The 72,089-nt window shown below is 39.6% G+C and overlaps 3 protein-coding genes across 4 annotated transcripts in view; 1 reads left to right on the forward strand and 2 right to left on the reverse strand.

Moving 5' to 3' along the window:
* The first annotated feature begins 20,390 nt into the window (after nucleotides 1-20,390).
* On the forward strand, nucleotides 20,391-29,516 carry PSMC3IP (PSMC3 interacting protein). The gene is made up of 8 exons (XM_053453955.1): nucleotides 20,391-20,604; nucleotides 21,542-21,642; nucleotides 22,161-22,250; nucleotides 25,815-25,926; nucleotides 26,189-26,334; nucleotides 27,141-27,194; nucleotides 28,767-28,826; nucleotides 28,970-29,516. Exons 1-8 carry the CDS (start codon nucleotides 20,580-20,582, stop codon nucleotides 29,024-29,026), a joined length of 645 nt encoding a protein of 214 aa, XP_053309930.1. The 5' UTR covers nucleotides 20,391-20,579; the 3' UTR covers nucleotides 29,027-29,516.
* Nucleotides 29,517-33,468: 3,952 nt separating this feature from the next.
* On the reverse strand, nucleotides 33,469-42,774 carry MLX (MAX dimerization protein MLX). 2 transcript variants are annotated; one of them, XM_053453456.1, is made up of 8 exons: nucleotides 42,655-42,774; nucleotides 42,357-42,393; nucleotides 39,843-39,926; nucleotides 38,099-38,244; nucleotides 37,696-37,795; nucleotides 35,262-35,361; nucleotides 34,615-34,816; nucleotides 33,469-33,777 (listed from the first exon to the last, which is right to left on the reverse strand). In XM_053453456.1, the coding sequence occupies exons 1-8, from the start codon at nucleotides 42,718-42,720 to the stop codon at nucleotides 33,721-33,723; spliced, it is 792 nt and encodes a 263-aa protein (XP_053309431.1). In that variant the 5' UTR covers nucleotides 42,721-42,774; the 3' UTR covers nucleotides 33,469-33,720. The 2 variants fall into 2 exon arrangements, with proteins under 2 accessions (XP_053309431.1, XP_053309432.1); XM_053453457.1 differs by having other exon boundaries at nucleotides 38,099-38,205; nucleotides 42,655-42,773.
* A 28,257-nt stretch (nucleotides 42,775-71,031) lies between these two features.
* Nucleotides 71,032-72,089, reverse strand: part of LOC128471849 (coenzyme Q-binding protein COQ10 homolog B, mitochondrial-like) — a 4,596-nt gene continuing 3,538 nt past the window's right edge. Inside the window, exons 4-5 of the mRNA XM_053453827.1 lie at nucleotides 71,995-72,089; nucleotides 71,032-71,614 (exon numbers count right to left, since the gene is read on the reverse strand). The exon at nucleotides 71,995-72,089 is cut by the window's right edge and continues 7 nt beyond it. Coding sequence (XP_053309802.1) covers nucleotides 71,453-71,614; nucleotides 71,995-72,089 — 257 coding nt within the window. The 3' untranslated portion in view covers nucleotides 71,032-71,452. The remainder of the gene's footprint in view (nucleotides 71,615-71,994) is intronic.

Consider the following 72,089-nt stretch of genomic DNA (forward strand, 5'->3'; position numbering starts at 1 on the left):
AAAAGTCATTTTTTAGCTGTGGTGACTCTCGTGAGAGTAGTCACCACAGCTAAGAGTTGGCCTTTTTTAATCTTTTTCAATTTTATATGATTAAAAACGTGTTACACTATATCGTATTTCCCTTGTGCTTTCTACGGTATGAGCCAGCGCCATCTACTATATGTTGGAGGTTGGGATCTGAAAAAAGAAAAGAAAAAAAGACAAGCCGATATACTGAGCAGTATTTTAATCTGTGAGTGGAACTACAGAGGGGGAGATTGTGTATTTAAAATCGTATCACACAGTGCGTGCGATGTTTGTTTTTTTCTATTTTATAATACCCTGATATTTTGAGGAAAAAGAAGAGGAAGATAAATTGTATTCTCAAATGAAGCTCTTCAGGACCATCTAACAGTTTACTTAAGTATCATGTTTTACTTTTGTGATAATACTATTTTGTTATATTCTGTTACAATTGTATCATAGCGCTCCACCTGTAGAAATGTTGCACGAACAGTGTGCAATCTGACCTTGAATAGACTGCATTGTGTCAAGCGATTATGCTCAGGAAGGGACTCCAACAAGGAGCAAACTAAAGGAAAGGGATGCTCTATAACTCTTGAAAAAAAGCAAAACAACTCCTTTCTGACCTTTAGGGTCCACCCTCCATTGAATGCTGTTTAGTACACTTCATAAAGTTATTCCATGGGGTTTACTAAAAAGAAACATATATGCATGAAAAGACATCTCCAAACCACCAAGCATATCTGTTTAGCTCTCCCTTCCCACATTTCACTTGGTCTCCTCTCACATCTTCAACACCAGGGGGCCTCAAATTAAAAGTAAAAAGGTAAATCCTCATAGTTTCAAATATCACATTAAAATGTCACTTAAAAGGAAATGTAAAATGTAGTCTTTTCAATAAAATTAATGGATTAGCATCTTTGTGATTTACATTTGCAAATTTTGTTTTTTTAAATAAAGCTGTGGTATTTAGTTATATGCTTCACCGTGCTTTGTGACCAATGGAACCTCTCCTGCCAGCTATCATTGTGTCATCATAGTAGAAGTCTCATATGTTACGCTGGCTCTCCACACACACACACACAGAGCGCAAACACTTTTGAAGGACCATCTCAAGACAGCTGGCTACCTGGCAAAATGATCTTGCGGAGTGTCGGCTCCCCGGCAAAGAGATCCGCAGAGCGTCAGGTTTCCATCAACAGATTTGAAGACTGTCAACATGTCTATGTATTTCTTGTTGCTATGACATTTTAAGAAAAAAATTCTTTACATTTTAGTACTAGTCAGAGTTAGCCTCTTAGTGCCCAGAGGGAGGGGCAGTTCTTCGAGCCATGGCTTCCCAGAGATTTCCTTCAATAAAACAAGGTTTTTTCTTTCCTCCGTGCTGAAGAATGACTCTTCGTGAGTCCAGAGGCAGCTCCATCTTTAAACTATCCATACAATGTTTACTATTAAATAAAAAGGTTTGTTCTCATAATTGTTGCTGTCTATGAGTAATTCTTTCAAATTACTATCACCTTTAGTTAAAATGGTATTATTCCAAAAAGTCTACAATGCTGTGCTAATGAAACTTATTTTTGGACTACCGATTTGATTTTATGTCATTGAAATTTGGTGTTACTGTGAAATAGACTTCAAATGTTTTAGTTATTTATTGTAAAAACACATCTAACTCATTTAACACATCTATTAAAACTAAAGCAAACACAGTCGTTAGCTGAATGTGTTCAATGACAATAGCAAAAGGAACACCTTTGTCACCAACTTTCTGTGTGACACAGATCCAGACGGGTATTTACAATGCCGGCACCCGTACTATTGTTCTTGTCTCGTCTACCGTTTGCCGGAGAACTCGCCGCAAAAGTTCTTCTCCCAGCAAAACAGTACAAGTGGAAAAACCCCAAGTAACGTCCACCAGGGTACCGATGATCCTAACAGTGAGGAGGCTCCAGAATAAGTAGATAAATATGTTAAAATGATAGTTCTTGAGTATGCCAGGTGAAGTTTCTGAAACTGCGCGAATACCACAGAGAATGGGAAAATCGTGTCTGGGGCACGATTCGCTAAATTAGTGAAACCCCCAAAAAAACAAATGTAGTCAAGCTCAGAATCACAACCAGAGCGGGACGTCAGGCGGGCCAAAGGTCATACACTAGATGGCTAGTCAGATGAACAGGGGTTAAATTCCAGAGCGCGTAGTCAGGCGGACCGGGTCATACACAGGACGGAAACAAATTCGAATCGCTGAGCAAAAGGAAGGTCAGCAACGCCAAGGGTCGGGAACAAAAATGCAACCAACTTGATATCAAAGCAAGGACCACGCCAGGGAATAGTCCATGCGGTAGCCGGGCAGAGTACCGCAGCCGCTGCTGGGTAGACCCCAGTCCTAGAAATTGGTAATTAAACCACGGTTCCCAAACGAGCTCCCTCTCTGTAACCATCACCAAGTATTGCCCACCACAAGCTTAATGTACCCTCAAAAGAGCATCCGTAACGACGCTGTTCCAATTGTCGGCAGGCATCGCCGCGGTCCCTAGCTGCCGCACAGTTCCATGAATTTGTGGCTAGGTCCCGGTCAGGCGCATTGAGTGTTTCCTGGCTTGCAGACCCCCCATGGCCGGCTAGTGCATGGGAGTCTGGTTTCAACAGACCAGACGGGGTTTTCCGTTCACCCTGTGCTCCCCAGACAAGGGACTGGGCAAGCAGGTAAGGAGTCTCCCCAGAAATCCTAAAGTGCCCTACTCCCACACTCAAACATAACCCCACGAGTCTTCAGCCTTAAAGGGTTAACTTGACACTTAAATTGCCCCTCAGCCTCAGACCCTCTAGGTTTAGACTATGACCTGTTGTTCTAACATTGTTCTTCCTTTTAAATAAGCTTGCCTCTTCTACTTTGTTAATTCCCTTTTTTTTTTTTTTTTTTTTTTTTTTTTTACAAAAATAGAAAAGATGACATAAAGCAACACGGGGAAACAACCTCTGTGTTGGACAGTAAAAAATAGACGATAATATATATTGTCTGTCGGAATCCCAAGCTAAATAGAGGTAAACATTTCTGAAAAAAAGAAAAACATTCAATTGGTCATCCCCATTCAGCTATGTAACCAGCAGACCACAGAGAAAAAAGAAAATAATATAAGGAAGAAAAAAAAAAAACTACACAAAATATTAAACGAGATGGAGCTGGGGCGAGGGCGAGATATTTCCAAAACTTCAGAGGGACTTCTAATCCAGTTGAGATCGAGATCTATTGATTTTTTGAAGGCATGTATCCCAATAACGGAATTTTTTTAAAGATATATAAAGAGTTCGAGAAATTTCCCTTTCCATAGTAATTTGATACAACAGTTGTTTCTCAAAATGAGACCAGACAAAATGTCTAGCTTGTTTCCATTCCCTGGCGATACATTTCTTGACTGCCAAGCATGTGTGAATCGTTAGGTTTAACTGAGTCGGAGACAGTGGGGGCCAACCTTGGTGTAATATAAGAGATAAGGGTGAGTTCGGCAAATTTATATCGTCAACAGTTTTCAAAAAAACTAAAATGTCTGCCCAAAATTTAAACACTATTGGGCAGGACCACCATATATGTAGGTAGGTTCCCTCCCCCTGCCCGCAACGCCAACAAATATTTGAACACGTTGTAAACATATGAGCAATCTTGGTGGGGACTCTATACCATTTGTTAACGACTTTGTAATGAGTCTCTAATAGTGAAAGATCATGGACTCTCGGAAGGAGTTGTTTATACATATTTAACCATTGGTCAATTGAAATTGTGATATTTAGATCTTTTTCCCATCTTTCTTTTACCAGAATGGTGGGTAGGTCTCCCTCAATTACTCTCATCAGTTCTATACATTTTGATAATAATTTTATAGGTTTGGTAAGGCTAAAAATAGATGTGATTCTCTTATGGGTTTCATTCTGTGTGCAAACTACGTGTTTATTAATACAATGTTTGATCCTTAAATAATTAAATATAGATGGAGAAAAAGGTTTCAGTTTTTCTACAAGATCTGGTAAGGGAATCAGTTGTCCCTGCATCATAATTTCAGATATTGATTGTATACTAGCATCTGTCCATTGAGCAAGAGAGATGTTATCAATCGTTTTTTCTAACACGTCTATACTTAATGAATCTATCAATTTCCCTTTAATACCTAATCTTTTTTTAATGCGTAGCCACTCTGGAATGATTCCCTCTAGGACCCTATTTTTCCCTTGGATTTGAGTTAGTGTGTCTCTATCCTTTATAGACCATACTAATTTATTAAGATGGATGTTTCCCAAGGCATTTTGTTCTATTATATACCATCTTTCTTTTTTAATAGTCTGTTGATATATTTTAGTTATATGTAACAAAATGCTTGCATCGTATATCTGTTGGATCAAAGGGAATCCCATTCCCCCATTTTTGGGTTTAGCACCCAATAGTTTAGAATTTATCCTAGGAATTTTCCCTTTCCAAACAAAATTTATAAAGGAGGTATGAATTATTTCCAACCAATTCTTTGGGATTTTTACAGGAAGCATCCGAAACAAATAAGTCCATTTCGGGATTAAGTAAGCTTTTAACGCGTTGACCTGTCCCCACCATGAGAGATCTGTTTTCCGCCATTCTCTAATCAATTCAGTAGAAGTTTTTAAAATGCGTAGATAATTTTTAGCTACTAGGTCTTCCAATTTATCTGGAATACAAATCCCTAAATAATCAAATTCACTCGCCTTTGTATTCAATGAGTAACTCGTTGAAAGTCTGTGAACTTGATGGGGTTTTATATTTTTAACTTGCGCGATGGACTTATTCATATTTAACTTATAATTCGAAACCTTGCTGTATTTTTCTATTTCGGAAAGAAAGATGGGAAATGAGGACAATGGATCAGAGAAAAAAATAATCACATCGTCCGCATAAAGAAGAAGTTTGTATATGTTATTACCTATATCAATGCCCTTGATTTTATAATTATTTCTTATCTGAATAGCAAGGGGCTCAAGAGACAGAATGTATAAAATAGGGGATAGAGGACACCCCTGACGGGTGCCATTCTGAAGGTCAAACCAGTCAGAACAGAGACCGGAACCCACTACCCGGGCACTAGGATTAGAATATAAAGCATTAATGGCTGTATACATCCAACCAGAAAGACCGAAATGTTTTAAAGTTGCTTTAAGGTACCCCCAACTGACCCTGTCAAATGCTTTCTCTGCATCTAATGACAGGGACAGAAGGGGGCACCTCTGCTTTTCTACATAGTCCAATATATCCACCAGACATCTAATGTTATTTGCCGAATCTCTGCCAGACACAAAGCCCACCTGGTCCGAATGGATCAGAGTCTGCAAGATTGGTTTTAATCGTTCCGCAAGTAGCGACGAAAATAACTTTGTATCGACATTTATTAATGATATAGGGCGGTAATTTTTTATGTCTTCAGAATTTTTATCTTTTTTTAGTATTGGTAAGATATTGGCCTGTAAAAATTCTTTTGGGCAGGAGCCTGTGATCGTGATTTCATGAAACATATCTAACATTCGATCTATAATATCTTTTTTAAAGGTCTTATAGAACAAGTTCGTAAATCCATCCGGCCCAGGTGTTTTAGCTCTTTGTAATTTATCAATCAATGAACTTAGTTCTTTCCTTTGCAGCGGCCTAAGTAATGTTTCTCTCTGTTCTTGGTTTAAAGCTGGAAAATTTATCAATTTTAAATATATCTCTACCTCTGTCTCATTAGTTTCTGATGGTATATTATATAGCGAATTATAATATAATCTGAACCCCTCTGCCATCAAATTATAATAAGACACATAAAGCTCGATTAACAAGTTCTCCCGTTTTGCTATCATATTTTTTTTAATCTTAATAAAGAAACCCCTGGCGACCGCCTTATAAGTACACCAGCGTATCCCTTGGGATGTTTGACCTGCTTTGTTTTCTTGAAAAAAAATTTTTGTCATATTAGAAATAAGTTTTCTATTTATTGCTGAAAACAAAAGCGAATCATCCAACCGCCATGTCGTACACGAAGTTGGACCCCAGATATCTTTAAGATCAAAAAAAATTAGACTATGGTCAGACCAAATGTTCTCCCTCAATAAAATCCGTTCAACTTGGTTAATTGCTCTAAGGTCACCAAGGACCATATCAATTCTAGAGAATGTCTTGTGTACATAATGAGAATAGTCTCTTAGAGAGGGATGCTTAACTCTCCATAAATCATAAAGGTTGGCTTTATCTATAATATTACGAAAGGAATTAGTTCTCTTTTTTAAATTTTTATTAATTTGTTTATGCTTACCAATTTCTTTATCCATTGTTACGTCTAATATACAGTTAAAGTCTCCTGCAATAATAAGAATCCCTGTTTTTATTTGTTCAACTTTATCCAAAATAATGTTAAGATGTGTAAGGGGCTCCTTATTAGGAAAATAAATATTAACTAATGTATATTTTATGTTATTTAATGTACCAACCCATATCAGGTAACAAGCATTTACATCCTCTTCTATATATGTTGTTTCTATGCTAATGTTATTTGAAAAGGAAATCGCTACCCCTCTTTTTTTTTTATCTTGCAATGAAGCATGAAAGGTATGTGGAAAGAGTCTCCCCCCCCCATCTTAATTTATCAATAGTCCTCCAGTGCGTTTCTTGAAAAAACGCTACATCAATCCTTTCTTTCCTTAGACACGAATAGACTCTACTACGTTTTTCAGGCCAGTTTAGACCTTGTGTATTGACCGAAACACATTTAAGACCCATTTAAATGAAAATAGAGAAAAAAACTTTTCTGGTCTGTCACAACGGCCCTAGCCCACCTGCAAAATCTATATAGCCCCTCTGTTTTTCCGCCTAAAGCCCCAGCTCCATCTCTCAAACCATAAAAAACATTTACAAAAGTACAAATCATATTAGGACATACATAAAAACCATATTGACAAGGATTACTCAACCAATGTACTCCATCGCAGGAGCAAAAAAGCAAAACAAAAATGCACCCGCAAGTGCGACATTACATAAGTAGACTAAACAAATGCATCCCGGTGATAACGAAATTATCAAGATACATACTTAGGTTCAAATGAACCGAAAGGAGGAGAAGAGATGGGAGACCTTGTTAGAAATAATGGCAAGCCTTGAGACTGGTGAATGAGTCTTATATTATAACAGACAAAAAAAAAAAAAAAAAAAAAAAACATTATATAAAAAAAGCAATGTATAAAGATATTATATCAGAGATATATATTAGGTGGAATCTTTACACCCAAATTGTCAATAATTTTTAGAGCAATTAAGACACAATTTACAACGGTACCATGAAGGTTAAAATTGAGTTGAATTTTTATCCCTTAATTATTTCTAGTTAGCTCCCAGGTCTTTTCCGAATTTACATCCTTGGTCTCAATACATTCAGTATAAACATGTATAGAACATTCAAATATTAATATATAGAGATCTCATCTATAAAGTACGTCTCAGATAGATTCAGGTCTTAATGAAGATGCAATAAAAAATGTAGATTCTTTAAAATACATTGGCATAAATCTACGATTGACCAGACCCATAAAAAATTAACAGGTATGCATAAAAAATTTGAATCAATATCATAGAAAGAGTCATAACGAGTACTATGTGCAACAATCAGTTCTTAAATAAAGTGCTTAAGTGTATAAATTATGCATAAAATCTATACTAAATATATTATTTAGAATAAAATTCGATTATTTGTAGTGAAAAGAGTTATTGTGCAAACTAAATATATTATCCGGTATTATTCTACTTCATAAAGTACTTATGTATAAAAAATCTATATTAATTAAGTTATTTGTTATATTTATTGTGCAAACTGATTATACTAATCAGCAGTGAAGGAGAAAGAAAACAAAAAAAAGACGGGAAGTGATCAAACCGTGTAAACGTGTTATTCTTATAAAACAATCATATTGTTTGAGTTCTACTGTGAACTTCCAAACATTAACCTCAATAAAGTGCTGATGTGTATAGACATATAGAAGATTAAGATATTTAAAATAGTGTAATAATTATCCAAGACAGCCGAATTATTTAGAATTTAACCTTTAAAGAAAAAAAGAGAAAACGAAAAAAAAAAATAAAAAAAATAAAAAAAAGGAAAAAAAAAAAAAAACGAAGTCGGATACTCATAGTGTATTGTGTTAATCTTATATAACGCTCAATCTTATTTTAGAATCTACTGTGGACGCCCAACGATTGATCTCAATATAGAGCTTGCCTGTATAAATCCAAGGCAGCACAATTATTTAGGATTTAACATATGAAAACAAAAAAAAAAAAAAGAGAAGAACAGAATCAAATATTCTTCTGTTTTATCCAATCATTTAGAGCATTTGCATTCATAAAAGTCTCTGCAGAGTTATTCCAATACACTCTTAGGGCTCTCGGAAAAGCCCACATATATTTGATGCTTTTTCCACGCAGGTATTTTAAATCTTGTAGAAAGGTTCGTCTCCAGTTCCTGGTTCCCAAAGAGAGATCCGCGTATATTTGGATTTCTGAAAATTTTATATCTTTAGAGATCTTTTGTCTACGTGCTCTTAGAATATTCTCTTTCCAGTGGACCGAAGCAAAGGAAACAATAACGTCTCTAGGGATGGTGTCCGGCAGATCTTTAGGTTTCTTCAAGCGATGGCATTTATCTATTAAATTATGAGGCAATGGCTCTTCTATTTGCATATCCTGAATGAGTTCTACTACAAATGCTTGTAGTTTGTCAGTTGTATAAGATTCTGAGATATTCCTAAAGCGTAAGTTGGAACTACGCGAGCGGTCTTCCAGCTCTGAAATTTTAATTTGCAGATCATCATACTTATTTTCTAAAGATTTAAGCATTGTTGAAGTTAAGTTCTGTTGATCTTCTAAAAGTTGATATTTAGCTTCAATATTTGTAACTTTCGTTGTCAAATTCGCAATGTCCTCCCTAATTTCTATGGAGCTGGAAGCAATTTCTTGTTTTATATTTTTCAATAAATCCTCTAGAGCATTTCGTAGTATTTCTTGCGTTACATAAGAAACCTCCGGTCTAATAGGACTAGACAGAGTGTCTTCCATTGAAGCCGATGACTCAGCATGTGAATACTCCAGCGATTCTTTTGTATGTCTCGGAGAGAAGAAAGATGGTGTTCCTTTATTTGATTTGGATTCTTTCTTCTCTTTTTCTCTATTTTTAATAAGCTGCTGTTTAGGAGGCATAGTTGTAAATTTATGCTACTAGCAGTAGGTTGTGTATATAAAAAAAAAAAAAAAAAGAAAGAAAAAAATATATATATATATATATATATATTTAAAAAAATTGTCAAGTTTATCGTGAGTTTGTCGTCCAATTCATTTAGTTAATAAAGCTCTTTTCTGTGTCTATATTACAAGACTTCAATAAGTCTCAGCTATCTATATTCAGCAATCAGTTATCTCATTTGAGTTCATTTGAGTTCTTTACCAAGCTATGACCGGCTTTTGCCGACTAACGACCGCTCTTAAACAGACCATAGTCCAGCGCTGCAGCGTCAAGTATATACTGCCAAGGTCTCGGTAACGTCGTCGGCAGAATAACAGCTTCTGCGAGATAACTGCTCGGCGGCTCAGCGGCCAAAACACAGTTATGTATATGTAGAAATGTAGTATATGTAGAAAAAAAAATAAAGGAAATTATCAAGTTTGTCGTGAGTTTATCGTCCAATTCATTTAGTTAATAACGCTCTTTTCTATGTCTATATTGCAAGACTTCAGTGAATCTCAACTGTCTTAATTCAGCAGTCAATTATCTCGTTTGAGTGCATTTGAGTTCTTTACCGAACTATAATCAGCTTTAGCCAACTAACGACCGCTCTTGGACAGACCGTAGTCCAGCTCTGCCACGTCGAATGTATACTGCCAAAGTCTCGGTAGCGTCGTCGGCAGAATAGCAACTTCTGCAAGGTAACGGCTCGGCGGCCAAACACAGCACAGCGGACAACTCCAATCAATCTCCCATGGCACCTCCGCAGTTTCTGTAAGTATCATATAGCGTATAGCGTATATAACATACCGCGATTTCCCGGCATTAACGGTGTTAACAAGGCTGCTGCGGGGGCCGTGGAGAGCAGGCACACTCCCCGGCTCAGCTTGGCTTGCCTCAGGTTAACTCAGCCTCGCGGCATAACCGAGTGGATCCCATCCTCCTCCTCCTGGCGCGTGTAGCGTCACGTCCTCACGTGCGTCACGCCCCTCATTTTTTTTTTTTTTTTTGTTTTCATATGTTAAATCCTAAATAATTGTGCTGCCTTGGATTTATACAGGCAAGCTCTATATTGAGATCAATCGTTGGGCGTCCACAGTAGATTCTAAAATAAGATTGAGCGTTATATATGATTAACACAATACACTACGAGCATCCGACTTCGTTTTTTTTTTTTTTTTTCGTTTTCTCTTTTTTTCTTTAAAGGTTAAATTCTAAATAATTCGGCTGTCTTGGATAATTATTACACTATTTTAAATATCTTAATCTTCTGTATGTCTATACACATCAGCACTTTATTGAGGTTAATGTTTGGAAGTTCACAGTAGAACTCAAACAATATGATTGTTTTATAAGAATAACACGTTTACATGGTTTGATCACTTCCCGTCTTTTTTTTTTTTTTTTTTTTTTTTTCTTTCTCCTTCACTGCTGATTAGTATAATCAGTTTGCACAATAAATATAACAAATAACTTAATTAATATAGATTTTTTATACATAAGTACTTTATGAAGTAGAATAATACCGGATAATAAATCTAAAGAATCTACATTTTTTATTGCATCTTCATTAAGACCTGAATCTATCTGAGACGTACTTTATAGATGAGATCTCTATATATTAATATTTGAATGTTCTATACATGTTTATACTGAGTGTATTGAGACCAAGGATGTAAATTCGGAAAAGACCTGGGAGCTAACTAGAAATAATTAAGGGATAAAAATTCAACTCAATTTTAACCTTCATGGTACCGTTGTAAATTGTGTCTTAATTGCTCTAAAAATTATTGACAATTTGGGTGTAAAGATTCCACCTAATATATATCTCTGATATAATATCTTTATACATTGCTTTTTTTATATAATGTTTTTTTTTTTTTTTTTTTTTTTTTTTTGTCTGTTATAATATAAGACTCATTCACCGGTCTCAAGGCTTGCCATTATTTCTAACAAGGTCTCCCATCTCTTCTCCTCCTTTCGGTTCATTTGAACCTAAGTATGTATCTTGATAATTTCGTTATCACCGGGATGCATTTGTTTAGTCTACTTATGTTATGTCGCACTTGCGGGTGCATTTTTGTTTTGCTTTTTTGCTCCTGCGATGGAGTACATTGGTTGAGTAATCCTTGTCAATATGGTTTTTATGTATGTCCTAATATGATTTGTACTTTTGTAAATGTTTTTTATGGTTTGAGAGATGGTGCTGGGGCTTTAGGCGGAAAAACAGAGGGGCTATATAGATTTTGCAGGTGGGCTAGGGCCGTTGTGACAGACCAGAAAAGTTTTTTTCTCTATTTTCATTTAAATGGGTCTTAAATGTGTTTCGGTCAATACACAAGGTCTAAACTCGCCTGAAAAACGTAGTAGAGTCTATTCGTGTCTAAGGAAAGAAAGGATTGATGTAGCGTTTTTTCAAGAAACGCACTGGAGGACTATTGATAAATTAAGATGGGGGGGGAGACTTTTTCCACATACCTTTCATGCTTCATTGCAAGATAAAAAAAAAGAGGGGTAGCGATTTCCTTTTCAAATAACATTAGCATAGAAACAACATATATAGAAGAGGATGTAAATGCTTGTTACCTGATATGGGTTGGTACATTAAATAACATAAAATATACATTAGTTAATATTTATTTTCCTAATAAGGAGCCCCTTACACATCTTAAAATTATTTTGGATAAAGTTGAACAAATAAAAACAGGGATTCTTATTATTGCAGGAGACTTTAACTGTATATTAGACGTAACAATGGATAAAGAAATTGGTAAGCATAAACAAATTAATAAAAATTTAAAAAAGAGAACTAATTCCTTTCGTAATATTATAGATAAAGCCAACCTTTATGATTTATGGAGAGTTAAGCATCCCTCTCTAAGAGACTATTCTCATTATTCAAATGTACACAAGACATTCTCTAGAATTGATATGGTCCTTGGTGACCTTAGAGCAATTAACCAAGTTGAACGGATTTTATTGAGGGAGAACATTTGGTCTGACCATAGTCTCATTTTTTTTGATCTTAAAGATATCTGGGGTCCAACTTCGTGTACGACATGGCGGTTGGATGATTCGCTTTTGTTTTCAGCAATAAATAGAAAACTTATTTCTAATATGACAAAAAAATTTTTTCAAGAAAACAAAGCAGGTCAAACATCCCAAGGGATACGCTGGTGTACTTATAAGGCGGTCGTCAGGGGTTTCTTTATTAAGATTAAAACAAATATGATAGCAAAACGGGAGAACTTGTTAAACGAGCTTTATGTGTCTTATTATAATTTGATGGCAGAGGGGTTCAGATTATATTATAATTCGCTATATAATATACCATCAGAAACTAATGAGACAGAGGTAGAGATATATTTAAAATCGATAAATTTTCCAGCTTTAAACCAAGAACAGAGAGAAACATTACTTAGGCCGCTGCAAAGGAAAGAACTAAGTTCATTGATTGATAAATTACAAAGAGCTAAAACACCTGGGCCGGATGGATTTACGAACTTGTTCTATAAGACCTTTAAAAAAGATATTATAGATCGAATGTTAGATATGTTTCATGAAATCACGATCACAGGCTCCTGCCCAAAAGAATTTTTACAGGCCAATATCTTACCAATACTAAAAAAAGATAAAAATTCTAAAGACATAAAAAATTACCGCCCTATATCATTAATAAATGTCGATACAAAGTTATTTTCGTCGCTACTTGCGGAACGATTAAAACCAATCTTGCAGACTCTGATCCATCCAGACCAGGTGGGCTTTGTGTCTGGCAGAGATTTGGCAAATAACATTAGATGTCTGGTGGATATATTGGACTATGTAGAAAAGCAGAGGTGCCCCCTTCTGTCCCTGTCATTAGATGCAGAGAAAGCATTTGACAGGGTCAGTTGGGGGTTACCTTAAAGCAACTTTAAAACATTTCGGTCTTTCTGGTTGGATGTATACAGCCATTAATGCTTTATATTCTAATCCTAGTGCCCGGGTAGTGGGTTCCGGTCTCTGTTCTGACTGGTTTGACCTTCAGAATGGCACCCGTCAGGGGTGTCCACTATCCCCTATTTTATACATTCTGTCTCTTGAGCCCCTTGCTATTCAGATAAGAAATAATTATAAAATCAAGGGCATTGATATAGGTAATAACATATACAAACTTCTTCTTTATGCGGACGATGTGATTATTTTTTTATCTGATCCATTGTCCTCATTTCCCATCTTTCTTTCCGAAATAGAAAAATACAGCAAGGTTTCGAATTATAAGTTAAATATGAATAAGTCCATCGCGCAAGTTAAAAATATGAAACCCCATCAAGTTCACAGACTTTCAACGAGTTACTCATTGAATACAAAGGCGAGTGAATTTGATTATTTAGGGATTTGTATTCCAGATAAATTGGAAGACCTAGTAGCTAAAAATTATCTACGCATTTTAAAAACTTCTACTGAATTGATTAGAGAATGGCGGAAAACAGATCTCTCATGGTGGGGACAGGTCAACGCGTTAAAAGCTTACTTAATCCCGAAATGGACTTATTTGTTTAGGATGCTTCCTGTAAAAATCCCAAAGAATTGGATGGAAATAATTCATACCTCTTTTATAAATTTTGTTTGGAAAGGGAAAATTCCTAGGATAAATTCTAAACTATTGGGTGCTAAACCCAAAAATGGGGGAATGGGATTCCCTTTGATCCAACAGATATACGATGCAAGCATTTTGTTACATATAACTAAAATATATCAACAGACTATTAAAAAAGAAAGATGGTATATATTAGAACAAAATGCCTTGGGAAACATCCATCTTAATAAATTAGTATGGTCTATAAAGGATAGAGACACACTAACTCAAATCCAAGGGAAAAATAGGGTCCTAGAGGGAATCATTCCAGAGTGGCTACGCATTAAAAAAAGATTAGGTATTAAAGGGAAATTGATAGATTCATTAAGTATAGACGTGTTAGAAAAAACGATTGATAACATCTCTCTTGCTCAATGGACAGATGCTGGTATACAATCAATATCTGAAATTATGATGCAGGGACAACTGATTCCCTTACCAGATCTTGTAGAAAAACTGAAACCTTTTTCTCCATCTATATTTAATTATTTAAGGATCAAACATTGTATTAATAAACACGTAGTTTGCACACAGAATGAAACCCATAAGAGAATCACATCTATTTTTAGCCTTTATTTAGCCTTTATCTATTTAGCACCGATTGGAGATTAAACCATAATTTGATGAAGAAAACAGCTGACATTGAATATATAAAAAAAATCACACATTTTTTTTTTGAAGAAAATGATGTAGAAGCTATGTCAGCGGCAAACTTACGGTGCGCCTACAAGGCAGTAATAAGAGGACATTATGTCAAACTGGGGGCCTATGCAAAAAAAAATGCTGATACTAAATTATCGGATCTGTATATTACCCTCTATCATTTAAATAAAATAAATAAACAGACTCCCTCAAATGTCAACATAGAGAAAATTGAGGTGATAAGAGATAAAATAAATTCAAAACTTATAGAAAAGACCAACAAAGCCCTTATGGCTTTAAACTCTAAAAGATATTATAAGGGTAACAGAGCAGATAAGATGCTCACTAACCAGCTAAAAAAAAAGAGAGAGAGGAAAACAATTACTAAAATAATACATAAGGGCAGAATTCTTTTAGCCCCAGCTGAGATAGGCCGGGCCTTCAATGAATCCTACAAGGATCTATACAACTTATCAAACACTGTGGAAGACTCAGAAGTAAGAGATTACTTTAGAAACAGGTCATTTCCCAAGATAACTGAAGAATCTTTACACAGTTTGAATAGTAAAATCACCTTGGAGGAGGTCCAGAAGAGAGTCCGTGAGTTAAAAGAAAATAAATCTCCTGGACCAGACGGCTTTAGTGCGCGTTTTTATAAGATTTTTTTGGAGGATCTCTCACCTTATTTGGTACGGGCATTTAACGAAAGTATAGATAAGGGTGCCTTACCGGAAGAACTACTCAGAGGCAATATAACACCAATTTTAAAAGTAAACAAAAATCCTGAAGAACTAACAAGTTACAGGCCGATATCTTTGCTCAACTTGGACGCTAAGATCTATGCAGGAGTCCTTGCTGAAAGGCTGAGTGTATTTCTTCCGCAATTGATCCATATGGACCAGGTGGGCTTTATTAAAGGTCGGTCATCTGCTAATCATATAAGGGCTTTAGCTGGTATTTTTGAGGAGAATTTGATAAAGAAGCTTCCCCAGCTGACCCTCTCATTAGATGCCGAGAAGGCATTTGACAGGGTCAGCTGGAGATTCATGGCCGAAGCATTGAGAGCATTCGGTCTTGAAGGGAGAATACACCAGGCAATTATGGCATTATACACCAAGCCGATGGGTAGAGTTGTAGGTCCAGGAATAAAATCAGATTGGTTTTCTTTTTCTAACGGCACACGCCAGGGATGTCCTCTCTCGCCTCTGCTTTATGTATTAGCTTTGGAACCATTGGCAAGAGATATTAGGGCAGATCAAGGGGTAGTTGGATGTGGAGAAGAGGGGACACAAAAGATAAAACTATACGCTGATGATGTTTTGTTAACAGTTAGAGACCCAATAACTTCAACAAAACATATTATGTTCTGGATTGATGAATATAGTTTTGTAGCGAATTATAAATTAAACATTAATAAATCAATAGCCCTCCCACACTATCTTGATATAATACAAAAACAGGAGATTGAGAAATTGGGTTTTGTTTGGGCCAAGGATGCCCTTACGTATTTGGGAATAAAAATTAATACAACACCAAATACGTGGATGGGAATTAATCTTCTTCCCCTGATAAAGGATATGAATCTTTCCTTTAAAAAGTGGCAAGGATTGTTTATCTCCTGGTGGGGGAAAATAAATGCAGTAAAAGCATATATTCTCCCCAAGTACATATACATTTGTAGGATGATTCCCTATATGATTCCAAATAGTTGGATCGAATTAATCCAAAGACCAATAAATAGATTTATATGGGGAGCAAAAAAACCTAGGTTAAAACTACAGCTTATAGTTAAGGATAGAAAGCATGGGGGCCTAGGAGTCCCTCTCATTCAGGAATACGCACAGGCTGCTTTACTTGCCCAAGCCATACGGACACAAAACATTAATGCCGCACAAGAGACATGGTATAGAGGGGAATTACCAAGAAGATCTCAATGTAGAGACTTGCGGACTTTGTTCTGGACCTCCTCCAAGCAATCTATAGAAGTGGCCGACATGGGGACTAGCGTGGTTTTGAGACATTTATTAAGAAATTGGCATTGTGTGAAAAACAAACTTCGACTTGAAGATAAGTTGATAAATAGCCTTCCAGTCCTTATTATAGAAAACATGAATGAAAATCTAAATCTATCTAATTGGATACAGAGTGGTATTATCCTAATTGAGGACTTGATAGATGGAGATACTTTAAAGTCCTTTAATCAACTCCAAGCGGAATTTAATTTACCTACTGGTGAATGCTTTAGATATTTAAGAGTTAAGAGTTTTCTGACAAAAGCCCTAAACTGGAATCAGGGTCCGGCAGCTCAAATTCTTTTTAAACAACTGGTGGAAAGCTCCGACCATAGAAAATTATTAGCAAAAGCGCTAAAACTGATTAGGGCTTGTAAAAACGAATATATTTCTTTTGCACAAGCCAAGTGGGAGAAAGATTTAAATATTAAAGTAAATGATGAAGACTGGAATAGAGCTTTAAACTTAACTTATAAGTATATACACTGCCTAAACTTAAATGAGCTTCAATATAAGCTTATGAACAGATGGTATTTGGTCCCCACATTATTAACAAAAATGTTTCCTAACAATTTGCCAAACTGTTGGAGATGCGGAGCGGAAAAAGGAGACATGATGCATATTTGGTGGAATTGTTTGCCAATAAAAAGATTATGGTTAAAAGTCTCAAACAGATTAGTCAATAAATTTGGCCCGCATTGGAAGTTGACCCCAGAAAGAGCATTACTCCACTTAAATTTACCCAATCTCGTAACTAAAGACACCCAATTCCTACTGCATTTATTGACTGCAATAAAAATAGTAATAGCCACAAATTGGAGATCCTCCGAGGTAATAATATGGGCAAAGATAAAATCCCAATTAATCTACCAATGTCAGATGGAAAAGGGGATTTTGTCTCAAACAACATGGAGTAGCACAAAGTACGTAATATGGGAAAAGTGGCTAAAACTTCTTCTTGACGGAGAACTTGATGTTTAGACAATTTACTACTGAATGGAACACTGTCCAGAGAAACTCGACACCATATATAGACAGAATATTCGATATCAATGGAATCCTTGTATGTTATGTTTGTTTTTTTAAGGTCATTGTAATGTCATTTTTGTATTGTTAATTTGTGAATAAAAAAAAAAAAAAAAAAAATGTATAGAACTGATGAGAGTAATTGAGGGAGACCTACCCACCATTCTGGTAAAAGAAAGATGGGAAAAAGATCTAAATATCACAATTTCAATTGACCAATGGTTAAATATGTATAAACAACTCCTTCCGAGAGTCCATGATCTTTCATTATTAGAGACTCATTACAAAGTCGTTAACAAATGGTATAGAGTCCCCACCAAGATTGCTCATATGTTTACAACGTGTTCAAATATTTGTTGGCGTTGCGGGCAGGGGGAGGGAACCTACCTACATATATGGTGGTCCTGCCCAATAGTGTTTAAATTTTGGGCAGACATTTTAGTTTTTTTGAAAACTGTTGACGATATAAATTTGCCGAACTCACCCTTATCTCTTATATTACACCAAGGTTGGCCCCCACTGTCTCCGACTCAGTTAAACCTAACGATTCACACATGCTTGGCAGTCAAGAAATGTATCGCCAGGGAATGGAAACAAGCTAGACATTTTGTCTGGTCTCATTTTGAGAAACAACTGTTGTATCAAATTACTATGGAAAGGGAAATTTCCCGAACTCTTTATATATCTTTAAAAAAATTCCGTTATTGGGATACATGCCTTCAAAAAATCAATAGATCTCGATCTCAACTGGATTAGAAGTCCCTCTCGCCCTCGCCCCAGCTCCATCTCGTTTAATATTTTGTGTAGTTTTTTTTTTTTTTCTTTTTTTTTCTTCCTTATATTATTTTCTTTTTTCTCTGTGGTCTGCTGGTTACATAGCTGAATGGGGATGACCAATTGAATGTTTTTCTTTTTTTCACAAATGTTTACCTCTATTTAGCTTGGGATCCCGACAGACAATATATATTATCGTCTATTTTTTACTGTCCAACACAGAGGTTGTTTCCCCGTGTTGCTTTATGTCATCTTTTCTATTTTTGTAAATAAAAAAAAAAAAAAAAAATTCAGGTGCCTAAAATGTCACCAGTTTTTTCATAATCCACTTGAATCTTTTTTTTTTTATACAACCTCCTTGATGTTCTGGAGTCCAAACAAAAGGTTGAATCCCTGTGCAATACTCCCACTACCTGCATGCATCATGTCCAAGGTCACATGGGTATTGTACTGAACATGATCCATACGATTCATTTACTGCAGCAGAAGGAAGATGCTGAAATGGAATATAGTAGTCCAAATTTTAGGCAAATCAAAATTCTGGTTGTCCCCATTAGGCAGGTGTGAAAAATGAGTGCGAAAAGCACAATAATCATAATACAGAACTGTTGTCGCTCTGAATCCTACCATTACAGTAGTGATGTCTTTCTTTATAGGATTCTTCCCTTATTCTAAGTTTATACACCCCTCTTCTTCACCAGCTGCTTATTTCTATATCTTTGGCATGATAGCATATTACCTACCACTACTACTTTAGAATGACTTAATAGAGTTGTGGCAACTGATATTTAATGTGGATATGTGCAGGATTGTGCATCTAGGGCATAAAACCACAAGAGCCGAGTATAGAATATGTCATATAGTCCTAACCTCAATATCTGTGAAAAGTTATTTAGGGGTAATTATTTCAGAGGACTTACACAATGTAATTACTAAAATATATTAAAAAACAGGTAAAAATATGGTAAACCGTGTGTAGTGTAAGTGCACTCAAGAGGTTGCTAAAAGTATGGTAATGTAAAACAAATTATCCAGAGATGTCACCCTCAGGAGAACCATTCAATACTAACAAAATGTATATAAAAAAAGTCCAAAAATATAAAAAAGGAGTACTGTATCTCCCCAGAAATTCTGGCATGGAGACAGTTACAGTACTAGCATTTGAAATAACTTAAGGTGTCTAGTTTTAAAACAGTTATGGTTTGGTGGGGCAAATTGAATTGGACAGGTTCAAGGAGGTCCCAGATAGGTCATGGACTCAGACTGACCAGATGTCAGTTACTGTAATGTTACCAAACCCATATCGGGGTGTTGTTTGACACTTACATATACCAAGGGCTGTAAATTCATAAAGTCCAATGTCCGTGGAAAAAAACTCAAAAAATCACTACCACAAACAAAGGCTAGTGGTAAAATTAGTGCATGGAAAGAGTTAAAATGATGCCATTTTAAATACACTGGGGTGTCTTGTTTGATTTGAAAAAGAAACGGTTTTGAAATAGCAAACTTGCAAAAAAAAACCAGAAACATTGGGTATTTTAAAATCAGCACAAATGGTAAATCTATATAACAGAGTTTTTTCATTAGCTTTTGTAGATGAAACCAGAAACACTGGGTATTCTAAACTCAGCACGAATGGTAAAATCTATACAACAGGGTTTTTCCATTAGCTTTTGTAGATGAATAAAGGGTGTTTTTTTTCAGTTTTCCTCCATATTTTTTTAATTGTAAATCAGATGATTATGGTAATGGTAAAGAAAGCCCTTCTTGTTGTGAAAACAACCAACATATAACTTGTGGTACGCTACATCAGAGGAAAGAAAATTACAGTTAAAAACGAGTACCTCAGAAATATTAAAGCAGCCTCGGTCACGAAGGTTACAAAAAAGTTAAAAGCACCCCAGTCCTTAAGGGGTTAATGCGCCCTTGCAGCACACTTAGACATTTGCTACTTTAATACACTTGGGCATAAATTTACTGTTTGTCAACATTTAAAAAAAATTAATAACTCATTTTGTACAATTACTAGTTTACTATTCCTTCTGCTTTGGATCAGAAACATAAACGCCCTATTGCCGTGGTTTAGACAACTTCCCGTTTGCGTTCCAAGCCTCCAAGTGAATTCTGTCATTGGTTGGTGTAGACGTTCAAGAATGATAGTGTGATTTGATTCGTTAGTATGCAGCGCGGCGGGAGAACGCCAAAGAATCTTTTCCTGTCGCATCTAATTTATAGACGCAGAAGATGAGTAAATCTAAAGACGCTGCAGGTCGGTGGATTTCTGTTACGTGCGAGTTACTGGCGTTTATTTTTATAACTGAAGGCAGCACGGTCACTTAGCGATAACGCCACAGAAGAGTAGAGTAGATTTTGGCCATAATTCGGTTGCTTCTATAATCCTTCTCGTCACCGCCAACAACCATCATATTGTGTTCTGAATGCGATGAGGTTTACTTGCTTACTGATATGTATGTTGTCGCGTATTCATGGTTCTTAAGTTGTATCGGTACGCGTTTCGAATGACAATATGTGCTACAAGAATGCGACAATGATTAATAAAAACATGAAGGTCTCCCTTCTCTAGTCCTTTCCTTAACCCCTGTGCTGTTTGCTTGAGGAAGGCGTTCCAGAGAGCCAGCCACATGGACAGAATGCACTGAAAGTTAGTAGATGCATAGACATCAAACAAACCTGAAGTAAGTGGTCCAGTCACTGAGCTGATCACACCAGGAGGCAGCTCGGTTGTGAGTTATGGAGATCTGGTGTATGCGCCACTGTCCCTGTATGAGCAAGAACTGAGGTGTAAACATGGGAGAAAAATAATTCCTGTTCACTTTTATTGAAACAAAACATTCTGACCTGTTAGTTGAAAAAGTCTCCCTGTTCTTTACGTAAAGAAATGCATTATTGTCTGTACCAGTGGGTATAATTTCAATATTTATTGTATTGGAACAGGGATGGAGTGCTCTAGAAGACTAGCATCTTCCTACGTATAACAAAATAAAATCTTTCAATGTCTTTAAAGGCTAGTACATGCGTCCCCTATTTTGTTACCGGTTGATTCATGTATTTTTTTTTCTTTCTAACTATTCACAGTCTTTGGGATGTTTGCATAGGTTAGAAAAGTCAACTATATACTGGTCACATTCTCTAACTCTTTTCTCTGATAACCATATAAATCTTTAGGTTTTATTCTCTTTCTGCAGCAGCCACAATAATTCTGAAGTATCTTAATGACCAGAATAGACCTTATAGCACTCAAGATGTCTTCGGTAACCTTCAGCGTGATCATGGATTTGGAAAAACGGTGAGAAATTTTCAGGATGATTGGCTAAATTGAATAACTTTTTGTTTGCCAGATACATGATATGATGGGACTGATGTTCACTTTGAGTGCAGATTTATATCAGATAATAAAGGGGCAAACTGGAAGGTTAAAGGATGTTTTACTAATAAACCTACAAATGTCAAAAGCAGTATCATCAAGGTGGCTAGGCCAGCTTATAAATGATTCTACGCGGTTTATTTTTCTTTCGTTATGTACCCTAAAAAGGTCAGTACAGAGCTGGGTATATACCAGTTAGCTACATGTTCTTTATGCCAGTGGCGGTTATCCCTTTTCAGTTAGCAACTGAATATTTTACTTAAATGGCTGGCTTCTCAACACTTCTTTCTTGAAAGGTTTCTGCTTTGCACTACTGGACAAAGACCAGTCCATGACAAAGAGAATAGGTTCCCAATAACCTCAGTTGTCCAGTTACAACAAGTCTATGCATGCTTGTTAATTAGGTTATTTAATTATTGAATCTTCGTTGTGTATCTTAGGCTGTGGTCAAAGCAATGGAATCGCTGGCTCAACAAGGGAAGATTAAAGAGAAGGCTTATGGCAAACAAAAGATCTACTTTGCAGATCAGGTAACAGAGACAAAAGGGTTTATTTTGTTAAGGGAGAGTTTACTATGCATTATAGAGGGTAATTTTTGGCACATTTCTCTACAAGAAGGGCTGAATTGCTCCCACAAAATGCATGGTTCAGTCACTGAGGAGACTTCCACAAAATCACCCTAATTAAAATCTGATTTATACAGAGCCATTTAAGCTTTAGTGGAACAGAATTTGGAACCAAGGTTTCCCTGAAATATCATTACCATAAACCCTGTCTTTTGACAGCCTGACCTCCCCTTCTAGATGGAGTTCAGCAGTTTAATGTGAGGGAGCTCAAAATGAGCACTTTCACATTACAGTGATTTAAATGCCCAACTTCCCCTTCTGATGAGGTCATCAGAGATCTCCTCCAAGTTATGTAGGCTCAAAGGGGTCTGAAGAGACCTCAATTGGGACTCTGCTACTGATCACACTAAATAATGTGATCAGGTGTGCGGAGCTGCACAGCCCTGTCTCCTGATCATTATGACCAGAAGGAGAAAGATCGCTTCAGGCTCTGTGACAAGTTGTCACAGCAGCCTGCAGTAAGTATGAAAAAAGGAGAAACAAAAAGTTCTCCCTCTACAAATATACAAAATAAGTGCTCTAAAGCTGCTGTGTGCTTTAGTAACACACGGAACACCCCCTCTGTCAGGACGTTGCAAGGGTTTTCCCCTGTTTCAGAAGAGATCCATGGGGGGTGATCTATAGTGCGCAGTGCAAGAAAAAGTGGAAAAACAGAAACAAAACACAAAAATAATCATCTGTACTTTTCGCCTTAAAAAATATATTTAGAAATACTACCCTTCACAAAAATATGTGCATGTGATGGGAAGTAAATACAAAGCAGCGTTACTATGTTTTTTGTTTGTTTGTTTTTTTTTTTACTGTTAACTTTGGATGAGGTTGGTGGGGAAATGATCATAGTGTAATACCTTGGGTTGTCTGCTTTTCAGACACAGTCACTTTATGTAGTAGTTTTCTGAACTGTGGGCATTATGAATATTTCTGTTACGTTTTTACAAACGAAAATTAGGGAAAGGGAAAAAGACTGGTGAGACCTCATTTGGAGTATTGTGTACAGTACTGGAGACCGTATCTCCAAAGGGATATGGATATATTCAAGAGAGTTCAGAAAAAGGCTACTAAAATGGTTCATGAATTACAGGATAAAACTTACTAGGAATGCACCGAAATTAGCAGTCTAAAATTGCATTATCTGCAAAATGCCGTAATAAAAAAAAAAATCGTCCGCAGGGGCCCTGCAGCGTCTCTTGTTCAGTCCAGGGGAAGCAGGAACCCAGTGGAGTCACGTGAATGTACGTCACCTCTCATGACTCTGTTCCTATTCCCCTGGACTGGACAGGACAAGACAACTGCGAGCAATGCATAGGGAAGCAGCAGCTCCTGCAGGTAAGGGGTAATCACACTCCTATCATGCCCAGGCATACCCATATTCCAGCATATACTTGCTGACATGGCATGATAGGAGTGTGATTGCTGTTAGCAATCGTATATATTAATATTGTGATTATATATAAAATATTTCATATACATGGTGTCATTAAATCACACCGACTACTAACATGCCAGGCAGCCATCACATGCTGGAATCACTCAGATTCCAGCATGTTCTGGCTGCCTGGGAATTATAGGAGTTTAATCCTATCAATCATATATATTTTTTACATATATTTTCATATACATGGTGTGTTGGCATGATAGAAGTGTGATTGCTGACTGTTAGCAATTACACTCCTATCATGCCCAGGCAGCCAGTACATGCTGGAACCTGGGCATGATATAGGTGTGTGATGCTATCCCAAAGCCATCCTGTACTTCCAATAACGGTTTATGTTCATGAACACTCCTATCAAGCCCAGATTCCAGCATTTACTGGCAGCCTGGGCATGATAGGAATGTGACTGCTAACAGAAATCATGCTCATGCTGGAACCTGGGCATGATATAGGAGTGTGATGCTATCCCAAAGCCATCCAGAACTTCCAATAATGGTTTATGTTCATGAACACTCCTATCAAGTCCAGATTCCAGCATTTACTGGCAGCCTGGGCATGATAGAAATGTGACTACTAACAGAAATCACGCTCATGCTGGAACCTGGGCATGATAGAAGTGTGATTGCTGCTAGCTTTTCGGTTTCGGCCAAGCGCATCCTGAATTTCCGGGTTTCAGTCCACAATTTTTTAGGGATTCACCGATGTTAAAGGTAACATCAGGAAATATTACTTTACGAAAGGGTAGTGGATGCATGGAATAGCCTTCCAGCAGAAGTGGTAGATGTTAATACAGTGAAGACATTTAAGCAAGCATGGGATAGGCATAAAGCTAAGCTATAAGACCAGGGACTAAAGAAAGTATTGGGTTGGGCAGACTGTATGGGCCTAATCTTATCTGCCATCACTTTCTATGTTAGGTCCTCAGAATGCCAAATTTCAAAATATTATGCACCTATTAATGTTTTACCTATAACTGTCAAATTACATGTCAGTCCTAGGTATATGAGGTGCATCCAAACTCAAGACAGATATATGAATATACACTATATCGACAAAAGTAATGGGGCACCTGACCATTACACCAACAGGGACTTTTATGACTTTTCAATTGAATTCTAAATACATTACTATGTGATTCATCCGATTTATTCCCCCCCCCCTGCAGCTATAACAGAATTTTTGACCATTCATCTAATAGAGCAGGGGTTTCCAACGACCGCTGGGCTGCACAGGCCCACATTGCGGCAATGGAGCGCAGCGGCACAACCAGGGGTGAGCTGGGCAGGGGGGCAATTGCTTTATTTACAATAAATACCATTTACAGTTGACTGTGGCATATCTAGCAGGTATGTAATTTCACAAACTGACTTATTGCACAGGTGGCATCCTATCACAGTACCACGCTTGGATTCACTGTGCTCTTCAGAATGACCCATTTTGTCACAATTTTTTTAAATGCAGACTGCATAGCTAGATGCTTGGTTTTATATACCTGTGACAATGGGTCTGATTGAAACACCTGAATTCAATAATTAAGATGTGTGTCCCAATACTTTTGTCCATATAGTGAACCTTTTTGTATTTTTTCATACTAAATGATGAATTATACAGATGAATATGCTTTAAAACGAAAGCCCTGTTTATCCTGTGGAAAAATATAATTTGTGTGGATACCCCGAGAACAAAGGAAATTAGTGTTCAACAATGGCATAGCAGAAATGTGGAAAATTCTGTGATCCAGAAGTGTAAATATGCCTAAATCCTGAATGGGATAATAAGGTAAAGTCAGTGAGATTTAACTGCAATTTAAACACGCATGGGAAAGGCATATTTAGGAATATAAAGCAAAACCAAGGACCAAATCATTCTTTATCACAGCAGGAGAATGTGTGCAGATGAGATGTGGTGAATGTTCTTATCTGACATTAAATTAAGTATCTAATATCTCCTCCAGTGAATAAACTCCAATGTATTGCTGTAAGGAGTGAAAGATGTGGAATCTATATCACATCTTATACATTTTATAATGTATACAGGCGCAGTTTCCAAGCATGAGTGACTCAGAACTCAGGAGTCTGGATTCCCAGGTGACCGAACTATCCAGCAAGGTTCAAAGTGCTCAGCTTACCTGTCGGCAACTTGAATCAGGTAATCACATTTTCCTCTTTCTGCCTAAAAGTAGACTCTTCGCCTTTGCCAATTACTACTATTAAAATTAGGAATTACTATCTATTGTGAATTGGTAACAGCAGGAACCTCTTCTTCTGCACCAATATGTCTTAAGGTGTGTTATTGTCAATTGTAATGCATTTGATCGTTATTTATACAGTGTAAAAGTACACTGTATAAATAAAATGTAATGTATGTATAAATTCCAAAAGTTGTTCTACAATGCATTCTGTCCTTCTAGAGCTCAAGGAATTAACAAACTCAATGACAACAGATGAGATGCTGAAGGAAATTGCAGAGTTAAGGGAAGAATGTGCTAGAAACCAGGAACGACTGGAGAAAATTAAGTCTGCCACCAACCACGTAACACCAGAGGAGAAAGAGAAGGTAGGAGACAGTTAACATCTTTTTTACAACATTCCTAATTTTGTTTTACTGTAATGATGTAGATGTGATGTAGTTTGTATCGTTATTGATATTGCACTCCGCACTTTTGTCATTACCCACTTAACAGTGTGAGTTCTCTGGTTTATATCTGGGTTTAGAGCAGCTTTTACAACAAATTATCATCAACCTACTGTAATGATGCCTCCAATTGTAGCATGAAACTACTTACCTGCATAAAAAGTGAAAGTGCCCTTTAAAAAAATGTGATGTGGATATCCTTATCCTCAAGCTGCTCTTGGACTTTAGTAATTAAATAATAGGACATGTAGTCCCAGAACCTCTGGAATTTGCCTGACTCCGCTAGTGTTAGAAAAACACCTTCTGCAGTGTATAAGCAGGGGCATCTTTATAGGGATTCAAATACAATTGTAGAATAGAAAGTCCTACCAATAACACTTTGCCAAACTCTACATGTTACGACACTGAACAGACGTATATGTATAAATGTAATGACGTTCAGAGATTAAAAAAAGAAATGTATGTCTATTTGAAAATCTAGTTATCTGTATACCATGGCATTAGCTATGTTAACTTCTGGACACTTATCCCTTATTGTAAAGTTGGGTATGAAGAAACCGATATCAAGGTAGGAGTTGGATTAGATCTGGGTGTTCCTTATATGAACTAAAATAGTTCTTCACTTTTAACTTAAATGTATCCACAACCAATACATAGCTGGGAAAACAAAAGTATGGTTTGATAAATGTGTGCTGAATTCATTGGTACCCACATCTTTCTATAACTAGGTGTACAGTGAGCAGAAGCAATATTGTAAAGCATGGAGACAGAGAAAAAGGATGGTAAGCTTACTGTGTTAACGTTACAATTACAGACATAAGCCCACAACCAGGCTCGGAAATGTGCTCTTCAACCCAAAACTGCAATAAAACTGCTATAATAATTACTTACATTATTGTACTGGAAACAAAATTTCAGTCATATTGGACCATAGTATGTTTCTAATTCAACTACCTATTGGAGAGGAGAGTGTTGCCTGGTTAATTATAGTTCGTGGGAAACCACTGATTTTTGAGTGCGTATTTCACTGCATTCTTTAATTTATCCATCTCAACATTTAATTTTTTTGCAAGACTGGAAAACGATTTCTGCTTAGTAATACATATTAGCTCACCTTTACTGATCGTGTATTGGTAATTTCCACATGTACATTATTGAGTTAATTATTATTTCTCTAAGCAACCAACATTTAATATTTAGCTTCAGGTAGTGAGTAGTAAGGTTAAATAGACCCCTTTCACCATCTTAAGTGAAAATTTTAAAAACTTTTGATTTTCAGTACCACCCAATTTACCCTTCCTTTCCTGATCTCTCTCCCTCTGTCTTAAGTCGTGTAACTAACTGCTTCACCCGTTTCTAACTGGACGTCTACACATTTCCTAAAACGCAATCGCCCCAAAACCAAACTTCTCCCTCCAATGCTAACTCCCCTTCAACAGTTTCCCTCGTTGTCAATGGTGCAATCATCTCCCCCTTCCCTCACGCTCGCTGCCTTGGTATCACTTTTGATGCAGGCCTTTTTCACCCCGTCCATAACATATCTGTACAAAAAAAAACTGGCATCTTAAAAACACTGCCTGCATTCGTCCCTTTCTAACACAACATGCCGCTAGTGCTCTGGGCCATGCTGTCAATATCCACAGCCTTGAATATTGTAACCCTGTCTTAGCTGGTTTCCCTCCTACCCGTCTTGGCCCTCTACAACCCACCATGAATGCTGCTGCCAAACTTATCTTTCTCACCCATCACGTTGCTAACACCTCTTTCCTCTGTCAGTCTCTTCACTGAATGCCGGTACACTCTTACTTTTAAGTCTCCTCATAGAGGTTCCCCTACTTCTGATCCCCTTGTTTACCTCGTAATTGGTTTCTCTGCTCATCCAATTATCTGCTTGTCGTCTCCTGATTTCTAGCTCTCATGCACACTTGGAGGGATGCCCCTATCCTCTGGAATCTCCCCTGCCTTTGGTACTTAAAATCAAAAAAAAAAAAAATCCGTTTAGACCCACTTCTAACTTTAATGTCCTTCCTGCAGTATTCTTTAGCTCACCTCATTTAATCTTATCTAATTACCACTCCCACAATACTTATACTAGTGTGGCTGGTCCACCCCTAACCAGTGGCACTTTTATCTCTTGTGTAATACACCCCAACGCCTTCTAGACTGTGATTGTTTGAGTGCCCCCCCACACACCTGTTTTTGTAAGACAAATTGTTATGTTACATATTTCTTATGCCTGGTTTACCCATTCTACATTGCTGTGGAATATGATGGCGCTATATAAAACAAATAAAAATACAGAATGTTTTGGCATTCATACTACATGATGCTTTTGTTTTTTTTTTGTCCATAAGGCAACAGAAATGTTTGATGCAATCCTTGAAGGCTATCCCAAAAGCAAGAAGCAATTCTTTGTAAGTAAAACACTAATTATAGTAATTGGTTTTGTACATTTTGGTTTTGTCTTTAGTACAATGCAATTTGTGTAATTGTTTTACATTCTCAAGAGGCAAGTTAATTTTCTTAAGCTTTTTTTCTGAATGAATATGTATTCTAGGAAGAAGTTGGCATTGAAACAGATGAAGATTATAATTTGACTGTACCAAATGTGTGACCCCCCCTCCAATACTGAAAGAGGAATCTACACAACAACTCTAAATCCAGTGCCCACTGCGAATATTCAAAGCTGCATAGCCCACTGATACACGGTGCATACTGTAAGAAGAAAAACATATAAATACTGCTTTTCTTTGATTATTCTACTATGCCTTCTACAGTACTGTTTCTGAAGAATTTAGGGTTACAAAACAATCATCCAAGTTAATGCTTTGGTGACCCAACTGACACACAGGCCATAATCTCAAAAATAATTTGTCAGCAAATATGGTTCCTCATATGTTTATAATAACTTTTAAATTATGATACATCCAGGAAGACCCCTCTTTTACATAAAAACATATTAAACTGACATTAATGCAAACACCCCAAAAGTCCTGACTTAAAATGTAATGCTGAACTCCTGGTTTGTTGTATATACGGACTGTAAATAAAAACAAAGTGTATATATAATTTACTTTTCTGAAATAAAAATAGGTTGAAATGTTTTATTTTGGAATATTTGTTTATAAACGTGCAACACGTTTTCCTCAAGAAATAAAGCATTTCTAGGTTGTTTTTTTTTAATTAGAAATAGTACCTTGCATGAGCATTCTGTAGTTATTGAAGTCGGGAAGCTAGATCTTGTCTCATTTTCCTCTTCCCACAGGCTGCATCTCCTGAAACAATTATCTTTAAGCAGGAAGCATACTTAAGTAAATTTCTTTGTTCTCTGTAGCACTTCTATAGTAGCAGTGATGGCCAGTCGTGTAGCTGATACTAGCAGCCGCATGCCAGGCAGACCTGATTCAGCCCATGCGTGTGATCATCACATGTAATAGACAAAGGCAATGTTGAGAAATATTTGTCTTCTGTCACTCTTCATCATGAGCTGTAGAGGTACTGAGAACACCACAGCATCACAAAAAGCACATTGTAGAATTTTTGTTTACAGTGATCAGTAAAACTGAATTACTATTTTTTTGACCCCTAAGGATTATGTTTTTAAATGTAATTTATTGCATAATATGTTAAATAGCGGGGGTTATTTTGCAGGGAATTGTAGTGTTATTGTTAGGGGATTCTTTAGCCAGTTAGTAAGTTGGGAGTAGTTAGGTATGTTTTGTTTACTTATAGTAAGTGTGGATTTTATTAAATTGAGTTTTATATAGACTTTTTTTCTTCATAATGTGCAGGGTCAAAAAAGAAGTTAAGTGTTCTGGTCTTTTTGGGAAAGTGGGTGATTATATTTTTATTTAAGGTTATTTGTATGGGTGGTAAGTGCTCACACAAGTAAGACCACCCGCATGACAGACTTGATTTACCCCTTAATTTATTTTCAGGCTATTGTATACCCTACTCCCCTCAAAAATTGTAGAGATACATTTGTGATAAAAATTCCTGAAATGTGTATGTTCCAATGTAGACCTTCTTAATGCTACGGAAGCATGACAAATCTTTGCATGTGAGGCATTGCTTTACTCCACTCTTGCTGAATGCAAATTGTATTGTTGTATAAAATTTTTGAAAAATTTGTATTGTAAAAACAGGGTGCATCTTATACAGTGGTTGTAGATTTTGTTTTCCCCACTTACCTCTGTTGCTCAGCAGCGTCTCTTATTCTGTCGAGGTGACGCAGGATTCCAGCTGAGTCACGTGAATGTACATCACATGACTCGGCTCCGTTCCTGCTTCCCTGGGCTGGACGGAAGTTCACTCAGTTTGAGCAACGCAGAGGGAAACAAAGTCTGCGAGCGGCACCAAAAGATCTGCAGTTCAGGTAAGGGTGGGGGAATGAATGTGTGTGGGTGTGTGTGATAGCATGGATATGTAAGTAGGGGGGGCAGGGCACAGGGAGGCTGAAGTGATGTGCATGTGTTGGCTACTTGTGCATGATAGGAGCGTGATTGTTCTATTAAATATACATGATTGCTAACAGCGATAACATTCCTATCATGCCCAGGCATACCCGGATTCCAGCACAGCTAACATCACACTCATCCTGGAACCTGGGCATGATAGAAGTAAATTTCAGGCCCCAAAATTAAGGTGCGTCTTATACATGGGGAAATATTCCCAGATAAATAACCCTGGTCTAGTTTCCACAAAATACTTTTGAGTTAAACTGAAACATGGCACCAACGAGATACAGGTCCAGTAAACCAAGATGGAAGAATTCTAATTTAGACCCCATAACATCCAAAATGCATGACATATGTGAGACATGGTCAGAGCCACAATGTTTTTGAAGGCAAATTAAGTTTATATATAATTTGTACACATTTTGTTAAAGAAATCCACAGTAGTACTGGGGAATTTTTTCTGCATTAGACCACGTTTTCTATATTACATTTTAGCAGATTTGCCCCGAAGAACAAAAATACACAATACCGTATTTGCTCGATTATAATTGAGGTAGTCTTCTAATCAGACCTCAAAAAAACGTCTGCCGGGGCCATGCTGCTTACCGGGCTTTGGTCGCGAGCAGCGTCTCTGATACTAGCAGCAGAAGAACAGGAAGCTAGCACAGTCCTCACATAACTACCTCCTTCCTCTGGGGGCGGGGCCAGAGAAGTTGCTTGCACAGTCGGGCCCCTGCAGAAGTCTGCGAGTGAGAGATCTGCAGTTCAGGTAAGGGGGAGGGTTTTTGAGCAAGTATGTGTGATTAATGGAATGAATGAGTATTTAAATGTTTGTGAATGAGTGTGTGTGTGTGTGATAGCATGGATTTGTAAAAGGGGTGGGGGTGGTGGTAGCATGGCATAGGGAGGCTGTAATCCCACTACTATCATCCCCAGGTTCCAGCATGTACTGGCTGCCTTGGCTTGATTGCTGTGTGTGATTGCTGTTAGCAGATATATATATATACCTCCAGAAATGCATTTTAACCCCCTATATGCCACACAGCCCCATGATATGCCTTTTAACCCCTTATATGCCACTGGCATATCATGGGGCAGAGGGGCATATAGGGGGTTAAAAGGCATATCATGGGGCACAGTGGCATATAGGAGGGTATAAGACATTTCTGGAGGCAGAGTGGCATATAGATGGTTAAAAGGCACATCATAGGACAGAGTGGCAAATAGGGGGGTATAAGGCATTTCTGGGGGCAGAGTGGCAAGCCTGGGGGCAATGTGCATAACTGGGGGGGCAGGTTGGCAAATAAAAGGAAATAAAAAAATATATATTCTCAATCATAGCTTTTATTAAATATGAAAATGAGTTTACATGAATATTTACTAGTAAAACTTTTTTCCTATAGGGTAGTCTTATATTCAGGGTCGTCTTATAATCGAGCAAATACGGTATATTGTTTGTGTGGGGGGAATTACAGTTGAACAGATATAGCAAAACCGCTGAAAACCCTTGCGTCCTCAAGTGTAAAATACCTGCGTGAACCGATTGTTTGTTTAATAAAAGATAATCACGATTGGTCGGTGACAACAATGCAAACACAGTTGCAGCTTTATTTCTGTGTTTACCAACACAATTAATAGTTTTTTTTTCTTAAACCATGGCAAAAAAGGTTTGTAGCAGATGTGAAATATTAATGAATGACTAAATTATATAAAGTATTGGATGTTTCAATTGACAGTTTTTTTTATTGAAAAGCTTATAGTTTTCCATATTTTTTCTAAACTAGTTTTCTGTACAATACAAAATTGGAAAAAGCAGCAGAAAAGCCTGGTCCATTTGGAATTGATAAACTAATTTTTGAAGCAAAGATCAACTGGTAATAATGATGAATTACATGTATAACATCACTGCTCAATCACATTATGCCTTCTCTAATTACATTTGATATGAGGATAAGCTTTTCTTTCAACTACATAACATTTCTGAAGTTTTGAAGAAGCCCCCCCCCAAAAAAAGGATTTGGGCAGAAAACTTTTTTTTGCCTCATATTGGACTCAAAAAAGGCTCATGCAGTGCTGAGTAACAGGTTGTCGATGTTAGCTATTTCAAAAGGGGCCCTCATTTATCTTTGCTATATATATATATATATACACACATTACATTAAGATAGGTGGAAGTATATGGGGTTTGGTAGCAAAAGTCAAATGATTTTTGATCCTGATATATAGTTAGTGAGTATGTGGATATGCAAGGGGGGGGGGGACAGGTTACCATAAATTAACCAGAGGACTACTTAATCAATGAAAGCTGTCCTGATAGAGTTGTACAATGTCAGCTGTAAGAGGAAGCTACTTGTGAATGGACGGTTAAATTAGTTATATGGCTGAGGTTTATCATTCACCTCATCAGTAAACATTACCTACGCTATTACATAAAATCTATTAATGCCTCTCGTAGCCGCTAGTATTATCCTGCCCTAGTCAGCACTAGATGTCCCCTATCCTAAACACCAGTAAAAATCCAAAAGGAAAGCATCTGCGATTCGTAGGTGATGAAGCGATCAATAGAGTAAATGTTGAGGTTTCAGTGGATACTGCTATGTTCTTTTCCTGTGTTAGCACATTTTGAATTTTTTTTGCTTTCACACAGATAGATTAAGAAGGCCCATCAGCCACCATGACATGTTAATGCTGTGGACACTGTAGATTAAGCAATGCCATGTTTCACAACAAACCTGTGATAATAGCACTTACGAAAATTGAGCACTTAAGAAAATAGTTCAGGTGACAAGCAACATCATTTATCAAAAGTTAGTAATTTGCTACTGTCATCTTACAGGGGAGCAACTTCTTCTCAGTATAGCGGATTCTTCAGCTGGTGCAGAACTCTCATTACAATATCGTGCAGCTTCTGATGAGAGAATAGAACAACAAAGTGCATCACAATACTTTTTAATCACAATTCACTTACTGTGACAAGTCATGCAACACCATATTCCACAGTGATGTATAATGGGTAAACATGGTCCGGCTAAAACTAATCAGCCGCCACTACCATTCCTTATGATTAATGTACAGTTAATAGAATCTGGATTTGTGTTTTTTCTTTTTAACACACTGTAGTACAGCAAAAAGTATAGAAGGGGGATGAATATCTGCCATTCATTTTTTTTTCTCATTGGCAAAACTATGCACCAAAACATCAGGATTGGGTAAAATACACAAATGTGGGAAAGAACCAAAATCTTCTAAGTAATTCAAAGAAATGTTTTTCCATTCAATGCCTACACCCAAAAACAAAACTAATTTTGTGAAACTGAGCAAGGGACCTGAAAAGTGAAATTCTTAAGACACGGAGAGCTGTACTTTCAACTGTCTGACTTTATTATTCTTTATAAATTAATTGGTAATTCAATAGGTGAAGAGACTTTCAAGATATCTCACGGCTAAGATTATACATGACCTGCCAACCCCTTCCTACAGCACAAGCTTACTCAGATTGGTTCTTCATAATGTGAATTCATCTTCTTTACTATTGGCAGGTTGTGTATAATGTATAGTTATCAGTGAGAGGTCTTGAAAGTATCTTCACGTTCATTCCTTGCCTATTGAATTAACCTTTAAGCAGGGCCACCTCAGTGGTTCTCACAAGAGAAAAATTACCATTGTTGGCCCTCCATAATGATTAGTTGAAATCACAGCTTTAGTGTGACACCCTCACTGTAAAATGCTGCAAGCTATGTGGTACCTGTGGTTTGCAGTGTTCTTCTATCCAGCTGAATACACATGCTGAGAGCTCCTGGAAACTATTTACAGAGACCGAGGCATTGAACGTCTGGAATAGCGAGTCCATGATACCCTGAAATACACGGAACTTCACCTGGTCAGAAACCTGGTCAGTGCCCTCGTGCGGGTTGCTCTGATGAGCCTTTACAATCTGCTCGTAATTTCTGCAAGTAGAAATAATAAATAAAAAAAGTTAAGACACAAGAAATACACGGAGCATCCTAAAAAGGAGGATAAGGGTTATGCGAGTTCCAAAGCATTTTTTGTTTTGTTAAACACAGAAAGGAGGTATAGGCAGTGTATTATAATAAGATGACAAAACCACTCACTACAGAGTTTACATAAGCCACAGAGAACGTCTCATCCAATGAGATTACAGATAATTTAAGGTAAACCAATAGATACTTTATCTGCTGACAGACATAGCTGTAAGGCGTTGTGGTTGCTATAGTTTCTTTCACAATGTACAATAATGGTTCTCTTTATGGCTCACTCAGGCCACTAGTGGGAAAACAGAAATGTTGTTATATACACAGCCCCTTATTTTCCCTCTAAACGCAAAAAAATAATTGTAAACTGTTCCTAAATATCCTGTGTGCATAAACGTACGATTTCATAATCTTCAAGGCCATGACCTCCTTGCGTAAAATGGATACCTCCTCTTCCTGTTTCTTTTTCTCTTTGTGCAGAAACTGAATATAATCTATAGCTGTGAAAATAAAAAGACAAAACCACAAATAAACAACAGAGTCAAATGAAATACTAAAAAATAGCCCAAATGCCAATTACAAATCCTTCAAAAAAAAGGTTTTGTCTCAATGCAATATAAGGCTCTCCAAATCCAGGAATAAGAGGCCAGTTTACAAACTACTTTGATGTCCCATTAAGTGAAACTGCCTTGTGCATCTCTGAGCAGATGACACTTCCGTTTACCTCGCATGGAGGAGCTCTGGTACAATTTCAGTGGGTTAGATGGTAACATCAAGAATAAATATGTGCATTCATGGCTACTGAATGAATGGGCATATTAACAGCAATGACAACAGGGAGTAGAACATTAACAGAATTAAACTTTCTGAGAATCATTAGTGAAAGCAATGTACAAAAATCATCATTTAAAAGGGGATGTCCTTCCATTTTTGTATCAAAGATATCATATTTTATGGTTGTTAAATAATACAATATTTTCAGACGGCTGTGTATTTGTCATGTGTATTCTAGCTGTGTTACTATAGCTCAATCTACTAGACAAACACTCTGATGTATGCAATAGAACTGTTCAGTGTTAAATACAAATTTAGACAGAATTGATCCGAAAAAAAATATACCGTATTGGCTCGAATATATGCCGCTCTTTTTTCCCCCACTTTAAGTCTTTAAAGCGGGGGTGCGGCCTATATTCGAGGTCTAGCGCCCGACGTCCGGGACATGCAGTTCCGGGCGCCGGGCAGGCAGCAGGGTTAGGATACAGATCCCCCGCAGCGGTGCAGGGGACCCGTATCCTACTCTCTGATACGATCAGACAGCCTCCCCTGCCGACACTTTCCACGGGGGGAGTGCCGGCACAGGAGATTGTCTAAGCGCATCGCGCAGACGTTCACCGGCTGCAGCGATGCGCCCGTAAACAACCTCCCCTGCAGGCCTGTCTGCACGATGTGCTTTAACAATCTCCCTTGCCGGGAATTCCCACGAGGGGAGTCCCGGCAAGGGAGAGTGTTAAAGCACATCGTGCAGACGTGCCGGCAACGGAGGTCGTTTACGCGCATCGCCGCAGCCAGTGAACGTCCGCACGATGCGTTTTACCTCTGCCCCCAAGACTTACCAGAGCAGACTGCCGGGTGTCTTGCAGGGCCGGCGGGGGAGATCTACGCAATACGCGTATACAACTTCCGGTACCGGCACTTCCGCTGAGTGCCAGCACCGGAAGTTGTATTGCGTAGATGTCTCCCGCAAGACACCCGGGAGTCTGCTCTGGTAAGTCGGGGGGGGACAGTGGCAGCATATCTCGGGGGGGGCAGTGGCAGCAAATCTCGGGGGGGGGCAGTGGCAGCAAATCTCGGGGGGGGGGCAGTGGCAGCATATCTCGGGGGGGGGCAGTGGCAGCATATCTCGGGGGGAGGAGGACAGTGGCAGCATATCTCAGGGGGGAGGAGGACAGTGGCAGCATATCTCAGGGGGGAGGAGGACAGTGGCAGCATATCTCAGGGGGGAGGAGGACAGTGGCAGCATATCTCGGGGGGGACAGTGGCAGCATATCTCGGGGGGGCAGAGTGGCAGCATATCTGGGGGGGGCAGAGTGGCAGCATATCTATTAAAAAAAACTTTTTCTTTAAAAAAGCACCAAACTTTTAGGGTGCGGCCTATATTCGGGTGCGGCCTATATCCGAGCCAATACGGTATATATACAAATTTAGACACCGGCTAATAAGATCCTACGGCGTAATAGACTTCATTAGCATTGCCTTAAAGAATCAGCTCTGTGTGGTATTAGGGAAATGTTGATTATTCACAGGCAGCCTTAGATCTGCAGGTAAAGATTATTGATACAAAATGACATAATGTAGGATTTTGGAAAATGGCAGATTCATTTTAAACCAATACCAAGACTTCACAGGAAGGAAGAAAAAAATATTTGATTCCAAGGACAGTCACATTGATACATAAACCAACCAACTACTCAATTAAAGACATATCATAAGTACCCTTCCTTGCCAAAAAATTATCCAATTCACCATTAAAAGCAACCACATTCTTCACATTCCTCTCCCTTTGCTCAACCAACCTTAAGAATTAAATCATTTCTAGGGTCTAATATCATTTATCAGGGCTTTGCTTACATTTGTTTCTTTATACCCAAATTGATATGTCCTGTTTGCCCACTGTACAGCACTACATAATATGAATAGGTTATTGACACATAAGAATAATGGAGGGAGGAGGAAAATTAGTAATAAATTACAATACAATCCTTAGCCAAACACAATTATGTTTCTTCCATATAACGTTCAATAGACTGCAGATTTTGGTAAAGATAAAAACTTACTTTTCTGCAAAACAACCGCCTTGCTTAGCTTTTGTGCTCCAATAAAGCAGTCTTGTTGCTGGCAGGTGGGCACAATAGTCTGTAAGTCGTCATAACCTTTCTAAACAAGTGAAAAGCTCATCAGTTCAGTAAGAATATTAGTGAGCCCAGAGTTTCTCTTAAAAGTTACATATAACAGGTATAATAGTTTTCTTTACCATAGCGAACTTTCTGCACTAAGCTTTAGGAATGGTTTAGCTAAGTTTGACTAAATAACAGACGTGCTACTTATTAGTGCAGCCACCATGGTGTTGCCTTTACCATTACTTGTTATTTTGTGCCCAACATAAATGCCCAATATCTATAAGCTGTTGATGTTCCAAATTTAGATTTCAAGAAGACCCAGAATGTTCAATTATATTACCTTGATAGCAACTCTCCTCTTCTGCTCAGCTTGTGTGTGTGCTCTCCTGCGTCTGTCTTTGTAGGTATCTTTCAGATTGTCTTGATGGTAATCACTGTCCTCGTCATCTGAGGTTGGGGAAGAAGCATTGTCGATCATGCAGCGGGCTATGGGTGAGGGGGACACACACTTTGATGCCATTGCGGCAAATAAAAAAAAAAAATCTGACATCCACTCGCAACCGCCCCCCCCAAAAAAAGTCACAAAGTACATTTCACCATATTTGTGGCTACTTCTAAAACATCCAATACACTTGGTATGGAACGTTAAAGTCCAACATGAGTGCATATTGATTAATTAAGGATCAATGATGCAAACTATATTTGTGCATGTTTTAACTACTGCTTCAGGGTGAAACCCTGCTCAATTACGTTTTTGGGGAAAAGCATTCATGCACTCCCAGTGTTCAGCAGTGATTGATACCTCGTTTGGGCCATCAGCAAAAACTACTACTAAATAGGGTAGTAGCGTGAACAAAGGTGTGGGGCTTAGTAGCCTATAAGAGGGTTTCCTCACAGAAACCAGGGACCAGATTATCTTAATAAACTTAAGCCAAGTAAAAAGAAACACATTGACATACATTCTAAGTGTACAGAATTTCTTTTTAATGAACACATATCATATTGAGGCTTTGCACAAACCACTCACTAACAGAAGAAAATATTAGATATTCTTAGCAGCTTTTAAGCATTACATAGATAACATTTAGATGACCATTTATGCATGCGTGCATGTATATATGTATGTATATATCTGTACACATACGCACACACAAACACACTATATTGTGCATTTTGTATGTCTAAAAAAGGAGAATAAAATCACACTGCTATCACTGGTGGTAGGTTGGGACTATAGTCGCTATAGTGCTTCCAAAACCACTCCATAAAGTATGTTTATGAAAAGCAAACAACATAATATATTTTACTAAACCCTATACCAAACAACATCCCCAGAGAATAATTATATCATCCATATAACATTTTAATGTTTTGGAGAATAACAGAAGTCTGAAACACTCCCTAACACACTGCACTACTAGTTTTGTATTCGATATCTGGATTGTTACACAGAGAATGGGTTTTCTCTTTTTATGCATCTACTCGGAGGGACATGGGGGTTTTGGACACTCAGTTTAGTTCACCCATGCATTGCCTGGTGGACAGTGGACCACAACTAGTGATCTCTAAAGATCTCTTGTAATTCATGGGAATCACTAAACATCCAGCAGTATTGAAGAGGGGGAACCTTCAGCACTATGTGTGATGTGATGGATCTTGAAAGATGGCCTGGTAACAGTGCTTACCATTGTCTCTGCCTCTTTCCACTCATCAGAATGTGGTGAGAGGCAGAAAAAAATTAGAAAAGGCGTTTCTTAACATGACACCTATCATGTACATGATTTGCTATAAAAGTGCTAAAATGCAGGATGCTAATAAGTACTGGCTAGAGTTGGCTTGCCCAAGCAGCAATGACGGAATGTGTAGTGCGTACATGTCACATTCTGTTGAGTATATGGTACTAAAAATATGACATCATGAAACATAAGCAAGAGTCATGTTTCTCATTCAGGGGAGAAAAAAAACTTAATAATCGTAAAATATGAAGGTTCATGGCACGTTATCATAAAGTCAAAGTAAAATGTGTATTGCCCAATTCAAAGTGAGAGGGGCACAGTGATGTCTAGAATTTGTTGAGGATTTACCTGTATTAGGGACTGAAGAGGCACTGGTGGATCCAATGCTATTGGCCCTGGACACTAGGCTTCCCTTCCGCTCCATAGTATGACCTATAAAGAGGAGAAACCAGTATCATTTCTAATTCCAGCAATTATAGTTTGAAGAAAACTTTGTATACATAAAGAAAACAATCTAGAAAAAATGACTATAACATAATAATATGCCCATAGGGTAGGTAGCGCATAATGCTCTCTGCAGTTTGTAAGAATTTAATATGATAAAGCACCAGCAGTCAACAAAACAATTGTGGACATGTGATCACACAAAGATATATATATTCTATACATATGTATATTCTTTACACTGTGCTAGCAAATGCACATATAAAAAGTTTGAAGCTGCCAGTGCCAATTTATCAACAATGGAGCATGGAAACCCAGGGTTTCAGGGTATGCGTTTTCAATTGCCTTCTTTACTTAGCATCTTTAGAAAATTAAAGAGACATTTTAAAACTCTGACTCTCCTTTATGAAACCAACTATTCACATGATGATTTTTCTATCTGATACATAGGACTATAGGAGAGTCCTAAACATGCATCATCTTTCTACAGGCCACAAAGGCTTGTGTTGTTAATCCTGTTAAGCAAAAACCAAGATTACAACAGAGAACAAATTATTGCTGACAAGTAAGGAAATTATAGGAAAGATACTTGTTGTACACTACACAATGGACCTTCACAAGTAAAAATAAATAAACCAAAATATGATAAAGAAACATATGAAATGGACAAAGTTAGGGCTGCAACTAACGATTATTTTAATAATCGATTAATCGGCCGATTATTTTTTCGATTAATCGATTAATCGGATAAAAAAAAACAATATGCAAATTTTTCGTTTATTTAAAAGAATTTAATGAACTGGATGTTAAAAAACAACTTAAAATTTACATTAACATTCTTATTTTGTTATGATGTAATAAAAAACAATATTTTCAAAGTACAAGAACCCAAACACAATATTTATGAAACAAAATAACCCCAAACATTCTGAAAAGAGGTGGACTATTACTGTTCAAGAAACTTTGCCCCAGCACTTTGCACTTTGCACCCAGCACTTTGCACCCAGCCCTGGCACTTTGCACCCAGCACTTTGCACCCAGCACTTTGCCCCAGCCCTGGCACTTTGCATCCAGCACTTTGCACCCAGCATTCAGCACTTTGCACCAGCACTTTGCACTTTGCACCCAGCCCTGGCACTTTGCACCCAGCACTTTGCACCCAGCCCTGGCACTTTGCACCCAGCACTGGCACTTTGCACCCAGCACTTTGCACTGTGCCCCTGCACCCAGTCTCTAACTCTGCCCTGCACCCAGCCCTGCCCCCACATTCTGCCCTGCCCCCACACTCACACTCTGCCCTGCACCCACTCTGCCCTGCACCCACACTCACACCCTGCCCTGCATCCCCACCCCCACTCTGCCCTGCACCCAGTCTCCCACTCTGCTCTGCACCCACACTCACACCCTGCATCCCCACCCCCACTCTGCCCTGCACCCAGTCTCCTGCCCTGCACCCCCCACCCCCACTCTGCCCTGCACCCCCACCCCCACTCTGCCCTGCACCCCCACCCCCACTCTGCCCTGCACCCACACTCACGAACCGCTCTGTGCGAATGGAGCCACTCGCACAGAGCGAACCGCTCTGTGCGAATGGAGCCACTCGCACAGAGCGAACCGCTCTGTGCGAATGGAGCCACTCGCACAGAGCGAACCGCTCTGTGCGAATGGAGCCACTCGCACAGAGCGAACCGCTCTGTGCGAGTGGAGCCACTCGCACAGAGCGAACCGCTCTGTGCGAGTGGAGCCACTCGCACAGAGCGAACCGCTCTGTGCGAGTGGCTCCATTCGCACAGAGCGATTCGCTCTGTGCGATCCGTGCACATAGACATGAAGAATACTTACCTCCGGAACGCGTCACATCCGTCACGTAGCTAAAAGAAGGCGGAGACTGCAGAGCGTGTAGCAGAAGCGGGGAACGCTCGCGGAGGTAAGTAAAAGGAGCCGAGTGCTCCAACAACGAATTGATCACTCGATTAATCGATAACGGAAATCGTTATCGATGATTTCCGTTATCGATTATTATCGATTTTATCGATTCGTTGTTTCAGCTCTAGACAAAGTATGTTGAGTAATTTATGTTTTGTCATGCAGGATAAGCTTTGTAAATTTAGAAAATACAAAAATAATAATAATAATGTAATTCAGAGTTTACATTTTTTGTTTATGATGTATGTATTAAAAAGTCTAAGCATATGTTTGCTTGGTAGAAATATCGTGTATTATTTGTACCTTAGCTTTTTAATGTTTTAATTTATCCCCAAAAAAGCAATATGTGTTTGATTACATTTTTTACATGTCATTTATCTGGTACCTGGAAAAAAAAAACAGGACGCTAATGAAAAATAATCTGCATGTGATGACATCATTCACGTCACAGATACTGAGAAACAACAACAGGTATCACATAGAGAATCTTACCTGTCTCCTCCACATTATCGGCATATGGGTTATCAGACTGACGGTCAATTTCAGGAGAAACACAGGAAAATAAGAACAAGGATAAAGAAAACACAATCCGGTTAGGAGGAGGATGAAGTAAAACATAATCCTGATTCTTTGGTAAAATCTACTGATGCGAAAGCATATTAACCTTTCACATATTATTGTTATTGATGATGGATACCAGACGTCCTGAGCAAAGCCGGACAACCCCAACATTTTCCCCAGATACACTGTAACCGTATAATTACATGCTGAAACCGGCCCTTAGCCTTACCGGTAAATCCGGGACCCGGGGAGAGTGTGCGGGGCTAGGGAGGAGATACGGTTGGCCTGCTTCCATGGTTTTACTTACAGCGCATGCGCATAAAAGTTCGCTACTCTTGAGTGAAACAGGAAGTGATGTTATTCTAGTCAACCTCCTACGCAGTTAAGTGGTTGTGGCGAAATACAGAGCCGGGATTTTTGGTTAATTTATCCGTAAAAGGAATAACATTGTATTTACAAGGGAAAACGTATTAACATTTTTGTTTTTTTCTGTACGTTTTATTGTGAATTTTAAGGCATAAGTGCACGTGATCAACTCATACTCACCAATCAGGTCACTGTTATAAGGGACAGGAATTACCTAAAATTATAATTTTATACAAAGCCATGTTTACACTAACATAATGTATATGAATTTACATCCTCTGTCCTTTAAGGGGTTAAAAAGTCAAACACCAGGGGAAATGAAAAGGACTCTTCCTCTTAAATAGGAATATTTGGGAGTTATAAAGATTTGCAAATATAGGCCACAATCTCTGCTATAAAGTAGTAGTGTTATTTTTAGACTCTGGTCATTTAACCCCTTCAGGACCCGGTTTTTGTTACTAAGGTTGCGCTAAAGGATCGAAGAAGTTTTTGCTACGTCTTTCTTCAACTGTAAATTCTCTCTTCTGAATCAGTGCACCCACACAATTCGTATATTGTTTTTTTTCAGCACAAGTAGGGCTTTCTTTTGAAATAATAATTATATATAAACCATCATTAAGTATGAAAAATGTGGGGGAAATTAGGAAAAAGGAAATATTTTCAGTTTCACCTATAAATATAACTTAATATAACCAGTGCAAATGAAAAAAAACTCCAAAAGTGTATTTGGGATTTTAACAATTTTTATTTAACCATTTTAGTGCCAGTCTGTCCTAAACATTGCAGTAAAATTTCATTTTTAACAAACCCATTCAATCCGAACACAGTATTTCAGTATTTTTTCCCCCCGGGTACATAAAATGACTGAAACAACTTGTGATTTGTATTTAGAAACACCCCCGGAGTACAGGAGTACCCCATATACATGTGTAGGGCATGTCTCTTTGGCACTGCGGGTTCAAAATTGGAACATGTGCATTTCAGTTTTCAAACATGGAATTTTGCCAGATCAGTTTGCTGGGTCCAGGTCTCATCTGAGACACGTAGACGTTCCATATTTAATTTTAACCCCCTAAAACTATATATTTCCTAAAACTAGACGGCTCAGGGAATCTAGTTAGGGTCATATTGGCCCGTCTTATGCAGCTGATTCCACACCAGCGCCTTCCAAATTTAGTCTAACAAAAATAGAAAACATTTTTCACATCCACCTTGCGGTTTCACCAGGATTATTTTTCTGAGTAGATGTGTGAAAAAACTAAATAGGTCTTGATTTGTGTTCAGTAACACCCCCTAAGTACAGTGATACCCCACATGCATAGATAAGTCATGTTTCTCAGACATTGTAGAGTCAAAACTGGAATGTGCGCATTTCAATTTTTAAACTTTTAAATATTTTATAATCAGAAGTGACAACTTTAGGCTGCTGTTAATAGTTATGTATTTTTTTATTAATAATTTGTGTTTTTTCTTTATTACCCTAGATGACCCCCCTCTCTTTGTAGGGCAGGGTCATCCAGGGGCTGCCATAATGATTAGATCACTCCTATTGGCCAGGAGTGATCTGGTCGTCATCAGCCCACTTTGATTCTGCAGCAGTTATTAAACTCCCAGCATTTGACCTGGAAGTAGAGGACTGCATTGGGAGGCGGGTCCCGCCAAAAAACTTGTGGGCGGTCCCGCAAGGCTGCCTTCGTGCTGCTCCCTTACAATGTCTCCTCTCTTGCTCCGCCCAGGAACAAAACGGAGTCACATGATGTGACATCACTTCCCGTGACTCTGCCTTGTTCCTGGGCGGAGCAAGAGAAGAGACGCTGTGAGGGAGGGCAGCAAGGTAAGGAGGTGGGCGTGATTGGCCACAAATGTGGTGGGAGTGGGCGGGATTGACCACAAATGTGGCGGGAGTGGAATACCCACATTGCGGGAGCACAGGGCTTTACCTGGAAGCACCCAGGACTTTCAGGTCAGTGCGGTTATTTATTCATTTTTTTAAATATTTTTTTTTAACTCTTTCAATGCTGATGCTCCAGTGAAGCACAGCGTTGACTGATATTTAGTCCCCAGAAGCTTATGGGGACTAATATTAGCCCCTGCAATGCTGCGATGGGGTCATACACAATCGCAGCATTGAAGGCGTTATTTGAGCAAGGGAGGGGGTAGGGGCTGCTCTCCAAACTCATGTGAAGAACCATTTCTCCCTGTGCCTGAAGGTGCAGCTGGGACACAATCTCCAGTAGACCAGAGATCGCAGGGAGGAGTCTCTTTGATTACTCCTACAGGAGTGATCAAAGAGACTCCTCCCTGCAATCTCCGGTCTACCGGAGATTGTAGGGGCTTGTTTTTCCTGTTTCCTGTTGGTGGTCTGCCTGCTTCCAGGCAGACCACAGCAGCAGAGCCACGTAGAAAATGGGTATTAAACCCGATCATTGAAGGGATTAACGCTGCACCGACGCTCTCATGGACGGACACACTTGCCTGAAGCTGCCTGTTCGCTCCCTGAGAGCGTCAGTGCAGCGTTAACCCCTTCAATGAAAAACGGATTTTGAGCCGACAAAATCACTCTGAATTCATAGAATGTTTTTTGAGTCAGTTGATAGTACTGTGAATATTTGTTGTATGGGTGTGAATAAAAGGTGAAGTATCTTACAGTTGGGTGTCAGCGGTACCAGGCATTGGCCAGTTAAGCATGGTGGAGTCCCCTCTTGATCTTAATTATTTTAGAATAAGTCCTGTAGATGCAATCTGGGTGCTGCTGAAAGTCCTATGAGTGAATTATGGGTGCTGGACAAGTCCTATGAGTGCGATCGGGGGGGGCAAGTCTTGTGAGTGCAATATGGGTGCTGGGGAAAATCACAAGGATGCAATCTAGGTGCTGGGCAAGTCTTTAAGCAAGCCCTTAATAATGTATGATTATTGGACACAATACAACTACTTGGTGTAAAAACTAGGAGAGCTTGAACCAATGGCCCAGCACACTGATAATAATACGCTGATGTGATATTGGTATTTATGCCGTGCCACCGTCAGTGTATGGCTCAGTATATAGTGATGAGAGATATGCCGTACCACCGTTGTGGTTTAACATTGTCAGGCTCAGTATGTATATATATATATATATATATACATATATATATATATATACACACTAACTGGCCGCTTTATTAGGTACAGCTTGCTGGTACTGGGTTGGACCCCCTTTTGACTTCAGAACTGCCTTAATTCTAGAGGCATTACACCACCGCCAGCAGCCTTAACCGGTAATACAAGGCAGGATGGGTCCATGCTTTCATGTTATTTACACAAAATTCTGACCCTGCCATCTGAATGTCGGAACTGGAATCGAGACTCATCAGACCAGGCAACGTTCTTCCAGTCTTCCATTGTCCAATTTTGGTGAGCCTATGCAAATTGTAGCCTCAGTTTCCTGTTCTTATCTGACAGGAGTGGCACCCGGTGTCGTCTTCTGTTGCTGTAGCTCATCTGCTTCAAGGCTTTACGTGTTGTGCGTTCAGAGATGGTATTCTGCATACCTTGGTTATAATGAGCGTTTATTTGAGTTACTGTTGCCTTTCCGTCATCTCGAACCAGTCTGCCCATTCTCCTCTGACCTTTGACATCAACATGGCATTTTTTTCCACACAACTGGATATTTTCTCTTTTTCAGACCGTTCTCTGCAAACCTTAGATATGGTTGTGCATGAAAATGCCAGTAAATCAGCAGTTTCTGAAATACTCAAACCAGCCCGTCTGGCACCAACAACCTTGCCACGTTCAAAGTCACTTAAATCCCCTTTCTTCCCTATTCTGATGCTTGGCAAGTTGTCTTGACTACATCTACATGCTGAAATACATTGAGTTGCTGCCATGTGATTGGCTAGTTGTATTAACAAGCAATTGAACAGGTGTACCTAATAAAGTGGCCAGTGAGTGTATATTGATGGGGGTTATACTGTACCATGGTCAGACTCAGTATATATTGGTGAGAGATGAAAATCAAGCAGGGTGGTATGAATTTCCCCAATATACATTTGGTATATCAAGCAAATATAGTAGCCCATGTCAGTTACTTACAAATAGATCAGAATAAAGACAAACCATGGTATATCATTGAATCCGATGATACTTCTAAAAAAGATTTAGAAACATTCCTCGATTTACGCATAAAGAGTTTTTTTGAAAAAAGTATATATTCTATTAGTCCTCTTAGTAACCTTCTCAAGCTTATATTTTCACACAAAAAAATAAACAAACTCGGAGCCAAATGTAACGATTTAATAAGATCTCTGGCTTTAAGGGCATGGGGAAAAGATTTAAACTTAAAAATACCTTTAAAAGAATGAAATACAGCATTGCATCAAGCGAATAACATAATACACTTTCTGAATTTGATAGAAAACCAATATTAGCTAATGAGTAGATGGTATTTGACACCAAAAAGAATAAGTAAGACGTATCCCCACTCGGCATCTAACTGCTGGAGATGTAGAGATCGGGACGGATCTTACACATTTGGTGGACTTGTAACTTAATTTCTCCAATCTGGAAATATGCATATGACTGATTTAGACAATTAACTGACATAAAATTAGGATGGGAACCCAAGACCTCGCTACTTCTCTTAAAAATTTATAATATTCCAAAAGAATTGAGATCTCTGCCTGTTCATTGTTTGGCCGCTGTAAAAATATTGATAGCCAGAAATTGGAAGTTAGCTGGAAGTTAGCTGGCCTCTGGATAGTAGTGGCAGGACCGACTTGGCCTATCAAAATTGGTTAAAAAAAAACCCAGGACATTATGGAGACCAAAAGCTAATTTAGAAAAAATCCATCTCCTCACCACTAAGACATTCCTCTCTCCCTCGTTTTCCTTTGATGTGTCTTAAGTTTGGTGTTGTTTTGTTTGATGTATTAATATTTGTTTATTTGTATTTATGTGCTATTTAAAATCTGAAATAAAGAATTCATTATATATATATATATATATATATAAATATATATATATATATATATATATATATATTGGTGGGAGTAATGCTGTATCACCCTCAGTGTCAGGGTTTGGAGGAATTAGTTTTACTATTATTTTTTTTTAACTCTGCAGTTTTAGTACAATGAATTTCCGTTTTACTTATTTATCTACTTTCCTCAAAATAACCATTGTATAGAAATAGTGGAGGGCAGAATATTCTGTTCTTGCCTAGGGTGCAAAAAGAGCAAGCTAGGGCTTTCCCCCTCTCGATCCACTGCTTCATTAAATTTAGTGTAATGCTGTTTGGGGGCAAAAGTATCACTGATGACGTGTTTGGGTCCAAAATGGCTCAGACAAGCTGTTTGGAGACAAAGCTGGCACTGTAGGAAGAGAGTGACATGTTACATGGTGAAGTTGGGAGGCCCAAAGAGGTTGAGTAGCAAATGGGTGTGGTTAGAGGGGTTATGTTTATCAAGGGCAGGGGTTAGAAATATTGCCACACCCACCCCAGGCATCAGTGACACTGGGCTCAGCCATGCTGAAAGTTGTGGTGCCTATGGAAGGGGTGGTCAGTAATTCAAGGCTGTGTCACAACTTGGTAAATGTGGTCAGAAGTGTAATGAAGGGATCACACCTGGAATTCTGCCAGGTGTCCACGTTGATAGCCGTAGCAATGCATGGTGTGTTGGGTGGGTGCTCACTCAGGTGCCTATTTTGTGACTTTGGTGTATGTGTAATCGAGCTGGGTCATCTTGTGGTCATGGAGTTAGAAATGGGGTCATCTGCAATCTGCTCACTCTCCCTCTGTTGACATGGTTAATGGAGATGCTGGGACAATGGTCTTCTTTTCAAGCAGGAGTCCAGGGGAAGCAGGTGGTCCATATCTCCGGTCATGAATAGTCGCCACACAGCCATGGTCTCAAGCTGCCGGAGGCTTGCATAGTTTGAGTGTGGGGTATTATCGAGAGTGCTGCTGTTGGAGACTCACTAACACAGTCGAGTGACCCGGCAGGCCTCAGATTGGCCCCAAGTCCCATAGTCCCAGGCCAATGTTTTGTTGGTTCTTGGACCATTTTCAGCCCTGAGAGGGTATCTGTATATTTTGTATCCTGCAAATAATTCAGCATTTTGGAAGCCCTCCTCAAACTCTCTCCATAACTGTACACAATACTCTAGGTATGGGCTGACCAGAGTTCTGTAAAGTTTGAGAAACCTCCTTCTTCCTGTTAGTAATGCCTTTAGCTATTTAACCCAGCATCCTGCTTGCTTTTTGGGACACTTTCTTGCATTGCCTGCTTAAGTCCTTAGAAATAATTATTCCTGTCTTCTGTTCTCAATGACGCAATAGAGCTCCCAATGCTATAGCCTGCCTTGTGCATTGTTTGTGCATTGTTTTACATTTATGTACATTAAACTACAGCTGCCACACTCTTGACCATTCTAATTTACTTTAAGGGGCTCTATATATACTAACACTATTTGGAAAAAGGTTTTGGGACATTACACCAACAGGGGCTTTTATGACATCACATTCTTTATACATAGACATTAATATTAAGTTGGTCCACCTTTGTAGCTGTAACGTCTTCCACTCTCCTGGGAAAGCTTTCACAAGATTTTGGAGTGTGGGAATTCTGTGGGAATTTTTGCCCACTCATCCAGTAGAGCATTTGTGAGGCCAATAAATTTGCCCCTTTAAGTGAGCATGTTGGGGAGGCAGATTTAGAGGTGGGCTTTCCGGAAAAGGCTGTTATCCCTAACAGCTGGGAGAGCAGCTGATCCAGTGTGCAGGGGATCCCAAAGGAAGGGAAGCCTAGGCAGGTTGTGGTGGTAGGGGATTCCATAATTAGGAAAACAGATAGTGTAATCTGGTTGCATACATGTTGCAGACAGAGTGGATGGATTATTGGGAGGGGCTGGTGAGGATCCAGCTGTCTTGGTGTACATTGGCACCAATGACATAGTAAGAGGAAGATGGAGTGTCGTAAAAGGTAATTTTAGGGATTTAGGGAGTAAGATTAAAAAAGGACCTCCAAGGTAGTATTCTCAGAGATACTACCTGTGCCATGCGCTACACCAGAAAGGCAGCGGGAGATTAGGCAGCTAAATGCATGGCTGAAGTCTTGGTGTAAGAAGGAGGGCTTTGGGTTTTTAGAGCACTGGGCTGATTTTGCTTTGGGGTGTGATCTCTATAGTCGCGATGAATTGCACCTAAATGCAAGAGCGTCCAATGTGCTTGGAGAGAGAACGGCTAGACGGTTGGAGGAGATTTTAAACTAGGAATGAGGGGGGGGGATAAATACGGGAGTAGACAGTATAGAAAGGGAAGGTGATTTACTTAGTAACCAGGTGGGTGGATCTGGGGACTTGTTCTATACAGATAATAGGGAGAAGCATATATTTTGCCCCCCAAAACAAGGACAGAAAGTGATTGCAGCATTAGTGTTAACGCTAATGCTAAAGCTACAAATGCTCGCAGTTTAGGAAATAAGATCCATGAACTTGTAACAGTAGTGGCAACTGAGAATGTTGATATAGTGGCTGTTACTGAGACATGGTATAACGAGAAAGATGACTGGGACATATCAATACTGGGGAACTCTTTATATAGAAAAGACAGAAAGGGGGAGGGGTGGCCCTATGTGTGAAAAATAACATAAAATCTAACTTAACACAAGCTGGTGTGTGAAGGGGGATGTTATAATCATGGGTGACTTTAATCTTCCTGATGTGAACTGGAAAACCAAAGTAGCTGGTTGTGCCCGGAGTGCAGATATTCTGAACTCCCTACTGGGATTATATATAAAACCAGTCATTGAGGAGCCAACTCGTAAGGAGGCCAAATTGGATTTAGTGTTCACAAATGGAGATTTGTTAACAGATATTTCTGTAGGTGAAAGTTTGGGATCTAGTGATCATCAGTCTGTGTGGTTTAACACATAAACAGTGACTGAGTCACACCACACAAAAACAAAAGTTTTAGATTTTACAAAAGCTGACTTCTAAAATGAGAATATGTGTAGAGGAGCCATTATCAGACTGGGGCAACTTAAATGGAGTACAGGAGAAATAGGATAATTTAAAAATTGTATTATTGAAAATGCCTTTTAACCCCATATATGACACTCTGCCTCCAGAAATGCCTTTTAACCCCCTGTATGACAGATTATGCAAATTAGCATGGCCGGTCTTTTTTGCCATGAAAGGTGGCAACCCTAGATACACCCCAACTTATTAAAAGCGCTTGCTGGGTTACTAGCAAAACTGTTAACTGATTTATTTAACGAATCATTGGAAACGGGAGTCGTCCCAGGGGATTGGGAATTGGCGAATGTTGTGCCCATTCACAAAAAATGCAGCAACAGGGTTGATGTTCCTTGAGGGAGAAGCCAAATGGCAAATGATTTAGGTAAACTGGAAACATGGGCAGAGCTGTGGCAACTGGCATTTAATGTGGATAAATGCAAAGTAATGCATCTAGGGCATAAAAACCCAAGGGCAGATTATAGAATATTTGATACTGTCCTAACCTCAACGTGTGAGGAAAGGGATTTAGGGGTAATTATTTCTGAGGATTTAAAGGTAGGTAGACAATGCAGTAGAGCAGCAGGTAATGCTAGCAGAATGCTTGGTTGTATAGCGAGAGTTATTAGCAGTAGAAAGGGGGAAGTGCTCATGCCGTTGTACAGAAAGCACAGAATTGTCCAAAATATCTAGGTAAACTGAAGCATTAAGATTTCTCTTCGCTGAAATTAAGCAGCCTTGCTAATTTCCCGTTTAATTCTCCTCCACCAAACTTTACAGTTGGGCCAATGCTGTCAGGCAGATAATGTTCTCCTGACATCCACCAAACACAAACTTGCCAATCAGAACACTCCACAGAACATGTTTCCACTGCACCAGAGTCCAGTGGCAGCGTGCTTTACAACACTCAATCCAATGCTTGGCAGTTTTTGTGCTGAGATTAATGCCAATGGATGTTTGGAACCGTTCAGGTTCACTTTACAAAAATACCACCTGCCAGTTGACTATGGCATATCTAGCATGGATGAAATTTCACAAACTGACTTATTGCAAAGATGGCATCCTATCACAGTACCATGCTTGTATTCACTGAGCTCTTCAGAGCAACCCATTTTTGTCACATACGTCTGTAAATGAGGACTGCATGGCTAAGAGATTATTTTTATACACATGTGCCAATGGATCTGATTGAAAAACCCGAATTCAATAATGTGTCCCAATATTTCTTTTTCATCTAGTGTAAATTATCTTTAGTTCACTGAGCATTTATAAATACTAGACATAAAATGCATATATTTGAAAATGTAACTGGTAGTTTTTGCTACATATATTTGTTGTGTATATGATATGGGAAGTGAGGTTTTCTCATTATATACAGTCCTGTGAAAAAAAGGCCTTTTTCTGAATTTTACTTGAAAAATCTTTTACTCATTTTGACAGAATGACCTGGCCCCAAGGTAGTCAGAGATGGCTCCAGCCTGGCTGCCTAACAAAGATTGCACAGGCAGGAACTCCATTGCTGCTAGGGGGAGATTCAGTAGCTAAAGGGGATTAAAGGTTGGGTTGTCTACATGTACCTGTTTATCAAGGTTAATTTATGTTAATGAAGTTCTGTGGATATATGAGCCTATGTTTTACAACAATAAACTGTTCATTCCTGCTGTACTCAATTCAAGGTAGTTGTGTCTACTTATTGGGTACATATAGCAGGGTTCCAAGGTGCGCATGCTGGCTGGTGCTGGAAGTGATTTCAGGGACAACAGGAGGATACATCTGGTCGATCTCTGAGAGTTACTACAGCTCTCTTGGTGAACCCGTTACACTCATCTATAAAAGCTAAGGAAAGAAACTGCTAAATAGATTCTACTATTTTTCCTGAGTTTAGAAATACCCAATGTTTTTATGTTTTTTTGCGTTTTTAGGGCAATAAGTACAAGTAGAGTTTTGCTATTTCAAAACAATTTTTTCCCAAATCTGATAATTCTTCCCCTATCTGCCATTTCGGGTATCTTTGAAGCTGGCTAATGCAATTTACCCCATTAAAACCAAATGTTTTGGAAGACTACAAACCCTAGGGTATTTCATATGCTAGTATTTTAACTATTTCCATGCACTAATTCTACCACTTTGTGGTAGTCATTTTTTCCACACACATTTTCCTTCATGTATGAATTACCGGGTTCTGGTATATGTCACTGTCACACAACACCTCAATATGTGTTCAGTAACATTTCCCGAGTACTCCCTTGTGATGTAAATTTGCCGAGTTGCTGGAGTGGGCAGACACAATGGAGACACTTTTCTTTAGCTACCCCATGGGCCAAAAGACGCCAGCCCTTCCCTGAGGTGGACCTATAAAACAAATGCGCCAATTAACAAACACAAAGCACAAGCTATATGTAGTTTCAATAAATTAATTTACTAATTATTGCATCAGTGTCCAAAAAAAACATAATTCTAAACAGGAGCATGGTTTCTAAGATCAAGACGAACAGTTAGTTTTTGTGGATTGAGAAGCGCCACACTGCAATCTGCTTAGTAAAAGAAAAAACTACTGTACAGCTTAGATAAATCAAAGGTTGCTATGTTCACCACTAAAGTAGCGCCTACCTTCAGCCAGCTGAGAATATGGAGAAAAAAAACATAAGAGCAGGAAAGTCATTTGTTAATTCTGCCACCAGGTGCTCCTTATCTTAAACCAAATATTTAAAAAACAATTACACTGATAGCAAAACAGAAAAAAATACAATCTATCATTTTTGTCTGAATTAATTTAGTTATTTTAAAGTTTGTGATAGTGACAGTTTTGTGCTAATGTCTTTAATTGCTTGCACTTTTGTAAGCTTCACTTTGGTGTCATGACCAAGCCTCCCAGCATCCCATCTGCTGCTCCCTGATAGCCTCATTTACTTGCTTCAAGCATTGTAGATGTGCACTTCATTTGGACCTTCCCTGAACAGCCTAGTGGTTTCTATAAGTTGCTTTCAACCAAGCTCCATTTTATGATTGGTTCTTAACACCAATGACACATTTGTTGATTGTTTTATAAGTATTGTCTTTATTAATGTAACTTCATTTTTATTGGTTACTGCATTTCCATCGTATGATTAATTTGAGTTTCTGGTGCCTAATTCAAATAGGCTAATATACTGTAAGTTCTTAGGAGCAAGACCCTCGTCTCCTTCTATTCCAATATGTCTTAACCCCTTAAGAACAGGCTGTTTTTTTATTTTTTGTACCCTTTGTGACCAAGGCTGTTTTAACATTTTTGCGGCGCTCATGTTTAGCTGTACTTTTCTTCCATCCCATTTAGTGTACCCACACAAGTTATATATTGAGGGTTTTTAACAGAACAAGAATGTCTTTCTTCAGATACAATTTTTGTGATCATAAAAAAAATATGGTGAAAAATTTAAAAAAGCATGTTTTCTTACTTGAACAATATTTTACTCATCTACAAAAGGTAATGTTTTTTTTTTTTTGCGGGCAATAAGTACAAGTAGTGACTAGACACCTCAAGGTATTTCAAATGCTGTATATTAACTGTTTCCATGCAGTACTACCAGCCTTTGTCAAGCTTTGTGGTAGTGATTTATTTTGTGTTTTGTATCACACAAATTGTAATTCAAGTATAAATGTACAGCTCCTGGTATATGTCACTGCCAAACAACACCCTTATATGTATTTAGCAATATCTCCTGAGCAACATGCATGGGTTTGTCAGGTTATTTTGGAGCTAAAAGGCCATATTTGTGACATGTGCAATTTTAGAGTTTCAACTTGGAATTTTGACATCTGGCCCTTCTGCCCCATGTCCTAACTGGGCCATCTTTGAAGCCAGCTAATTCAATTTTCGAAAATTCTACCACTAGCTCTTGCCAAAGTTTGTGGTAGTAAATTTAGTTTTACATAAAATGAAATTCAGGTTTGAATTTATAACTCCTGGTATATGTCACTGTAAAATAACACCCCAATATGTGTTCAGCAACATCTCTCGTGTACAGTGATACCACCCATGCATGGGTTGTTTGGAAAGTAAAATGCCACGTTTGGGAAGTGCACATTTTTAAAGTGAAACTTTGATATCAAGTCCTACAGCCCCATGTGCTATATGGGACATCTTTGAACCTGACTAACTCATAATTATTTGAAAACTAGATAGGGCTGCAACTAACGATTATTTTAATAATCGATTAATCGGCCGATTATTTTTTCGATTAATCGATTAATCGGATAAAAAAAAACAATATGCAAATTTTTCGTTTATTTAAAAGAATTTAATGAACTGGATGTTAAAAAACAACTTAAAATTTACATTAACATTCTTATTTTGTTATGATGTAATAAAAAACAATATATATAGTACAAGAACCCAAACACAATATTTATGAAACAAAATAACCCCAAACATTCTGAAAAGAGGTGGACTATTACTGTTCAAGAAACTTTGCCCCAGCACTTTGCACTTTGCACCCAGCACTTTGCACCCAGCACTTTGCACCCAGCCCTGGCACTTTGCACCCAGCACTTTGCACCCAGCACTTTGCCCCAGCCCTGGCACTTTGCATCCAGCACTTTGCACCCAGCATTCAGCACTTTGCACCAGCACTTTGCACTTTGCACCCAGCCCTGGCACTTTGCACCCAGCACTTTGCACCCAGCCCTGGCACTTTGCACCCAGCCCTGGCACTTTGCACCCAGCACTTTGCACTGTGCCCCTGCACCCAGTCTCTAACTCTGCCCTGCACCCAGCCCTGCCCCCACATTCTGCCCTGCCCCCACACTCACACTCTGCCCTGCACCCACTCTGCCCTGCACCCACACTCACACCCTGCCCTGCATCCCCACCCCCACTCTGCCCTGCACCCAGTCTCCCACTCTGCTCTGCACCCACACTCACACCCTGCATCCCCACCCCCACTCTGCCCTGCACCCAGTCTCCTGCCCTGCACCCCCCACCCCCACTCTGCCCTGCACCCCCACCCCCACTCTGCCCTGCACCCCCACCCCCACTCTGCCCTGCACCCCCACCCCCACTCTGCCCTGCACCCACACTCACGAACCGCTCTGTGCGAATGGAGCCACTCGCACAGAGCGAACCGCTCTGTGCGAATGGAGCCACTCGCACAGAGCGAACCGCTCTGTGCGAATGGAGCCACTCGCACAGAGCGAACCGCTCTGTGCGAGTGGCTCCATTCGCACAGAGCGATTCGCTCTGTGCGAGTGGCTCTGTGCGATCCGTGCACATAGACATGAAGAATACTTACCTCCGGAACGCGTCACATCCGTCACGTAGCGGAAGGCGGAGACTGCAGAGCGTGTAGCAGAAGCGGGGAACGCTCGCGGAGGTAAGTAAAAGGAGCCGAGTGCTCCAACAACGAATTGATCACTCGATTAATCGATAACGGAAATCGTTATCGATGATTTCCGTTATCGATTATTATCGATTTTATCGATTCGTTGTTTCAGCTCTAAAACTAGACACCTCATGGTATTTCAGATGAGGGTATTTTAACTCTTTACATGCACTAATTCTACCACCAGCCTTTGTGGTAGTCATTTTTTGTGTGTTCTTTTTGACACACATTGTCCTTTAGGCATGAATTTACAGCCTGTGGTAACTGTCAAACAACACCCCAATATGTGTTCCACCCACGCATGGATTTGTCTGGTAGTTTGGGGGCTAAAAGGCCACATTTGGGAGGTCCGCTTTTTTCATTTTGACATCTGGTCAGTCTGTGCCAATGCTGTATTTGGGACATCTTTGAGCCCCCCCAATTGATCAAACAATACATTATTTTTTTTAAGTAGACAATCTTTGGGTATTTAAAATACTAGTATTGCTGACGATCTCTGTGTTGCTGAATTACAGCAACAATGTTTAAGTGAAGAAAGGCACGTCATTGGTCGTTAACTGGCTGTTTTTGAGTGACGTGCCTGGCACGTCATTGGTCCTTAAAGGGTTAATATGTGTTAATGTTATTGTCAAAAACAATGCATGATGTGGAGCTGTACAGCCTCGGGCTCCAGTCACTGCCCGGTATGTGTGAGGCTGCGACAGACACAGAGTGGCGACACAGCTTATATAAATACAATATATGGAGAAAAGTATTAGGGCACCTGACTATTACCAATACCAATAGCGATTTTTATGAAATTGTATTCTAAATACATAATCAATTTGTAGTTGGTCCTTCTTTGCAACTATAACAGCTTCCACTCTTCTTGGAAGGCTTTCCGCAAGATTTTGGAGTGTTTCTGAGGGGAATTATTCCCATTTATTCAGTAGAGCATTTGTGAGGTCAGACACTGATGTTGGACGAGAAGGTCTAGCTCGAAATCTCTATTCTAGTTCATCCCAAAGGTGTTCACTGGGGTTGAGGTCAACCTTGTCCAACCATGTCTTTATGGACCTTGCTTTGTGCACTGGGGCACAGTCATGCTGGAATAGAAGAGGGCCTTCCCCCAAGCTGGAAGCATAGAACTGTCCAAAATGTCTTGGTATGCTCAAATTAGTCATTTCCTTTCATCTAATTTTTGCTGGCCTACACATGTCCGTGTTAGACAAAAATGTTAATAGTCTGAAATGTATCTTCAAAAATCTATCCATTTTAGTTCTGCACACTTCAATATATACATTTCAGGGCAGGGTTTCCAATGTCTTGAATGGTCATTTTCTGTGCATTCATACCACTAAACACATGGTTGTTTGCTGTTTAGTCGGGTCATTGAATTGTTTACTGCAGTGTTTTTACGATCTTTCCAAATTTCACTTAAGATGGGTCATTAACCCTTTAACGTTCATTGATGGGTCAAGCACGGGTCACGAAAAAAAACGGTCACTTAATAACCTATGACGTGCCTGACACATCATTTCATTAAACAAGTTTTAATGGTGTGGCTGTAATGCCTCGATATAGAGGCATTCAGCAACACCGAGATCGGCATCATGGGCCATGTCTGGCCCCTCCATGTGGGCGTCAACATCCACCATACACTGTATGGCGGCGGACGCCCGTTTTAAAAGTTTAGGAGGCGACCAAACCATTTTTTTCTTAAAGTGACATATACCAGGAGCTATAAAACCATACCTGAAGCGCAATTTTAGTGATAAAAAAACACAAAATAAATGTCTACCACAAAGTTTGACAAAGGGTGGTAGTAGGATTAGTGCATGGAAAGGGTTAAAATACCATGAGGTGTCTAGCCTTCCAAAATATATGGTTTGATGGGGTAAATTGCATTGGCCAGCTTCAAAAGATACCCTAAATAGCACATGGGGCAGAAAAAACAACTTTGGAAAATAAATGGTTTTACAACAGCAAAACGCTACTTGTACTTATTGCCCAATAACAAAAAACATAAAAACATTGGGTATTTCTAAACTCAAGACAAATAGTAGAATCTATTTAGCAGATTTTTTCATTAGCTTTTTTGGATGAGTAAAATATTTTTCAGGTAAAAGTCAGAAAATGTGTTTTCTTTTCAATTTTTCATCATATATATGGTATCTGAAGAAAGCCTCTTGTACTGAAAAAAACAACATATAACTTGTGTGGGTTCACTAAATGAGTGAGGAGAAAATTACATCTAAACACGAGCACCGTAAAAGTGTTAAAACAGCCTTGGTCCCAAAGGGTACAAAAGGTAAAACACAGCCTGGTCCTTAAGGGGTTAAATCGACCCCAATGTGTCCCAAAACATCATCTTCATGCTATACAACTAGGTGAGAACTTGATTCTGCTCTTTACCAGTGTTTAGGGTGCTGCCTGTGCACAGCGCAAGGCATAGGCAGTATTTTTATGTTGGGACAGACACAAATTTGACTGTCCCAGCAAATGTGACACTGTTCGCAATTATAGACCATTAGCATGCCATGCTGTAAAACTGCAGAAGGCAGGGACCTAACAAATCACATGATCTATCAGTATGACCATACCTGGGAACTCTCTGGGTTTGCCTGGAGATTGCCGGGTGAAGCACCGGTTCTCCAGGTCAAGACCTGAATCCGCCAGTCCGCGGGAGCGGGGTCTTAACATACCCCACTCCCCGCCCATTTTTTATTTAAATTGGGGAGTTTCCCACTGATATCGGCGGGAACGCCCCTGACATCAGCGGAAACCCCCCGACATCAGTAGGACCTCCCATCGATGTCACAAGGACCTCCCACTGATGTCAGTGGGCAGTCCTGGCCGCATCCCGCCAGAGCCCAGAAGTTCCCAGGTATGAGTATGATATGACTTTGCCATAATTGGTTTGTTTATAGTCCTTATAATTTAAGATTTCTGAAGGCTTCTGGAAGTGCTTCAACAAGACAGGGACTTTAAGGTTATCATGTTGGATGATTTAAAGGAAGAGTAGTGACAGAGTAGGAAAAGCCTACTTTGGTAGGAGTACAGGCTCATATCAAATGCATTCAAAGATTTATTACAAGAATTATGAAATCTACATATATCCATCAGCAGGGTACAAGCATGGTTGGGCTGCATTTTCCCTGTGGGAGTCTGGGATAATTTTCATTTACTATAGTTAGATTCAGTAGCATATTTTGACTTGCTGCCTTAAACTTTGCCTAAAACAGCACCTTGCCCCCCCTACTTACCTCTGTGACCATCGTCCTGTATGCTGAATTTTCAGGCTGTGCTATAAATTTGTCATGGAGGCACAGGTGATCTACCACCCCATGAAACTGTCACCCTAGGCTTAGGCAAAGTAAATCAAGGCCAGTATATGTCACTGGTTAGGTTTAGTTAAAATCCATATAAGGCTTTTAAACTTTACATAGATAATTCTGTTTTTTCTAAGGAAAATTTTGAATCCTAACATATGATATAATAGTAAAAAGAATGAGCATTAATTTTAATCTGAAGAATTCAATGTTCAGTCACTAGATGGCGCTGCACAATCAACATCAGTTTTTCTTTCTGGTGCCGTTTGGTGCAGATGCAGTTTTTTTATGGACGGCATGAGATGGTAAATACATTGTTTTTTAAGTGATTTACACTTTCTTCCCTCCTGGAGTGCATATGATTGACCTACCCCTGTCCCTGGATTACTTATAGGTCGAGTGGTAGAGATTTTATTTATTATTAATCTTCATCCTTATATAATTAGGAGATGGGGGTTTGGGGCACATACCTATTTAACCTCTGCCCCATATGAATATATAACCTCCATGCCCATTAGAAATTTCTTGGTTTGATCTTGGGTCAGACTCTGGTTGAAGCTCAGAGTTCTACTCCTTCTTCTAGTCTACCTTGGGAAGTAAGATGGATCATGTCGTCATGCTAGGGGGCAGGGATGTGGTACTTTTAGGTATATTTGCCCCACAATAGACTGCACACTCCAAGGGGGTATTGAAACAGGGATGCGTGCAAGATTACACTTCCACATACACACTCTCTACCACCTGCCTAATATTGTGTAGGTCCCCCTATTGCCACCAAAACAGCCCTGACCCATCGAGGCATGGACTCCAGTAGACCTCTGAAGGTGTGCTGTGGTGTCTGGCACCAAGACGTTAGCAGCAGATCCTTTAAGACCTGTAAGTTGGAAGGTGGGGCCTACATGGATGCATCCTGGTGCCATGTATTCTCCAGGTAAACTACTCACCTGGCCATCCATGTGATGTAAAAGAAAACGTGATTTATCAGACCAAGCCACCTTCCATTGCTCCGTGGTCCAGTTCTAATGCTCACGTGCCCATTGTAGGCACTTTTGGCAGTGGACAGGGGTCAGCATGGTCACCCTGACTGGTCTGCAGCTACATAGCCCCATATGCAATAAACTGTGATGCACTGTGTGTTCTGACACCTTTGTATCAGAACCAGCATTAACCTTTTCAGCAGTTTGAGCTATAGTAGCTCATCTCTTGTATTTGACCCCCCCCCCACATACACACACACGTGCAATAATGGCCTTGGCTGCCCATGACCATACCTGGGAACTTGAACTGCTGCTACCCGGAGCCTTCCCTTGCGGGACCCGGCCAGGTCTGCCCACTGATGTCGATGGGCGGTCCCGTTGATGTCGAGCGGTCACAATTTGGCCCTTGTCAAAGTCACTCAGATCCCTACGCTTGCCTATTTTTCCTGCTTGTAACACATCAACTTTGAGGATGAAATGTTCACTTGCTGGCTAATCTATCTCACCCACTGACAGGTGCCATGATAACAAGATTCTCAGTGTTATTCACTTCACTGTTAGTGGTCATAATGTTATGTTATGTGTATATTATGTGTATTATTATGTGTATATTATTATAAACAATGTACCTCTCACATATCTCCCCTCTCTGTGTTCTCTCTCTCGCTCTCTTTGACAGACAGCACTCACCTCTGCTCTCACAGTCCTCTCCCTCTCTCAAAGCCAGGGTGATACTGAGGATATCAAGGCACACCTGGCACTTAAAGGCTGATGGCTGGATTTGTACAGCCACACGCCACCTTTTTATACTAACCTAGCATGCAGATAGGGTATGCCCTAGCAGGCTGGCCCTTTTTGGAGAATCAGAACCAGCCCAACGGTCAATTCCACCGGCCAGCCTGCCCCCCACTCCTCCATCTTCCATGAAAGAGAATTGTATCTGATGTGCAGTTTACTTGCCACCATTCAGCTTCAGACCCCCGTGTGCATGCTTGGAAAGTAGTCCCATTGATTTCAGTTGGAGTGCTTTCTGGTTACTGTTTTTTTTTTAAAACTTATATTAACGTATCCATAAAGTACTTAAATATAACTTCATTGGTGAGGCTGTCAGAGACAATAGAGTGTCCCTTTTACTTGTCTCCTGTAGTGAAAAGAAAAAGATAAACTGCAGCTGGATAAGCAGAAAAAATAATCTGTTTTCCTGCCTTTTTTGTTTTTAATGGAAAAAGAACAATTTGTTTTGCAAACTGGACTGGAAAATATGTTTACCTTGAACAATCGGAGCATAAGGTGATTATATAAACTGGAGTATATTGGTTACATTTAGAAAGTAGCCTACTATGGGTGTAGAACCCCTTGAATATGATAAACTGATATTTTGAACAGCATGTAGCAGACTCCTTATTGCATTTATGACATAAATGTTACTTAAGTAAATTGTATCACACGTGTGGGATTCCCAGCCAATCCAGCCAGTGTTTACCCTTTTGGATTTGGATACCCCTGAAACAATCTAAATATGCCATTGCCGGCCTGAAAAATAAAATGAACAGCCTCGACCCAGCTAGTCCCTTCTAAAGCTGTAATCTATTTGTTTGAAATGTCACATGATAGAACAGTTATGTCATTATTTTTAACATAACGGTTCCTCTATATTAGCTGTCAGTTTTCCCACATCACTTATGATACTTATTTTATAGTAGAGGATCACATGTATACATAGTCTCCAAATACACATATTCTACCCCATCCTTCCAGCCACAATTTAACTTGACAATTAGATTTATTTACTGAAGCAGAAGCAGCGAAAGAGTAGATGGGAGAGATTCAACTACCTTGTGGTGCTATGCACTGCCACATTTAGACCCTTTGCGACTTGTTCACACACACATATGCACGCATACGCAGAAATCGTCTTACTTTTCAAGGTATGGATCCTCCTTCGATTCTACAGATTGAGGGATGCCATACATGTAATGAGTAGGATGACCTCAATTAGCCATTCTTACAGGATACATAAACATTTCACTTGTTGCTGAATGGCATGTGTAAAGTGCTGTCCTGCAGTATGTAATGTTATTGTATGTCATTCAGCAAAAAATGACTGAACATGGTCACTTTACTATGGGGTTGTTTAACATGCAGCTACTTCTGCTTGGTTGGAAGATTATGCATTTGAGCACTAGGCTCCCCAAAGCTTGTAATAATCCACTATTGCTACTATGAATTATAAAGGACTATCTCTGGCAAGTTTCTCCTGCAGAAGGGATGAACTGTGCTGTATAATGCTTTGCTAACCTCACAGATTAAACCATGCATTACATAGGGTCTGTTGGCAGGTACTTTCCTTCATAATGCATAGTACAATATCTGAGCTATTAACCTCAGCTCTCCTGCACACTTGTATGTAGACTCCCTCTTAAATTAATAAACCTCAATCATTCAGCATATTGGGAAGCACATGCTGTAGTAACTGTCTACTTAATCTGCAAACTCTAAAGTATGTACCAGTGACTCTCACTGATATTGATATTCTTTCAAAAAATCTCAACAACAGTAGGCTAGGGATTAGAGTTTTAGCTCTAATGAAATATAAGATGTACGATGATAAAATATCATGACGTTACTAAAATTCTTCTTAAATAATTTTGAATCATCATGTATAACATTGCTATGTTTCCGCATTTTTTTGTGAAGCCCTTGGTTAATTATGCTCTCTCCGTTGCCATGAAGAAAAATGAAAGGTGACAAGTGCTCCTAATGGTTCTATGGCCACAGGGAAACCAGGTCCCTGAAAATCTTCTGAGGCTGCTCTCCCCAAGGGGATTTGCAGCCCCTTTCTTCAATCCTAGATGAAAGTCAAGGGAGGGCTAGATCTGCAGGGGTGTCCAAGTTTTTTCTGAAGTGGGCCGCTTCATCAGAAATGTATGTGTGCGTGGGCCGTACTCATTTTTCACCGAGAGAAAATATGGCCTTTTAGCTTTATAATGCATATTAATACAGAGTTAATTTGGCAATAATTAAAAAAGCAGTGGACAAACAGTTTTTTGATAAACTTTTATGTCATTCTATCAATACTAAATTACAGTAAACAGTAAAACAAAGTCAGCAATGATGGTATAGGGCTGCAGGTTTAAATAGCCCTCCAAATCTTGACTCCTCCCCTCAGCCCTCCTTCTCCTATGTGCTTAATGGTGACTGTCCGTCACTGCTTTACCCCCGCCCCCCAGTCTGCCCACCTGCGTCACTGGACCGCAGGACATGCCTTCCCTGCCGTCACTCTCCTCCTGACACACACACACACCAGGACAGACTCTGCCACACCAATACCCAAACACACACCAGGACAGGCTCTGCCACACCGACACCTAAACACACACACCAGGACAGGGTCTGCCACACCGACAGCCAGACACACAAACACACACCAGGACAGGCTCTACCACACCAGCACCCAAACACACACACACACACACCAGGACAGGCTCTGCCACACCAGCACCCAAACACACACACACACCAGGACAGGCTCTGCCACACCAGCACCCAAACACACACACACCAGGACAGGCTTTGCCACACCGACACCCAGACACACACACCAGGACAGGCTCTGCCACACTGACACCCAAACACACACCAGGATAGGCTTTGCCACACCGACATCCCAACACACACAGGACAGGCTCTGCCACACCGACGCTGCTTTGTTGTTTGTCTGCCCCCTTTGTGTATTGATGCCCCAGCCAAGCCCCCTTTAGTATTAATGTACTCCCCCATGCCACACCCTTGTGTATTGCCCCATGTGCATTTGTGCCCCCAGCCAGCTCCCTTTGTGCATGTATGCCCCCACACCCTTGTGTATTGATTTTTATGTAATGCCCCCAGCCAGCCCCTGTCTCTTGTGTACTGGTACTGGTTAATGTAATGCCCCCCATACCCATGTGTATTGTAAACAGACATACTTTTTGTATTGATTTATATGTGATGCCCCAACCACCCTGCTGTGTGCTTATAACCCTCAGTTTCCAGGGGGCCAGCCCGGCCCTGCTCATGCAGGCCGCACCTCGAAGTCCGGCCGCACGTTGGACGCCCCTGTTCTAGGGTCTCCTAGACTAAAATCAATTCCACCCGTGCACAAAGAAGTGAAACGTGTCCAGTTCCATTTCTGGCCCCAGCTCATGACTGAAAATGTTTCTCTCTCCAAGCCACTAGTCATAGGCCACTCCTGTTTCACAGCTACCTTACAAGCTGAAAATCACACACCATGACATCTGTACAAGCGTCCAGACACACTTGCTATTTCCTGACCAAACTGGATCCGCTTAACATTAAGGAGAATGTTATCCTCCTTAATCTGGGTATTTCTGGAACCAAGCAGTGAAACTCCACATGAGAATTTCAGTTACTATAAAAGTAGTTTCTAGTTTAACACCTGTCATTGCGATTAGACTTTTGCTCTGTTAATTGAAGACAGTGATTGATTTACATAACAGCTTTTAGTCTTAAGAACCTTAATGTCGTTAACTCTTGGGGAGACAATTCCTAATAGCAGGACATCCCTTTGTACATAAGTTAACATATTTTGAAGAAAAGAAGATTTAGGCCTTGCGTGTAACATAAGATGAGGCATGATTGTGGACTAATAAACTGATACATTAGATAAAGAGGACCTTGTTTGCAAGCTTACCATCTACTGTACAAAGCTTGGCCAATATATTTGGTATCCACAGAATTACAAATAGATAAAGGGAGGTACAGAAATGAATAGGTTTACCCTAGGGTATTTTTAATTTGTGACTCTACCAGGGGCGGGCTGGGCCGGGGGGCAGGGGGGCAATTGCCCCCCAGGCCGCCCTAAATCCGGGCCGGTGGGCCGGACGACCAGCAGACGAGCATTCAATGCGGCTGCGGCCGCAAAGTTAAAAACTAAGCGGCCGCGAGCAGGATTGAATGCGGCCGTCATGCGTAACTGCCGGGGGGGGGGGGCGGTCCGCCCCGGCTGCCGCTCATCTGAGGGGTGCCACCATGCCGGCACGCCTTCAGAAACGATGCGCGCAGCAACTGTGGCTGTGCGCCGGGACTTGATGTCAAATCCCGGCGCACAACACTGAAGCCACGCCCACCGTCTTCCGCGCTCAGTGCACAGGACAGGAAGAGGAAGAAGAAGAAGAAGAGGAGGGAAAGTGAGAGTGAAAGAAGAAAAGGTAGGAGAGAGTGGATTAGTAAGTGTGTGAGAGTGATGGGTGTTATGCTGAATGTAAGTGTGTGAGAGTGATGGGTGTTATGCTGAATGTAAGTGTGTGAGAGTGATGGGTGTTATGCTGAATGTAAGTGTGTGAAAGTGATGGGTGTTATGCTGAATGTAAGTGTGTGAGAGTGATGGGTGTTATGCCTAATGTAAGTGTGTGAGAGTGATGGGTGTTATGCTGAATGTAAGTGTGTGAGAGTGATGGGTGTTATGCTGAATGTTTGTGAATGAGGGTTTCAGATAGCATGGATGTGTAAGTGTTGGGGGATAGCTTGGCATAGGGAGTCCGTAATCACATTCCTTTCATGCCCAGATTCCAGCATGTAGTGGCTGCCTAGGCATGATAGGAGTGTGATTGCTGTTATAAATTATTTTTTGGTCCAACTTCGGTGTGTTAACACTTTTATTGGACAGAATAATTCAATGACAGTATTAATATATATATATATATATATATATATATATATATATATAATTGCAAACAGCAATCACACTCCTATCATGCTAAGTCAGCCAGCACATGCTAGAACCTGGGCATGATAGGATTGTGATTGTTGTTGTATATATGTGTATATATATATATATATATATATATATATATACCGTATTTGCTCGATTATAAGACGACCCTGATTATAAGACGACCCCCCAAAATCTGAATATTAACTTAGGAAAAAAAGAAAAAGCCTGAATATAAGACGACCCCAAAGGAAAAAAGTTTTACCAGTAAATGTTAATTCATGTAAACTATTTTTTTTAATAAAAGCTATGATTGAGAAAAATATTTTTTTTGTTTTTATTTCTTGTATTTTCCAACCTGTCCCCCAGTTACGCACATCTGCCCCCAGGCTTGCCACTCCAATATGGCACTGTGGCCCATGATATGCCTTTTAACCCTCTATATGCCACTGTGCCCCATGGTATGCCTTTTGACCCCCTATGTGCCACTCTGCCTCCAGAAATGCCTTATACCCCTATATCCCATTCTGGCATTTAGGGGGTTAAAATGCATATTATGGGACAGAGTGGCATATAGGGAGGTATAAGGCATTTCAGGAGGCAGAGTGGCATTAAGGGAGTTAAAAGGCATTGTATAGAGCACTCTGCCTCCAGAAATGCCTTATACCCCTATATGCCACTCTGACATTTAGGGGGTTAAAAGGCATATTATGGGGCAGAGTGCCATATAGGGAGGTATAAGGCATTTCAGGAGGCAGAGTGCTCTATTAAATGCCCCCTTAACGCCACTCCAGAAATGCCCTATGCCCCCATTTAACACACACCCTATACCCCCATTTAACTAACACACACACACACACTCTCTCTCTCTCACGCCTCTCTCACCCCTCTGCTTCCAGCCGGGGCAGCGGGTTGACGTCGCCTTCCGCTGCAGCCGGAAGGAGGTGGAGTTGGCAGCGGGGGTTTGTATGCGTCCGTCGCGTATACTTTCCCCGGCTGTCAGAGATCAGAGTTCCCCGCACCGGTGCGGGGAGCTCTGATCTCTGACAGTCGGGGAAGGTCTACGCGACGGACGCAGACAACCCCCGCTGCTAGCCACACCTCCTTCTGGCTGCAGCGGACGTTGTCTACGCGGATCGCGTAGACGTCAACCCGCTGCCCCGGCAACACAGCAGGAAGCACCGGTAAGTGTGTGTATGAGGGTGGGGGGGGGTGAGACAGGAGGATCCAGGTCCCCTGCAGCGGTGCGGGGGATCTGGATCTTAGTCTCCTAATCAGACCTCTATTTGAGGTCTGATTAGAAGACGACCCCGATTAGAAGACGAGGGGTATTTTTCAGAGCATTTACTCTGAAAAAAACCTCGTCTTATAATCGAGCAAATACGGTATATATATATGTTGATATTGTTGTTGATTTTTTTGTCTAATTTTGGTGTTACTTTTAATAAAGTATTTTAAAGTTTTTTTTTTTGTTTTTTTTTCAGTTTTGGCCAAGTGAATGCTAAATTTTTAGTTTCAGTCCAGAATTTTCATTTCGGTGCATCCCTACTATATACTATGCCAGTCACTAAAGTGGTAAGCCTACACCACATCAATGTTTGGCTTAGTATATAGTGATAGGGGTTGTCGGTGTCTGGCTCAGTGTATAGGCACACATTGACGGTGGTGCTGCGTAATCCCTAAGTATATAATGATAACAATTTTGCTGTACCCCTGTCAATGTTTGCCTAACCATAGAAACTATGCAGTTTTAAAGTGTGTGTGTGTGGGGGGGGGTGCCACATACAGGGTCTGCCACAGGTGCCAAATACTCTAGGTACGCCCCTGCATCATGCGGCTGTCAGACCCAACGGCCATTCCTCAGCTCCTCTTCCCACGTCTTAAAAGGGGTGTGATGAAGAGCTGAGGCATGCGGTGTTTGCATGCCGGGCACTTTAATTTCATTAGGCGCTGGTGGAGTGACTGCCGCACGACGGCCACTTTCAATGTCGCTCGCAGCCGCTTTGATGGTGCAATGGGCCAGTTGACTAGACTTGCCCCCCAGGCCTTAGGCTGCCAGCCCTCCCCTGGACTCTACCTCTACCCAGGTAAATAAATGCTATTAAAAATAGCCAGGCCCATTTTCTGGTAACGTTTATATTATCAGTCCAATATGTTAAATTGTCCTGCACTCAGCCTCTATTAATGCAAAATAATCCACATGCCCAGATGCTGAACAGCCAATAAACTAAAGTCCAAGAAATTAAACACACAAATGTAATAAAGATTTGATTTTTTTCCCCTTCCTTAGGAGTCCTCTGAGTGTGTTTAACGCTTTAACAACGAATGATGTGCCGGGCTCGTCATGGCATTTAATGAGTTCAGAAAGTGACCAAATACCACAATTTCAAGACAGTCAGCAACACTGAAACCTGCTCCAGGGGCCCATGTAAACCCTCCCCAGGACATCCACGTGCGCCATAGGGGTGTAATTAGAAACCCCAGGGCCCTGGTGCGAACAAATGCCCCCGGCCTCCCCAACTTTAACAGCTGGTCTGTGTCATCATTGCCTCTACACAACCGGTCTATGCCTTCTTTGCCACCCTCAACATACAACATATGTAAACACACTTACGCAAATTACACACACACATATATATATTATATATCCCACCTCTTGTCCCCACTTACCTCTCCCCACTCCTGCAGGTTTCCCGTCTGGCTGAGGCACCGCAGTTTCACCGCAGGGTCACGTGACCCCAATACGCTTCTGTCTCCCTACCTTTCGACCTGGATCGGTGCAGTGCAGGTCAGAAGGGCCCTTTCTAAACTATTTTAAACCGGTACGAGAAAGGAAGACGGGATCGTAGGGGCAGCACCACTTTCTAAGCTCAAACCATGATGCTGAAATGCCTCGATATGGAGACATTCAGTGACGCTGAAAACCCAGCCCTGTGATCATTCTGGAGAGCGACAAGCTCCATAGCGGCACCCACAAAGAAAATAACCTGTCCCTGGGAAGTCATTGGAGCCATGCTTCCTAATCACAATTTAAAATATATATCAATATATATATATAAAAAAAAAAATTAATAAAAATGTGCTGATATGTAAAATTCTCCAGTCATGCTCCAGGGGAACCACCCAGGTGCTGCAAAATGAAAAAAAAGTACAAAAATATATTTAAAAAAAAATGTCTTAAAATTAGCACTGTATATTCCCAATAATCATGGAATGGAAAGAGTTAAAATACTAGCACAACTGCCCATGGGGTGCCAAATTTCAAAATTTGTATTTCTCTTTGGGCATAAACTGCAGCGCTGCATACAGTAATGGGTTAGCATTGATAAGCCCCTCCCCCTGTTTTTATCTCATTTTGTTCCAGTAAATGTCCTTATCTGCAGACTTGGACCCTACAATTCTTTGTCAGTCATGTGATATTTGACTTTCCCTGCTGATCTGATTGTTTGGGAGAATGCTTATGAGGTTCGTTCCTCATAAACTTTCACTAGTCAGAGTGTCCAGCTGAATGCTTAAGGCTGAACCTGTCTGATTTACCAGAGACCGTAAGATAAGGATTCAGGGTTTAATATGCAGCTGCTTGAAAAACATTACAGAATGTGGAACTAAAATGTTAATCTGAAATAAGAAAAACAAAAGTTTGAGTTTTTTTTTTTTTGTTTTTTTTTGTAACACCGATACACTCATACCCAGCAAACATCAAGAGCCCTGAGAAAGGACCCCCTCCCACTTACTACCCAAAAATTTGACAGTTTTCCAAAGGTCTGACCCTATGACGCCTTCTGAGCTTCTTTCCTACTTCCCGCTGCCCTTTTTATGTTCCACGTGAAAACTGCTGATTTAATTCATGTGCCTCAAGTTTCAGATGAGAACATTCCTTGGCTGAAGTACAGCTGGGTGTTAAGTGCCTGTAGTCTGTACTTCAGTCTTGCCAGAACAAACCAAACTCTTGGCATTAAGCCAGAATGTTGCAAAGTTTATATAATAAGGGGGAGAAATTTTTGAATTTCAATATAAAATTTATAATTTCAGTCCTAATAATAATTTTGTATATTTTTTTTAATCCCAGATAACATTTCAATTAAGTGGCTGCTTTTCTTTTCCAGCATCTCTAATTGTAATTTAAACAATTATACTTTATTTATAATGCGCCAACAGATTCCACAGCGCTGAACAAAGATGAAAATGTTACACTATTGCACATGGATCATTTTAATTTCGGAAAATAGGAGCTTATGTAATTAGCTTCTGGCTCCAAAACAATTAGGATATCATAATTAAGTTACAGTAACCACCCGGTTTCTAGTATGTGACATTACAATAGACCTGTACATCTTATTTGTATATCTTTGTTTCGCACTCAAAATCAATTGCCATTTAAAATTTATTTTTCTCTGGTACTGAAGTTATGGTGGGTAAAAGCGATGGAAAACCCTCCACTTAAAATTAAAGGGGGTAGTAGAAGCATTATCAAACACTCATCTACAAACACCAGACAACCCAGAAGGCTTGTTTTTCCCTCAGAATTCTCATGGTGCTGCCACAATCACAAGGGTTTAATAATGCATCTCCTACCCATACATACATATATTTACATCTCTGCCAAGCATGCTAGAGCATGTGATTGTTCATCCCTAATAGAACAGGACCTCAAAAATATAGGGTACCAGGACAGGCTGACATAGCCACTGCATGCTACGTAATCTGCATGTCTAAACACTTTTAGAAATTTGACTCCTGGGTTGCTAGAACCAGTTGGCTCCCTGTCCCTCATCGACCTCAAGGCAATTCATCTCAGAGATATGTAGAAAATCAACACCTAACCCAAACAATGTAAAGCAGCTTTATATTCAGACCAAATTACACACACAGCCAATAAAGCAAACCAAACAATTTTTTTTTTTTTTTTTTTTTTATTTACTGCCATGTAAATGAATATAAAAATAAAATTTTGGGCTATAAAATATGTCTGTTCTAAAACATGTACATACATATATTATTGAAAGTGTTTTTTAAAAGGCAGCCTTAAATATATATATATATACACATTCAAAATTGGACACAATTTAACAGCAGAACTTTAGATCATGCCCTCTGCAGTGAAAAGGGATAACATAAAAGTCATGTTTACAAATAACTTAATTTTAAATGTGTTAAATAAACATAAATAACAGAACAGAGGAATGTGCAAAGTTTACGGTGTGGTCCATTACAAACACGTGATACCCTGGGCATTATAATGCCACTTCAAGTCAATTCATAGGCCACAGTACCCCACGTCTTGTAATGTATAAAAATAAGTTATAATTTGTTCTTATTGTACAGCGCGGAGCTTTGCAGCTCGCAGTGGGACGGTTTGCTGTCCATAAGTTCTAGCTGCTTGATGCTCAAAAGCATTAACCATCTGCTTGGCCACCTCATCGAAGAAGACTGTAGCGAGTTGAGAATGAAGAAGGGACTTAAATTCAAAAGAAACCTGAAAGGATGAAGATAAACTTATTAAAACGGTGCATACAACACAGTGCATTCTAAAACCCGCAGAAGAAGGGCCAATAACAAACCAGGTTGCAAGGTTTGTCTCTATCAGTAAATTACTGAATTTATACAATGGCAATAGAGTCTGGTATTGTTTGAGACAGCACTGCTTTACGTTTTACACTAAGCATCTTTGTCAAATTACCATCGATTACATGAAAGTCAAGCAGTAGTTAGCTAGCTGCTAGGAAAGAAGAGGACAATACCACCAGCAGCATGAAACATGAACTTTAACAGTGTTACTTCATGATTCAAGACAATTATGTCTAATAAACAAAGATAAATGTACAATATTATGTTACACTGAAAACTGATACTTACATAGATATCAAGAGTGCAGGTGTCAGGGCGCCCAGGTAATCCAGGACTAAATCTCCACACAGTTTCCAAGTGACTGAACAGCTTCCCATCATTGC

Source organism: Spea bombifrons, chromosome 13 (genome assembly GCF_027358695.1).
Source record: "Spea bombifrons isolate aSpeBom1 chromosome 13, aSpeBom1.2.pri, whole genome shotgun sequence".
NCBI classification, from domain to species: Eukaryota; Metazoa; Chordata; class Amphibia; order Anura; family Pelobatidae; genus Spea; species Spea bombifrons.

Bases quoted from the DNA above. Each gene is read 5' to 3' on its own strand.
- PSMC3IP (XM_053453955.1), top strand. From the start codon at position 20,580: ATGAGTAAATCTAAAGACGCTGCAG. The intron at 20,605-21,541 runs GTCGGTGGATTT...CTCTTTCTGCAG, and splicing joins TAAATCTAAAGACGCTGCAG to CAGCCACAATAATTCTGAAG. The intron at 22,251-25,814 runs GTAACAGAGACA...TAATGTATACAG, and splicing joins AGATCTACTTTGCAGATCAG to GCGCAGTTTCCAAGCATGAG.
- MLX (XM_053453456.1), bottom strand. From the start codon at position 42,720: ATGGAAGCAGGCCAACCGTATCTCCTCCCTAGCCCCGCACACTCTCCC. The intron at 38,245-39,842 runs GTAAATCCTCAA...CCTCACCCATAG, and splicing joins CTCTTCAGTCCCTAATACAG to CCCGCTGCATGATCGACAAT. The intron at 33,778-34,614 runs GTACCACATAGC...TTCTCTCATCAG, and splicing joins AAGAACACTGCAAACCACAG to AAGCTGCACGATATTGTAAT.